Source organism: Panthera onca, chromosome B1 (assembly GCF_046562875.1).
Source record: "Panthera onca isolate mPanOnc1 chromosome B1, mPanOnc1 haplotype 2, whole genome shotgun sequence".
Lineage (NCBI taxonomy): Eukaryota > Metazoa > Chordata > Mammalia > Carnivora > Felidae > Panthera > Panthera onca.
In genome coordinates this window covers 9,067,939-9,140,027 of record NC_138342.1, presented here as the reverse complement: position 1 = coordinate 9,140,027, position 72,089 = coordinate 9,067,939, and the positions used below count along the sequence as shown (strand labels likewise).

The 72,089-nt window shown below is 40.6% G+C and overlaps 1 long non-coding RNA gene across 4 annotated transcripts; it reads left to right on the top strand.

Moving 5' to 3' along the window:
• Positions 1-33,974: 33,974 nt before the first annotated feature.
• Positions 33,975-56,240, top strand: LOC144616056 (uncharacterized). 4 transcript variants are annotated; one of them, XR_013554939.2, is made up of 5 exons: positions 33,975-34,177; positions 34,874-34,977; positions 35,862-36,049; positions 54,712-54,824; positions 56,083-56,240. It is a non-coding gene; the product is annotated as an uncharacterized LOC144616056 (long non-coding RNA). The 4 variants fall into 4 exon arrangements; XR_013554936.2 differs by having other exon boundaries at positions 34,790-34,977; XR_013554937.2 differs by lacking the exon at positions 34,874-34,977 and having other exon boundaries at positions 33,975-34,503.
• The last annotated feature ends 15,849 nt before the right edge of the window (positions 56,241-72,089 follow it).

Sequence of the window (72,089 nt, the reverse complement as noted above, 5' to 3'; positions counted from 1 at the left end):
TGACTCAGTTGGTTAATCATCCGCGTCTTGATCTTAGATCAGATCTTGATGTCAGGGTCATGAGTTCAAGCCTCGTGTTGGGCTCCAGGCTGGGCGTGAAGCTTACTAAAAATAAGTAAGTAAATAAAAAATAAATAAAAAGGAAAAACTGGCTATGTACTTTCAAAATCAGTACAACAAGAAGTACAAATAACCAAAGGCAATGGGAAACACAAATTCTATAAAACCCTGAAAAATATATTATAATCCTAAAATGCTGCTGTGGCATGAGGGAGAGTAATCATGCGGGATTCTTTTATCTGTTGATATTTTTCAGATTCTTAGCACTGAGCATATATTACATTAGTAATTCGGATAAAAATGAAAGATAAATAAAAATGGGATCTAAACAGTTTCCAACTGTTTAAAAACACTTGGAAAAAATCTTTAAAAATAATTCATGTTTTGAACTGACCCATTCCCACCTTGGATTCATTTTCCAAGTTAAAAAAGTTTTCTTCCTAGGAAATATTTCACTTCATGCTATGGAAAAATGTTTCCTGTACTTCACCATTGCCCTTGGAGAACGCATGGCAAACCTTTTTGTATTTCTTATGTTTGCTTATGTTGCTGATTTACAGATTGAACATTGTACCTAATGAATACCGAAAGCATAACGGATTTTTAGTTTATCTAAAAATACAAATATTCCACACATTAAAAAAATCTTCAGCTATATACAATTACAACTTGGAGAAATATATATATATAAATTAATATAATATAATTAATTAATAATTAATATAACTAATTATTAACCATATCATGTTATTAGTATTATATTAATTATATTAACATAATATAATTAATTAATATAATATAATTAATATATATATATATTTTTCCTCCAAGTGTGTGTGTGTGTGTGTGTGTGTGTGTGTATTCCATGTATATGTATGTATGCATTGCTAATGACCAAATGTTTGTGTCTCGCCAAAATTCATATGCTAAAATCCTAAACCCCAAGGTGGCAGTATTCAAGAGGTGAGTCCCATAGCAGGTGATTATGTCCTGAGGGTAGAGGTCTCACAAGTGGAATTAGTACCCTCATAAAAGGGGCCCCAGAGAGCTCCCTCCTCCTTCTGCTATGTGACAACACAAAGAAAAGACAGCATGTATGAATCGGGAAGGGGGTCCTCACCAGACACTGAATCTGCCCCTACCTTTTTCTTGGACTTTCCAGCCTCCAGAACCATGAGAAATAAGTTTCTGTATATCAACCACCCAGCTATGGGATTTTGTTATAGGAGCCTGAATGGGCTGAAACATACATTTAGAATCTTCTCTCTACAGTCTTGGTCTCCATCTTAGTTTCATCTTCAGACAAACTTGGGATGACATTTTTGAATGCACAACTCAGTCACCAGGGAGGCAAGATTTCCATTGATAAAAACCCAAAGTAAGCAATAGTTACATAAGCCCTGACTGTTGCTCTCAAGAGGCAGTTAGAAGCTTTTTTCTAAAGAAGGGCACGGTGCTGTTTCTTCATTCTGTGCTGCTGCAAACCTTGACAAACTTATTGGAGCGAAGCCGTCTTGCTTCTTTGATGATGTAATAAGTGAAAAGAAGGTGAAAGGGCATATACTTACAGGGTGATCTTTGCGGCACACTGAACTGTGACATAGGAAAACTTGGCCTGCGTTGTGAGGTGAACCCCATTATTTAGGGGGAAGAGACTAGATGGCACAGGGTGCCTCTGCATTTGGCATGTGATCAAAAGGCTCCTCAGAGTAATATGGGTAATATGGGTAGCTCAATCTGAAGGGGGCAGAATAGACGCCAATGGGAACATCCTAACTGGCTGAAGAGAACTTGATGGGGAAGAGGCGTCAAGAATTCTTCAATCTTTTAGGATAAAAGTAAATATCAAAAACATGTTTGGGAGGAACCTCTCTCCTCCTTTTGCTCATATATCTACATCATAACATAGAAGAAGGAACGTCTGGCCATCCATCTGCCCTACAATGAAGGGCTGTGGAAGACTTTGCTTCTCTCCACTTCTAAGGCAGGAGGAGCAAATAAACTGGCCTGCACGGGGATACATTTAAAGAGAGAACAGAGATAGTGTAGAAAGGTCATGCTCCTGGCCTCCTTACCTCTCATCTGGCCTGAACTTGAACTCATGGGCCGTCTGCACTTTCTTGCCCTCCTTCTTGACCTTATTTATGATTTTCTGTCTCTGTGTGCTACACTGATCAGTCCAGAGTCTCTGTGGCTTTGCAGTTATTTTGCTGGCAGAAAAGTTATATAAGGCCTGCACAATTCACCTAGTGGCTTCTGAGCTGGGAGTGAAAATGCCTTTTTGTTTTCAAGTTGAAAGCTTGTCCTCTGATAAAGTTTATCAGGAACTATGTATTTCAGAGTGATTTGATTCTTTAAAACTTTTTAATGTTTATTTATTTAGTTTTGGTGGGGGGAAAGGCAGAGAGAGAGAGAGGGAGAAAGAGAATCCCAAGCAGGCTCCACACTCAGTGCAAAGCCGAACACAGGGCTTGATCTCATGACCGGAGTCGAAATCACATGCTTAACTGACTAAACCTCGTAGGTGCTCTGAGAATGGCTAGATTCTTGTTCAATCATTCATAAACTGAGTCTTTGAACTCTACTTGAGAGTGATTCTTGGTTCTTCTTACTGGTCGAACTTTCAGCGAGGAACAGGGGTAAGCTTAGCTTGTTTCCATCCTAAATCTCCGACAGTGTTGTTGAGATAGAGTGATGATACCCCTTCGTTAATAGAGATAACTGTTAATATGTAATCAACTTAGTTATGATAAATGTACTGGCATCAGAACAAGGACCATTAATCAGGACCTTCATTTAATAAGAACATGAAGTTCTCAAAACATTGCATATATTATATCACCTAGTGCTGAGGCTCAATAATATATTCCAGAGGTGGTAAACACCAACATATTCCAGAAGTGGTAAACACTTACTGGTTTGCCTGTTGCATCTACTTCTTTTGTGAATTGTTTACTTAAGGCATATTTCCAAAAATAGCCTATCTCCCCTCTCTGTCCAGCACGACTGCACCTGACTCCAAATGAGTCACTCAAAACTCTTCCCTAGGATTTTTCACACTGCAGATGCCAGAGAGGAGACATCTTCATTGGTGTGATTGCATGATGCTGATGTGAGTCTGCCTGTGGCCATGCACGGCTTGTTTCATGGAAAAGCCAGCCTGTGGTAGGAGATAAGGAGTGAACCTAGCCCAAAAGTCAGCATGGAGATAATGAAACAGGAGGTTCTGACTGTTTCCAGTCATGTGGTCTCCAGCTTGCTCTAGTTCCTGCTTCTTGGAAGTCTGGTTGGTCAGCTCCTCTGAAAGTTTGCTTATGTATCCTTCTAATAAATTCCCCATTGTATACGCCTGTTTGAGCTGTGTTTCTGTCAATTCAACTAGAAGTCCCAGTTCATAGAGCAGTTGCTTTAATTAATTTCTGCTGTATTTGGGACATCATTACAAAGTAGATATCAATTCCATCTATAGATGGGGAAAGCTAGGCTAAATCACCTGTCTCATTCCAAAGCCGATGGTTTTTCACCCCATCCTCAGTGATTTTTTAAAAATACTTTGATAATAATGCAAATGGTTGATCATTGGCTAAAATGGCTGATTCTCCTGAAGCCCTATTGTGGATGAGATGGAGAAGTTTATCTGTGGAGGAGACTTGTGAATTCTCCAAACTACCCAGTTGTACAGATACTCTTATCTCCTTAATCAAGGGGCTAAATAGCTTGCATTTCTGCACAAGACCATGGAGAAAATAAAACAGCTGTAACAAATCTCAGGTCTTAAGATCTCCAGGTTGTTCCTCTTCTCACTGCCTCATATTAGTCTCTGGAGGTTTCTCGTTTATACAATAAGAATTGGAAGACTATGGTATTCACCCAATAAATAGTGAGATGGAGAAGGTATCTGCAAATTACATATCCAATAAAGGGTTAGTATCCAAAATATATACAGAACTGATACAACTCAACACCCCAAAAAACAATTAAGTCAGTTAAAAAATGGGCAGGAGACATGAACAGACATTTCTCCAAAGAAGACATGCAGATGTCCAACCGACAGATGAAAAGATGCTCAACATCACTCACCATCAGAGGAATACAAATCAAAACTACAATGAGATGTAGGCTCACATCTGTAAGAATGGCTAAAATCAAAAATACAAGAAACAAGAGGGGTTGGTGAAGATGTGGAGAAAGGGCAACCCATCTGCACTGTTGGTGGGAATGCAAACTGGTACAGCCCATTCTGGAAAACAGGATGGAGTTTCCTCAGAAAAAAATAAAAAATAGAACTACCCTACCATACAGTTATGGTGCTACTGGGTATTTACCTCCAAAATACAAAGAACCCTATTTCAAATGGATGCGTGCACCCCTATGTTTATTGCGACATTATTCATAGTAGCTCAACTATGGAAGCAACCCAATTGTCCATAGATGGATAAATGGATAAAGAAGTGTATCTCAGATTGAGATAAGAACATCTGCCGTTCGTGATCCCACACAAATACAAAATCCCTGACTTTTCCAGTGGATTTACAAGATGATGGAAGATATTCTTTTCAAGGCATCTTCCCCCCCCCCCCCCCCCCCCGTAGACTCTCTCTTAAGTGCAGCCTTTGGATCTCACAGTGTCAACTCAGCCCCTACATTCATTTCCGCGAAAATAATCCAACAACAAGCGTGTCAACTATCATAAAGAATTGACGGGGACAGTGGGTTACATGGAGGAACTGGGATTTGCACAATACAGCCCCACCTCAAGCAATATAAAATCTGTAATAGAAATGTCGGTTCTTGAGTGAACGTCCTTTTAAAGAGGCTGTTCAGTGGAGGGGCCAAGTGTGTGCTCCAGCTGGTTTTGAATCCAGGCTTCCACACAAAGAGTTGGATAAACTTGAGGAAGTTCTTCAACCTATCAGCACGGTCCTCAGCTGGAAAACTGGCATAAGTAGGAACACCTGTCTCTTAGAGTGTGAAAGCATTAGGGAACACAAACTGTTGGTTGGTAATAGTGCCTGATCTGTGGTAAGTGTTCAAGAGATGTTTGCTCCCAATAGAATTAGAGTCCTCACTGCTGGTATTGACTCCACCGTTAGAGGGTCTCTCTGTCCTTTCTGACCATATCCCTCTTAGACGCCTTCCTTTGTCTTTTCCTTATCAATGTGCCACCCTTCATTGTTCCCCTGACCTTGTCATTTCCCCCACTTCCCAAAGCACCATGCACACACAGTTCACTCTGCTGAGAGAGAGGGGATCAGTGGCGTTCTGTTCTCTAATGCCTTCGCATCAGCACCTTCTAGGCTCGGGATGCTTGCCAGGTTGTTATTATTCCTTACAAAGAGAGGTCCCATTCTGTGAATAATTCTGGTGTTAAACATTAGCAAACTCAGTAAAAGGAGAAATGTCTTCTTGTTTCACATGGGGTGCAAACTTTTCAGAAAGTTTGGAAATAATGGAAATGAACTTTGCAATGTTATCTTTTACTAAATTGTCCAATATGCATGCTGAATGCTAGGACCCTGAATTGCCTCCTTTGAGTATTTTAGGCTGGTGTTGTTTTTGCTCTCCTTCTGATATCCCAAACAGTCCACATCAAATGTGGTGCTCTTTCTGACCTTGGGAACGTAGTCTGATATGCCTGTTGGGAGTTTCGAACACCTGAAAAATAGCATCCATTTACCCCCTCTAGATTCAGAGCATAAATTCTAGACTATCCTTCTAGAATTCAAAATCTCAGACAATGATGTGTTGAAGCTGGCTCCTGCCAGGTAGCCAGAGCTGAGTGTACACATCTCACCCCAATGCTAGAGTCAGTGAGGATTGTTTTGGAGGATGCAGCTTGAAATCAACCACGGTAGAAGCATTTTCACCAAAGAAATCTTCAAACACTACAAATCAGCTTGTTTTTCTGCCACAGGTAAATTGTTAAAACATTTATTGGCACATCAGGGATATAATGGAAGCCACGACTTAAAAAGACATCGGCTCTTTCACTGACGAAAATGATGGGAGAATATTCTATGACACGTTTGGTGTTCTAATGCTATTGCCAGGTTTAGGTAGATTAACCCACTCATTTGTCGAGAGGTCTGGGGAACCAAAGACTTCCTTGGAAGGTCCCAGGCCTTACCAAGAGGATTACCACACAGCCACAAACGAAACAGAGAACACGGTCTCTTTCAGTGACGAAAATAATTCATGCCCCTTCTGAAGCTCTACAACGAGTCACAACTCTTAGAGCAGAGTGAGGAGTGGGATAAGATGCTGGACGTCTTAAAAAAAAAATAGATGTTCTCTCTTTATTTCACCAAGAGAAGGAAAAGGAAGGAAAAGGAAGGTTCTTGAAGTATAAACTTACTTGCATCTTTTTGCAACTTTGTTTACCTTCCTGTCTCTACTACTAGGCTCTGATACTCTTCATGGCGGAGACCATTGCATTTCCAGACTCAAAGGCAGTTTCAGGAACATGGTAGGTGCTCAGTAATTGTGGAATGGGTTACAAGGTCAAGATCATCTAATGAAAATATTGAACTTTACCGAAGCCCTATAATCCTGGAAAACAGTAATCATTAAAGAAATCTCCTACTCTTGGTGGTCCTTTCCTCCTCTGTGGCAACAATATTTCTGAGTAAGTTCCCTCTTTATGTGTCTGGGTTTTATTTGTATTTTGCACCAAATAAACAGGATTTGGTATCCGGCAATAGGTGTGGCAGACAGGAGACTCTTTTTAATCCTTATAACTAAGATTAGGCGTGTTACAAGATTTTGAGTCCACAGATGTTGGCGATAGCCAGAGAGAGGGCAGGGAACAAGCCAGATGAGCACTACCAATTTAATTTCCAACTGTAATCCTCAGAAATGCTTGGGAGCTTCTATAAATGCCCCATCCCAGATTACTGAATCAGAATCTCAGGATGGGAATCAGGAATCTGCATTATTAAAGAGCTTTCCAAGTGATTTACAATCACAATCAGTTGGAGGAAATTTTAAAACTTTTACTCCTTCATTTGGATCCTCTTTATTGAATCTGCCAGTGTTTCAAATTATGCATTTCAATATTAACAGAATTGAGCTGTGCAATTTAAATTTTTAATCCCTAAACATTTAAAATCAGGCATTAATTTCCAGCTCATGCCCCCCTCCTTTGAACGTGACCTTTATTTTAAGAGTGATGAAATTTATGAAGCATGCTTCATTTCCCTGATTTACTATAACACAGCTAAATTCGTGTTGGAAATAATTAGACTGTGGCTCCATATTAAATCCTTAATATACACATACAAGTGAAATTATTGGTTCTTCTAAGCCACCCAGTTAAAAACATAGATAATGGAAATCAAATTTCCAGTTAAATTCTTCCTTTTATGACTCAACGGAGCTTGTCATTGCCACACAAAATCCAGGAACAGATAGAGGGAAGGCGACAAAGACCGGAAGGCCCTGCCTGCATCGAATCAGGTTAATTGTTAGGCACCTGATGGTAAATGAGCAGCTTGAAGGATTTTTTTCTGACTAGATTGTTTTTTTTGGCACATTATAGATGCAGCCTCAGGCAACCTAAGATGAGTGATGGATTCCAGTATATGCTTTGGCCCCAGATTTATTTTTTCCTTATTCCATATCACTTGCCAACACGGTAGGCAATAAAATGCAGCGGGGAAAACATGAAGCCAATTAACACAACCAAATACTGCAACACCTCTTACGGTCAATTTTGAATCCATAAAGTGGCTGTTAATATTTTCCAGTGTTCACTCCAAAGAACGTTAGTGATCTCTGTGGCACCTCTGCGTCCCCTCCGGAGCGGACAGGGAAGGACAAGAATGAAAAAGTGATTATGGAGACATATTTCCTTGTGGAAAGATGGAGTCAGCAAGGTGGTCACAAAGAGGCATGCAGAGGACAGGGGGCATTAGAATAACCGAGTAGCCTCTATATGCCAGACATCGCAATCGATTCTTTCATTTAACCCTCACATAAACCTTGAAAAGAAAAAAAAAAAAAAAGGTGTTTGGGTCTCATTTTTCAGATGAGGAAACTGAGGTTTACAGACCCTAAGAAAGTAGGCCGTGAGTACAGATTGAGAAGGTTACAGGGCTCAGGTGCCCAGATAGGAACACAGGACTGCGACGTCCAATAATTACCCATTTCATTCCAATATTCCCTAAAACAAACTGGTGCTCTTTTGTGTGCATTTTCTCCCTTAAACCTGATCACAATCTCGTGGGAACGGCAAGGGTGATTATTATATCGCCTTAACTGAAAGAACAGGGAAGAAATAAAAAAGCTTTCACTTTGTTATGTGTCTAAGAAGGATGCCCTCCTACTAGAATTTTTGTTTAACCCCTCAACCGTGTACCTTCCAGATACCCCCCCCCCCCCCCCGCCTCATGGGTCTCATCATCCAGACGTCATTGTCACAGCCCCCCCCCCCCCCCCCCCCCCGCAAAAGGCAAAAGGGAGAGGACTTGGAATGAAAAGATGTGACGGGCGCCCGGGGGGCTCCGTCGGTTAAGCGTCTGACTTGGTTTCAGCTCAGGTCATGATCTCACAGTTCGTGAGTTCGAGCCCGCATCTGGCTCCGGGCTCACAGCACAGAACCTGCTTCGGATCCTCTGTCTCCTTTTCTCTGCCCCTCCCCTTTTTCCTTTCTCTCTCTCTCTCTCTCAAAAAATAAATTAAAAAGATGCCCTTTGGGGGGGGGTGGGGGGGAAGATGTGAATCTCTGTTCTGCCTCCTTCTATGGTACTTACTGTGGCTACTTTCTCTGAGGTGCAGGAGGAGTGTGTTGTTCCCAGCACGTTGTGGGCACCTTCAAAGTACATGCTTTAAACGACATCACAGGGATATTGGTCAGGCTCAAACTCGCTGTGGGCCAGCACTGATGAGAAATGGGGGTGTGGTACTGACTAAATTCTAGGACCAGATGGGGAGCGAGGCGTGAAGAACCCTGGGTTAGCCAAGGATGTGGTAAAAGCTGTGTCCTAGAAAAGACTGTTTTTCTTTTCTGAAAAAAAATTTTTTTTTTTTCCTGAGGCAATATTTTTCTTTTGACAAGTCTTTGGACCTATCCGTTATAGGTTCTTCACTCCACATGCTGACCCGGTCACTCTGTCCATCACTTCTGTTGACAGAGAGGCACCAGCTTCTTCTGACAGGAAGAGAGACACGGCAACTGAAGCAAGCTCTGAGCTAGCACTACAGAGCCTGACGCAGGGTTCGAACCCACAGACCATGAGATCATGACCCGAGCCGAAGTCAGACACTTAACTGACCGAGCCACCCAGGCACCCCGTCATCTAGCTCATTATCAGCAAGAAGCCCTATCTAGCAATTTATCAGACAAATAATATCTTACAATGTATTTTTTATTCATGTTGTCTTATTACTACATAAATGAAAACAACCGACACGTATTAGAAGCCTACTGTGTGTTAGATACTGGGGACAAGTTCACATTTTTAGTTTCCTGGGGCTACCGGGGCAAAGCATCAAAGCAGGAGGCTTGAATAAGGTTCTGGAGGCTGGAGGCTGGTTCTGGAGGCTGGAGGTCTGAGATCAAGTTGTTGCCAGGGCAGGACTGTTTTTTTCCTGAGGCTTCTCCCCGTGGCTTGTCAATGGCCAGCTTCTCTCCGGGTTGTCACATGGTCCTCCCTCAGTGTGTCTTGTGTGCTAAGAGCCTCTTGTTATAAGGACACTAGTCAGATTGGATTAAGGCCCGCCTTAATGACCTCAGCTTTACTGTCTTACCTCTAGAAAGACCCTATAAATGCACACATATTTAGAGGTCCTGGGGGTTAGGAACCCAACATATGAATTTTGAGGGGACACCATTCAGCCCATAATAGGTATTTAGATGGAGTCTTTTCTAGAATGATTGTAAATTTTGTATAAGCATTCAAATTTTTGAATAAAAACAAAGATGCTGAGTATCATCCCTAATGTCCGAGAGCTGATAAGTGACAAAATTAAGATTTAATACTTCGAAGCTCTAAGAACCAGCCCAGTGCCTTTTCCAGCCTCTGCCATGTCTTCTTCCAGGGGTTCTATCTGCAGATATTAATGCTCATCTCTCCTCAAACATTTGCACATATGGATTCCATGTAGCAGTTGCCACAGACCATTAGTATTTTGCTCAAATGATGTTACACTTTGCCTGAAGAATGGAGGTTTCACTTTAAGCCTTATGCAACACTGTCTTGACTACTTTGATGGAGTTTGATGCAAGTGTATTTTATTCAAGTTCAGAAAACTTTGAGTAGTTTTGTGTGAATTATGCGTTTCCTCTTTAAATGACGTTGTGGATTGGCCCACGTCTTAGTCACTCCCGGCTGCTACAACAAAATTACCATAGGTTGGGTGTCTTAAACAGATTTTTTCCCCCCTTATAGTTATGGAAGCTGGGAAGTCCAAGATCAAGGTGCGGGCAGATCTGGTATCTAGTGAGGGATCTCTTCCTGGTTTGCAGATGGCCATATTCTCATTATAGCCTCACATACCCTGGAGAAAGAGAAAGCAAATTCTGTCCTAACTCCTTCTTATAAGGGCACTAAGTCCATCATGAGGGCTCTACCCTCATGACCTAGTTACTTCCCCAAAGCCTCATCTCCAACTATCATCATGCGGGGCATTAGGGTTTCACCATGTGGATTTGGGATGGACACAAACATCCAGTCCATAACATATCATGGAGGACGGATGCTTTTGCCAGATGTGTAGCGTACACATAGGCTGCCTCATCTGATCTTAGTGCAAATATGTTCAGAGGTAGAAAATACCAGTACCATTATGACTTGGTTCATTTGTACTGTTTCCCCTTCCAAGCTTCTCAAGGCACAGGGCAGAGTATAGGTGGTTATAGGACAAGTCAGGAGGTGGCAATTCTAGGACTGAAAGAGTAGTAGTCCTGGGCCAGATTAAGGGGGGCAGAGGTGCAAATAGCAGCAGGAAAGAGGGAGAGAGAATTGATTACAAACCTGATGGAAGAAGAGCTTTCAGAAGTGTCTTTTTGGCCACATTTATGGGCACATTTCCCTTGTATGGGATTCTGTTGGCTTTCATTAAAACTGATGGCATAGGCATAGAAATCACAACTTCAGAGGGAACTCTGTCAGGGAAGATAATATAAATGTGCACAAACTTAAATTACAGGTAACAGGGCATTAAATTATGAGGAGTGTTTAAATTGTTTTCTGTGGAGATGTTTTAAATGTTTCCTGCTTCTCTATCATGAGGGGTCAGTTCTATCTAAGATGATCAGTTGTGACAAGATGGCTGAAACTTGGAAGGTATTGAAGGAACTCTCTGATTTGAAGGTGAGCAGGAGAGGAGGGTTATGAGCTAAATGCAAGCTGGAGGGACTGGTGGGCACAATGTGGGTACGAACAAAGCAAGTTGGAGAGAAAAACAGACAAGGTGGTAGTTAGAAAATGATAGGAGAACTGGCTATAGATATGATATAATTTGGCCTCAGTCTATTGTGGAAGACAAGTGGGGCTCCCCGAATAGATTAAGGGATGGAGGCTTTTTTCAGAAGGCAGTGGGTATTGTTTATTTGCCTTCCCCATGCTAAAATATGTCTTTTCTGGAAAATCACAGCAAAACCTCTTTTTTCTGGATTTTGGAATAAAGCCACTGTCATCTGTCTTTGCCTTTTAAATTTTCACATCAGAATTTGGTCCCAAAGCAATTGGCCCAATTTTTTTTTAAAGGAAAAACTTTTTTGATTGCTCTCCAAAAATTAACGTTTGTCTCAACTGCTTAATAAGCACTTCTAGAGAATCAAGCTTTGAAGTGAAAAATCTAAAATGCAGACAAAGATGATCGTGACAGCAATATTATCTATAATAGTGAAAAATCAATAATGACCTTAATTTTTCTGTTTAGGGGAATAGGAAAATAAATCGTGATATATGTATACAATGAACTACAATATAGCCCTTATTTTTGAAAATGTGGCCATTTAAAAGTTTTGATTAAGTATGTAAAATTGGAAAGAAACACAGCTATGTTTTAACAATGATCATCTTGATATAATATAGGAAGTTTTTAAAACAAGTTTTTAATCAATTTATTTATTTTCCAAGTTTCCAAAGTTGATCATGTATTTGTTAGATAATCAGAATAAAAATTAAAATGAATCTGAAGTCAATTCCAGACAATGGCTTCCAGTAATGGCAGCACCTTTGGAATAATCTATAATGATTAAGGGTATGACTTTGAAGGAAACATGCTATCAACAAGAATACATTCTAGTCATTGTTATTCTAGTCCTTCAACCTGTGTGTAGTTTATTTTGTCCCCAAACCTTTGGAAAGAAGAGTAGCCTCATCCTCTGGGAGGGTGGCAGGTGCAAGTGCCAGGGGTACCCACGTTCTGGCCTTCTGATTGGGGGCTCATGACTAAATCTGATTCATCTCTAGGCCATCAGAGTCCAGCACTGTGCTTGACATATAAACATCAAGGCATGTTTCTCGATGGTATGCAAAAATCTAATCAACAGATTTTGTTCTTTTCACAAATGGTGTATCATCCATCTGAGAATTTTGCCCAAATTTATTTTGAGGATTTTCCCAAATCACATACTCAATGTATCTATTTGTGTTCTATAGAATGTACGTTGCTGAAGTTTGCTTAATGGGCAGGGGCGAATCCTAGCTCTTCTCCTTACTGGCTTCATGACCATGGACAAGTGACTCATCTTCCATGATTTTGATTTTATCCAAAGACTGGCATTAGAGTTAAATTAAAATAAATGTGGAAATATGTAGCATCGGAACAACGGAGGTAGCAGATAAATGTTGTTTGCTTGAATGGACTGCTTTTTGATAAACATGATTGACTCAAGGCATTTTGGAGAAATCATGAGCCTTTCAGAAAAGAGATATTCAGCATTCATTATAGCAACAAGCGACGATGATGGGTGGGGATGTGTTAAACAGAAGACCCGACCCCTCTTAATATCAGGAAAAATGTGGCTGGTTGCAAAACTCGCCAACTGCCTCCCAAGAATTCTACAATAGGAACTAACACACTAGGTTTGAGAGTCAAGTGTAATCTCAAATTTGTAGGGACCTTTGCAATGTTGGCTGATTCATGACCATTGAAGAAAGTGCCAAGAATGCACAGAAAAATCTTGGTAAATTTACAAAGTGATTTTCTCAACATATTCTTCAAATATTTCCACATTCACCTCAAGATGCTATGAAGACAAGAGATGGATCAAGGGACATATTCCCCCCATCACATAATAATGTCCCACAGGAAGTGAGCCCAGGCATTGGCGTCCATTAACAGCACCAGTCCACTATTGTAGGTTTTGGGCGGATTATAGAGGCACCGCCATCTAGTGGACAGAACAAGAATTTTTAGAAAAGGAAGATCCCATTCACAGACTCATTTTTTTTTTTCAAGTGTAAAATGTGATTAATCACATTTCTTAAAAGAAGGAAAGAAGATAATCTTTCTCTTAAGTGAATTCTATGTATATGCTTTCTGTAATCGAGTCTTTATATGTAATGTAATCTTTAGAATAGCCCTTCCTTCTCCGATGAAAAAACTGAGGTTTAGGGAGACAAAATCAGTTATCCGATGTCATATGCCTTTCAAGACAGAGTGGGGTCGTTGCCAAGTCCACTTGACATTCAAGCTATGAGAGACCGGTATTTACTTCACAGCAGCACACACACGTTAAGGTTAAATGTAGGCTGACTGTTCAGAACTGGGATTCCATTTGTGGCTCTGACAGTTATCAACTGTGTGATCTTGCACCATCTATTTAATTTCTGTAATCTTTGAGGTTATCCTTACATAAAAAGGGAATATTAAACAACAACGTGTATTTAAGTATTTTTATATTCTACTCCTGAAACCATTATTACACTATGTGTTAACTGACTAGAATTTCAATAAAATTGGGGGAAAAATGACACCCCCAAAAATAAAAATAACAAGTAAAAAAAATAAGGACTCTATAAATTCTAACAGCTTGGGTTTGTTGTTATAATGGCAAGCATCTCTATTTTAGGTTCATGTTTTGTATAAACATGGAAAGAAATGCAATAGAGAATAGTATGAGAAGAATATGGGATGAAGTGGGGAGGATGGAAGGAAACTGGATAATTTGACGTTTTTAGTTCTTTGGTTGAAAATTCCCAAAGCCAATAATACTTTTGCCAGAAGTTCAGCCCTGACGTGGGGCTTGAACTCACAGACTGCAAGATCATGACCTTAGCCAAAGTCAGACGCCCAACCGACTGAGCCACTCAGGCGCCCCCAGATTTTATCTCTTAAGATTTTTAGAAATCTTATACTCTTAGGTATTATAGCTTCCAGTTCCTTCTTTTCTTCTCTTTTGGATCATATCCATTCAAAGACATATTACTGACAAAACAAGGATGTCCTCTAATTCAAGACTCTCAGAAAGTACCTCTCTAGACATTCCCTTGGCTGGTAGAAAATAAATAAAAGGAAAACTTCACAAGGATCTGTCTCAACTAGTATTGCAATAAATACTTTTTGCAACAGAGAGATAAAGAAACTAGTTTAGAGTCTAACAGATAGGAACTAAGTACAAATTTCTCATATTTACTACCAAGATTTTCCTTTTACTAGCCTATGTGACCTTGGTCAAGTTATATGGTCTGTCTTCATCCATAAAACTGAGTTAATAATTATACCTGTTTCATAAGTTTGCTGTAAAGTTTTTTTTCTGTAAAGTTTAAATAAATTAATATATGTAAGGTGCTTAGAACAGGGACTGACAATAGGTTGAGTATAGTTCTAGTTATTCCCCCCTTGTACTACTGAAATATCATATGTATGCTGTTTGTCCCCTGTGTTTTGATTTCTCATTATTGTTGCTCTTGGATCCTGTTTTTTCCCACTAAACTGTGACCTTCTAGAACAGAGCTGGCCAACTGTAGCCCATGGTACACTTCAGCCTACAGCCCTATTTCTTACAATCCATGATTTTTCTCTTTTTTAAGTGGTGCCCCACATAAAGAAGAATATATAACAGAGACCATATATAGTTCAAAAAACCTACATTATTTAAAATCTATCTTCTAATTTACTTTCTTTAAATTTATTTATTTACTTTGAGAGAGAGAGAAAGAGACAGAGAAAGTGTGAATGAGGGAGGGGCAGACAAAGAGAGAGAGTAGAGAATCCCAGGTAGGCTCTGCACTATGAGTGTGCAGCCTGATGTGGGGTTTGAACTCATGAACCATGAGATCATGACCTGAGCCTAAGTCAGATGCCTAATCAACTGAGCCACCCAGGCACCCTGCATCTAGCTTCTAATTTAAAACAAATTTGTTATTTCTTGTTTTAAGAGATAGAGGCCATATTAATTTTTATGCTCAATATATTTTTGGTACAGGGAAAAAAGGTAAAGGACCAAAAGGAGGGAAGTATGCCCAAGCAAAATACCATGGACACCTTGAGAGGAGAAGTTAGTTCTGACCGCACACATCATGGGAGTCTTTGTGTAGGATTTGAAAAATGGGGGTTGTCTTAATGAGAGAAGGTTTGATCAACTCAAAATGGATTAAAGATTTAAACTTACCTCTTGAATCTATAAAACCCTTGGAAGAAAACATGGGGGGAGAAGTTCATGACATTGGTCTAGGTAATGATTTCTTGGATATAACACCAAAAGTACAAGCAACAAAAGCAAAAATAAATGCATGGGATTTCATCAAAGGGAAAAGGTTCTGCATGGCAAAGAAAACAATCAACAGTGTAAAAGACAGCCTACAGAATTGGTGAACACAGACCACATGTCTGATAAGAGGTCAATATCTAAAATATAAAATAAACTTGGGGCACCTGGATGGCTCAGTTGTTTAAGCGTCTGACTTTGGCTCAGGTCATGGTCTCAAGGTTCGTGGGTTCAAGCCCCACATTGGGCTCTGTGCTGACAGCTCAGAGCCTGGAGTCTGTTTCAGATTCTGTGTCTTCTCTTTCTTCCCCTTCCCTGCTCATGCTCTCTCTCTCTCTCTCTCTCTCTCAAAAATAAATAAACATTAATTTTTTAATAAAATAAAATAAAATAAAATAAAATATATTTATTTTTGAGACAGAGAGAGACAGCATGAGCAGGGGAGGGGCAGAGAGAGAGGGAGACACAGAATATGAAGCAGGCTCCAGACTCTGAACTGTCAGCACAGAGCCCAACGTGGGGCTTGAACTCACGGAGTGTGAGATCATGACCTGAGCCCAAGTCAGACGCTCAACTGACTAAGCCACCCAGGAGCCCCTAAAATAAAATAAAATAAAATAAAATAAAATAAAATAAAATAAAACAAAACAAAATAAAATATAAAAGAAACTCAATAGCAAGAAAACAAACAACCCAGTAAAAACATGGACAAAAAACCTGAACAGACAGTTCTCCAAAGAAGTTTTACAAGTGGCCAACAGGTATAAGAAAAGATGCTCCACATCATTAATCACCAGGAAAAGGCAAATTAAAAACACAATGACATCTCACCTCACACTTGTTAGGATGGTTATAATAAAAAACAAATCAAAAGGTAAGTTTTGTTGAGGATGCAGAAATTGAGATTTTTCCATATTGTTAGTAAGAATTTTATGGAAAACCTATGGAGGCATTTCAAAAATTATTTTTTTAATGATCCGAGCAATCCCATTTCTTAGTGTTTATCTAAAAGAACTGAAGTCAAGATATCAAAGAGATATATAAGCTCCCATATTTATTGCAACATTATTCACTATACTCAAGATATGGAAACAACTTAAATGCCCATTGACAGAAGAATGGATAAAGAAATTACAGTATATACAAATAATGAAATATTATTCAGCCTTCAAGAAGAAAGAAAAAAATTCTGCCTAATGTGATAACATGGATGAAACTGGAGGATATTATGCTACATGAAATTAGTCACAGAAAGATAAACAGTGCATGATTCTACTTTTCTGATGTCTCTAAAATAGTCAAACTTAGAGAAACAGAAGGTACAATGGTGATTGCCGGGGGCAGGGGAGGAGGATAGGGAGTTGCCATTCAATGTCCATGAAGTTTCAGGTAAAACCAATGAAGTTCTAGGCATCTGCTGTACAATTACTAGACAAGGAACATTGCCTATTTTTATTAGTCAGACTAGAAAATTTCATAATTCATGAGAAATTGGGTAGAGCACTCAAGAAAGTCTTACTTCAGTAGTAGGAAATGTAAACCCTAAATTAAGCACTGCTACAGACACACAGCACGTCATGAAGCAAACCCAAAATATCCAAAGTGTCCAGGTAACTTATCTGCATTATAGCACAAAACTCAAGATTGCATATAGGATTACAGTATAGAAACAACACCATTTGGTCTTGGTGTTTTCAAAACTTCCATCTGGCAATCTCTGCCTTTTCGTTGAGGTATTTAAAACATTTACATTTAATGTGAGAATTGATATAGTTAGGTTTAAGTCAATTATCTTTCTATTTGTTTTCCACTTGTCTCATTTGTTCTTTGAACTATTTTTCCCTCTTTTTCTGCCTTCTTCAGATTATTTTTACAATTCCATTTTCCTATTTTCTATATCAAATAGACTACCCACTGTGCCAGAAGCTACAGATAGGTTTCTCATTGGTGACCAGATGGTGAAATCCAGCTCTAAAACCCTACCTTAGTATCTATTTTTATGAGTCACTACTTGAACAAAATGACTCCAGTTGGATTTCTCAGGAAGCAAACTCAGTTGAAATTTAGTATCCAAAATGTTCTCTAAGCAGTGTCTTTAGGATCAATACCTATGGAAGAGAGCTGAAAGAAACATGGAAAGACAAAGATGTTATCATGAGTTATGAGTTAAATGGGACAAGATGATATGCCTCCCACATTAACCAGATATTGGATGAGGGCCACTCCCGTAAGAATTTTGACTTTGCAAAAAGCAGCTTTCTTTAAGTGAAATAATCCCTTAAGAAGCTGACAACTATAGACTGTCTGCCAACAGTATTCTCAGAAGCTGGATCAGCAAGTTATTCTTTAAGGCAAATTTGGGCAGCATATTACAGTGCCTATCACAATATTTTATTAGAATTTCTCAATCGACTCTTCTATATAATTTAATTTTCCTTTCTAGTTTGTTACCTGCTTATTTCTCTATGTTACTTTCTCAGTGAATTTCTCTGTACCACCTCATAAGTGAATACTTCTCTTAGATCAGAGAAGTGTTCCACAAGTGCTAATGACTTCATTTATTTATTTTTTAATTTTTTTTTTACATTTTTTATTTATTTTTGATAGAGGGAGAGACAGAGCACAAGTGGGGGAGGAGCAGAGAGAGAGTGAGACACAGAATCTGAAGCGGGCTCCAGGCTCTGAGCTGTCAGCACAGAGCCCGACGTGGGGCTCGAAATGACAAACCACAAGATCATGACCTGAGCAGAAGTCGGACACTCAACCGACTGAACCACCCAGGCGCCCCCTAATGACTTTATAAGGCATTGATTTTTAAAAATTTCTAATAGATTCTTGTTCTACTAGAATTTGATTTATATCCCCCTCCTTTGCTTTTAATTTTTTCTATTAATTTTTGTTAGGATGATGTATTTATTTCATATCTTTGACGTTTTGAAGATAACTATTTTTAAGCCCCTTGAAGATTGTGCTATTATTTCTATTTCCTCAGAAGTACGTGCTCTTCCATTTTCTTTGGTTTGTTGGCTTTTGGTGCATAGAAATTTTGAAATTTTACTTCAGATTGAGGGTAAAGGGTTTTTAGTAATGGTTTTAACTTCATGTCTACCTCTTTCTGTAGAGGTTTTGTGATTGCTTTTATCCTGTTCATCGATTTCTCCTGTTGAAAACCTTATCTCCTTTTGGTGGCTTTAGCTTTGTTTCACTGTATTGCACTTAACTATTGATCCTTAATAAACTATCCCAAAAATTAGCAGCTTAAACAATAATCATTTATTGTCTCCTAATTCTGCATTCGGGCTTGACTATGCCTTGTTTCTTCTCATGTGGTACAGGCTAAATACACTCATTTGCGTTCAGCTGCAAACACAGCAGGCAATTTCTGGCCAGAACAACCAACAAGACCTCACTGTATATCTGGTAATGATACATGCTATTAGCTGGATCACTTTGGTTGTCCTCTTGTTGAACCCGCTCCCCAGTAGTTTAGATAAGTTTGCTTACATTATGGAAGAAGGAAGGCAAGGGATTGTTGGCAGTCATCTTTAAAGACCACCTACCACACAAAAGAATGAAATATATTTAGCTACTTTTGCAGTTTTCTGATGGTTGAACTGTTGCTTGACTTCCTCGCAATCCCAGGTAAGAAATCCACTATTGGAATTCTGGACCTGGTGCCAGCAGTCATCCAAATCTGTTCCTGACTGGTTCGGCCCCTAATGCACATGATAATCCTATTTCTGGTCTTTTACCCTGTGGGACTGCTTTGAATCTTTGTTGCTTTTGGGGGGCAGAAGAGAGTTCCTCACATTCCTTTGTATTGTCTAGACATGCAAGAAGAGTCTAATAATTAGAAAAATCATAAACGGCTATTTTAAGATAATGAATCGTCAGCCATTAATAACATTCAGGCAGAACCAGGTGACTATGTTTTGAGCATTTTTACGTAAAGTAAAAGCTAGGGCTAAACAATGTCTTAGTTTTGTTTGTTTTGTTTTTGTTTTTCATGTTTGTTTTTTTGCCCAACACTCAGATTCTACTTTATTCAGAAAAAAAAAACAACACTGGCTTGAAGAATATGGATTCAAACTAGAATTTAGAGGGACAACTTTTGAAAACTTCCCGATTTTCCCCTTCATGGATGAGAAAATTCTATAGAGACATCTGCTGTGGTCTGTGGTTGTCATGAGTAAAGGAGGTCCCACTCTGAATGAGCTCTGTGTCATGTCTAGCTTGATTTGTGAATGAATGTTCCTGTTAGAAATGTAAAACTCTCAATTTTGACTATAAATATGACAGGCAAAAGAGCACAAATCATCAAGCTCTTTAGTGTTCATCGACATAAAGCCTCCTGGCAGATCATTTCTCTGCACCTTCGCCATGTCTGGGAAACACGTCAAATGCCCTTTGACATACCTAGGTCCTATTTAGAACCAAGTCTACACTTCCAGCATTTCAATAGTGCTTTTTCTCCACACATGAGCATGTTAAGTAGACTCATAAAATGTTACATGTAGGAAGGATTTTAGAGATCACTTGGTCTAACGCTTTCATCCCACCGGTGGCGCTATTTTTCTAGGATCAGAAGTTATCCAGAGCCTTCATGACAATGGCAGACGATAACGATGATGATGATAATGATGACGTTAGCGACTCTATTTCCAAGTACCTGATAGGTGACAGACAATGTGCTCAGTGGTTAACAAAGATTCACCCATCATACTCGTCATCAGTACTCATCACAATCCTCCGCGGAGAGTACCACTAACCCCATTTCACAGATTTTTTTCAAATAAAAAACGGAAGCCTGAATAAAATAATTCACCTGAGGTTACAGGTGTCAAGCAGCTCTGGAGCTCAGTGACACTTCACATGTGGTGGCAGAATTGTTCTGCTAGTTAGTACTGGAAAAGCCTGGAGACTCATATATTAAATGCCTGTTGTAAGATCATGAGAAGACCACTGACGTTGGATCCAGAAAGAGTCAGCATCAACGAATGTGATGGTCATGTTGTCTGGTCTGGAGAAAATTAATCAACCTCTCTGAACTTCAATTTTATGATGGATCACAAGGTGGTAGTTGAAGTCCCTTTCTTTCTAAGCTATTGAGATAACTAAAGAAGACACAGTAAGCATAAAATATTTAGAACTATACTAATATACAATAGGCACTAAAAGCTGATAAAATAGTACATATAATAAATAAATATAATATTACTATTATCATCATTTGATAATCCAACCCTAAGCAGGTCTTTGCCTAAATGTTCCTAATTAATGAGGCCATCTCCGGATATCGCATTTAGTGTGGCATACCAGCCTCTCCTCCAGAGCTCACTGTTCCCATCCCTACCAGACTTCTCTCCATAGAATTTATCAGCATCCACTATGCCATTTATTTATTTATTATTTGTCTCCCTACACTAGCTTATCTGAACTGACTCTTGAATCTGTTTGTTCACTGCTCAGCTTCTAGAAATGTATTTTTCTCAGTAAATATTTGTTGAATGACTCCTATAACTACTAGTATTTTTGTTCCTTTTGTTATCCAAGAAATTTATCTCTTCTCTTCAAGGACACTGTGCGAGACTGAATTATGTCCTTCCAAACTTCATATATTCAATTTCTGTCCCAGTACTTCATAATGTGACTGTAAGAAGAGAGAATATGACTATTCTTTCAAGAGGCAATTGAGTTCAATTAGGTTGTTAGGGTAACCCCTATTCCAATATGACTCATGTCCTTATAAGAGGAGGAGATTAGGACATAGACACACTCAGAAGGAAGGTCACGTGAAGACACAGTGAGAAAACAGCCATTGGCAAACCAGGGAGAGAGACCACAGAGAGAACCAGCCCTGCTGACCCCTTGGTCTTGGTCATCTAGCTTCCAGAATTGTGAGGAAATACATTTCTGTATTCTTGAGCCATCTGATCGGTGGCACTTCTAATGGTAGCCCTGTAGACAAACGTAGGAACTTTCCCTAGTGTAGTTTGGAAGTAACTAGGTTTGTCTCCCATCTGCTGCTGAATACTGTGCTCAGAAGCTGGTTTTGCCCACTCTGTTTTGCCCAATCTTAGCTCGTCAGCATTCATTTGCACTGTGGTTATGACAACACACCCCAGTTTGTCTGCTCTCAGATGCACCTAGAAATGGTTGAATTGAAACCCTATTTAAACATAACCCTCAGCAAAGGAATGGCAGTTGAACAGGACTTATCCTTTTATTTTAGTGTTTATTTCTTTGCTTCCTTATCCCTTTGTTTCCTATATCACAAACTTGGCTGTACATATAAAGGAGACCTACTGAATGCTGAAGTCAATAGAGGGCATTTATAACACAGCAAAATAAACAAGTTAAAGTGGAATATTAGCCATCCTTCCCCCACCAGAAATTTCTCCTGGGTCACTCTTCTCCAAAGGTCCATCTTCCTAGATTTCTTTCCTGTCCAAATTTTTTTTCCCTTTTTCTATTTCTATTTATGTTTTCTGCCCCTTATCTTCAAATTACCATGACAGTCTTATGCATTTCCACTTAACTCTCTTCTAATGGATGGTTTCCTCCCTAAATCTTGGCCTCCTATTTTTTTTTTCCTGCTAAGACAAATTTTAATCTCAGTTAACATAACTCTTACTATTATTATTATTATCATTATTATTATTATTTTCTTTATCCTAGTATTTTATTGTTGATGAGCCGATAAGTACCTCCCCCCTCAAGAAAACAGGTTTAAACTCACCTCCTGCCTAGATCCCCTGACTGCTCTTGGATGACTTATTTTCTCCTACTCAAGTTGTGTTTCCAGCAGCAACAAGATCTCCTTGTGATGTACAGAAGAGCAAATCCTCAACTCTATCCAAGCCTATTGAATCAGAATATTTGGAGATAGAGCCCAACGTTCTGTGTTTTAACAAGCCCCCTGGGAGAGCATAGGAAAAATTTCCAAGTTCTACTCGAAGTCATCCATAGTGCTTTTGTGAACCTAATTTTTCCTGGCTGAGCACTGTTGAAGGGTAAAAATGATATTGATATATGATGTTCATATGCAGAGACAGATCAAGGATTAGAGGAGCCTAAAGGTTATAAACATTGGAGGGATACTTTAAGAATCAGTATGAATACAAAATCAGTTGCAAAGTTAAGAATTTAATTAAAAGGCTTAAAAATATCACAGCAAATCTCACATTTTAGCAAGCTGTGATATGCTGATAATTTCGCAAAGTCTAGGAAAACAACATATTACGTTCATTCATTCATTTAAGTCATTAATATAATACTTTTTTCTACATTTTTGGCTGCATACTCATCACCTCTTTATATTACAACAATTTGGTGATATAATTTCCATGGAGGGAATGAAAAGATAAGTCTCTCTCTCTCTCTCTCTCTCTCTCGCTCTCTCCCTCTCTCTTTTTTCCAACCATGTTCTACATTCAGCATCTCTGAATGATAATTTAGAAACATTTCAGCTTAACAACACACTAGAGGTATTGCTGCATAAATATTTAGGATTGCTGTAAAATATAGCAATGCCAAAGTGAGTTTCTTTCATTCTTGAGCTGTTGCAAACATGCTTACATCTTGCAGTTCTCTACTATTGATTCATGCCCTTTAAACGCAGAGATTCGGATAAATTCTATGTCATGTTGTTTCCATAAAAAGATAAAAAATTCCTGGTGTGTTTTTCATTATCTGCGCTACATTATTGAGCATATTCCTTGTCCTAGCAAATCTGTTTTTATTAGGCATCAGTGAAAACTGAATCTTCCATTTACAATCTTATTTGCCTGATGATTGGAAGAGACTTCCGCAGACTCAATTCTGGCTTCGCAAATTTCCTTCCTTTCTCTTAGGCCACTCACGCACTACTGGTTCTGGGCATCATAAGACACATTTGTTTCGACGTGAACTTCTGGCCATGAATGGCCATGCCACCGTTTTGAGTGCTTGGCAGTGGTAATCCTGAAAGCTGTGCCTTCACTGATACCACATGATTGACAATGACATAAACAGATCCAATAACTTAAAAATGGATGAATCCTTAGCTAGATTTCTCCATATAGGGAGTCCTAAAATATCTATGGTTACTTATTTTTTAATGTTTGTTTGTTTGGAGAGAGAGAGAGACAGAGACAGAGACAGAGAGAGAGAAAGGAAGCAGGGGACGGGCTCTGTGCTGACAGCTCAGAGCCTGAAGCCTGCTTAAGATTCTGTGCCTCCCTCTCTCTCTGCCCCTCCCCTGCTTACTCTATGTGTCTCTGTCTCTTTCTTTCTCTCACAAATAAATAAAACATTAATTTTTTTTCAAAGCAAGCAGGGGAGAGGCAGACAGAGAAGGAGGAATGGAATGGAAAGCAGGCTTCATGCTCTCAGCACAGAGCCTGATGTGGGGCTCGAACCCCCAAATGGTGAATTCATGATCTGAGCTGAAATCAAGAATCAGGAATCTGACACTTAACCAACTGAGCCACCCAGGTTCCCAGCCATCCTCCCAGTAATGGATGGTTACTTACATTCATCCAATATGAAGAAAAATATAACAGAAAGGACCATAAAATAGAAAGAGACACTTAGCTTAACCTATTGCAATTAGAAGTATTTTAAAAAACACCCAGAAGCATAATCATATAAACTCGTATATAAGGCTTCTTCCAGTATGTTTAGAGAAATTCATGCAAATAAGGTGCCTTGAAGCTGATCTCCATCACCTTTTCGGTACATCTTTCTCTATCCACGTGAAACTTTCTCCATTGATAGGGCCCAGTCGGTATGGGAACAGTGCAAATATTAAACCTCTTTGGTTGTTGTGGCTTTTGAGCCAACATGGTAACACAAAAAAAGAGGCTTTGTCCTCTAGCTCACAGACTTAAGATACGATATTGATGTCATGTCTGCCATTTCACATAAGCAAGGCCAGTGGGGAGCGTATTCAATCTACTTTGCACATGTTCACTTAAACTTTCATATAAATCACAAGGAAACCAAACCAAAACAAAATATCCCTTCAGCCTCTGCAAGATTGCATAATCTTTTCCCAGTCCGAGTCACTTTTCATCCCATGATCACTGGTGGGATATTTGGGGAGGGAACCTGCTTATTATTTCAGGCTTTATCCCTAGTCCGGACATGTTTGTTCTCAGAGGTATCTTTCTTGTGAGTGTTGGCATCTTCGGATCTTCTGCACCTGCTTATGAACATGAGAGATTCTGGGCTCTTCTCGGCGGCTTGGCACTAGAGATAGCACTTAACCTTTCTCTCACTTCCAGAATACATAGATCAGAAAAATTCCAAAATTATATGCACTCTAAATACCAACTAAGAAGAAAAACAAAAAGCGTGACTTTCTAAGACAAACGGAAGTCAGGTTATCACAGCATGTACCTACTTAATAAATAAGAAAATGGAGGGTGACAGAGGGCTCTGCTGTTGCATCAAGCTGGAGACCTAAGGGAGGAATAATTAACCAGAGGGGCTGTGATGTTGCATGCTGATGCTTAAGAGAGGAGGGCAGGAAGTCTCCTTTGATTCTGATGAAAAGGACAGCCAGCAGAATAAAACATACTGGAAAGAGGCCTGAACTGAAAATAAGGAGTTATAGCTTCTGATCTGAATTCTGTGACAGGACAGGTAACATTTAGAGGATCACCACCCACTATTTGCTTCAGGATTCTCATATGTGATATGGGGTTTTGACTGGGTAATGTTCACAGGGATAAGAGATGTGGGACACGAACTGGAAACACATGCTCTGGTGGCACAGGAGGAGACTGAAGAGTGCAGTGATAGATGAGAAAGCTATCTTAAAAGAGAGTCCCAAGGGTCCTAAAGAGGTAATAGTATCGTACCATACAAAAACATTTTCTCTAAAATGCATAAAACATTCCAGGCTGGCATCTTGTACTCCAGGGCTCACAGGGACCCCGAGGAATTCACAGTCAGTCCCGAGTTGTCGTAAGGCGTCAGGTGATCACGAACAAGTTGTGACATCTGTTGGAAACTCCATTTTTCCTATCTGTAAAACGAGGGTCTCAGACTCACTGACCTTGAAATTACTCTGAAGAATTAGCCATAAATGACAATAGACCCAAAAAAGTCTGTATTTCTGCCATTTTCATTTGGACCACAGTTTGTGCTGTCATTCACTGATGCCAGGAAATTAATGTTTGTGACTCCATGGAGAAAGGACAATGGATGCTCTACATTTAGTACTTTTCCTAGACTCTGTCCTATCTGTCTTGACCCTTGGCAGATTTTAATGTGTATCTTTTCTCTATAATAAACTGTGACTGTGAATATAATAATTTTCAGTGAGCTCTGTGAATCTTCCTAGGGAATTATAAAAATTGAGGGTAGTTGGACATCCTGGAAATCACACTTGTTTTCAGAAATGAGGGTGGTCTTGTGTTGGACTATACTGTCGCAAACTCTGCAGTTGGTTAAAACTCTTACAGAGCTTCACAGCTGTGCCTTAGGGGACTAACTTTATTTAGAACATACCTTGGAGAACACCATGCTTAAGGACATTATTAAAAACAATGGAGAGCTTGGTGGAGAACAATTTTGCTCCATAATCTGAGCAAAGTAGCCCATCAGCCAGAAGTTCAATAGCGATAACTAAGAACAGAGATAGCTAAGAAGTGTTCTCCGTGGTTCAGAATCAACACTGGGAGGCATGATGTCTGTGCATACATGTTAGGCTATACCTACTGAGGGAGAATCGTTGCAAGATGTGGGGAAGATTTAAAAGCATCCCCATCCAACACACAAACACTCATCAACACAAGGCGGAAGCCATTGTGGCACGAGAGATTAAACACAACCTGTCACCAAACACTGAATGAACAATAATCTGCTCTGACTCACAGGGACCAGGCATAAAAATAAAGTCATATGTATCCCTGGGAGTCCGGAAGAATGTGTACATGAAAGGTTTACCCTGTTGGGGATCATTGGTGAAGAAAACCAAGCTCTTAGGCCCTGGCCAATACCCCACATTCAACAATGAATAGAATAACTAGGCAGAAACTAAACAAGAAAATGGAAGACTTGTGTGACACTATAGATAAAATAAACCTATTAAACATCTGTAGAGAACTCCATCCAATGGAGGTTAATGTACAATCTTCTTAAGCACAGAACATTCTCCAGAATAGACCGTATATTAGGTCCTAAAACCTTATTCAACTTAAAAGCATTAAAAACATTGCATGATTAAAATAAAACAAATATGTTCTTTGACCATATTGGAATGAAAGCAGTAACATAACAGAATTTGAGAAATTCACAAATATTTTGAAAAAAAAAATAATGCAATCCTATGTAGCCAATGGCTTAAAAAAGAAATCATAAGAGAAATTAGAAAATACCTTGAGAAAAATGAGAAAACAATACACCAGAACTTATGTGATGCAGTTAAACTAGTGCTCAGAGGGAAATTTATAGCCATAAATGTCTATATTTTAAAAAATCTCAAATCAGTAATTTAGTTTTCTACTTTAGGAAACTAGGAAAGGTGAGCAAGATTGGAAAATTCATACTTCCTAATTTTAAAACCTATTGTAAATCAATCATAACCCGTCGAGCCTGGTAATGGCATAAATGTATGCATATAGATCAATGGAATAAAGTTGAGAATCCAGATTTAAAACCATACATTTATAGTTATTTAACTTACAAAAAAGAAGCTGAGATAATTCAATGGAGATAGGATAGTCTTTTACTTTTTATTTTTTAAATTTAAACCCAAGTTAGTTAACATATAGTGTAATAATGATTTCAGGATTATAATTTAATGACTCATCACTATAACACCCCATGCTCATCCCAACAAGTGTCCTCCTTAATGCCCCTTACCCATTTAGCCGAGCCCCCCACCCAACACCCCTCCAGAAACCCTCCGTTTGTTCTCTGTATTTAAGAGTCTCTTATGGTTTATCACCCTCTCTGTTTTTATATTATTTTTGTTTCCCTTCCCTTATATTCATATGTTTTGTATCTTAAATTCCACGTATGAGTGAAGTCATATGATATTTGTCTTTCTCTGACTGACTTATTTTGCTTAGCAGAATACACTCTAGTTCCATCCACATTTTTGCAAATGGCAAGATTTCATTCTTTTTGATTGCTGAGTAATATTCCATGGTGGTGTGTGTGTGTGTGTGTGTGTGTGTGTGTGTGTGTGTATATATATATATATATATATATATATATATATATATATATATATACATATCACATCTTCCTTACCCATTTGTCAGTCAATGGACATTTGGGCTCTTTCCATACTTTGGCTATTGTCGGTAGTGCTGCTATAAATGTTGGGGTGCATGTGACCCTTCAAAACAGCATTCTTGTACCCTTTGGATAAATACTTAGTAGTTCAATTGCTGGGTCATAGGGTAGTTCTATTTTTCATTTTTTGGGGCACCTCCATACTGTTTTCCAGAGTGGCTGAGGGATGAGGTCCCAATAGTTCATTTTTGTTTTTGTTTCCCTTGCCTCCAGAGTCGTGTTGAGTAAGAAGTTGCTGCGGCCGAGGACAAAGAGGTTGTTGCCTATTTTCTTCTCTAGGATTCTGATGGCTTCCCATCTTACATTTAGGTCTTTTACTCATTTTGAGTTTATTTTTGTGTCTGGTGTGAGAAAGTTGTCTAGGCTCATTCTTCTGCATGTTGCTGTCCAGTTTTCCCAACAGCACTTGTTGAAGAGACTGTTTTTTTTTTCTTTCTTCCATTTGACAAAATACAACATCCTTTCTCGATAGAAACCCTCAAGAAATCAGGGATGGAAGGATCATACCTCAAGATCATAAAACCCATATACGAAAGACCCACCATTAATATCATACTCAATGGGGAAAAACAGAACTTTCACCTTAAGGTCAGGAACATGACAAGGATGTCCATTCTCACCACTGCTATTCAACATAGTGTTGGAAGTCCCAGCCTCAGCAACCAGACAACACAAAGAAATAAAAGGCATCTAAATTTGTGAGGAGGAAGTCAAACTTTTACTTTCTGCAGATGACATAATACTTTATGTGGAAAACCAAAAAGACTCCATCCAAAAGCTGCTAGAACTGATCCATGAATTCAGCAAAGTTGCAGGATATAAAATCAATGTAGAGAAATCGGTTGCATTTCTATACACCAATAACGCAGCAGCAGAAAGAGAAATCAAGGAATTGATCCTATTGACGGTTGAACCCAAAACCATAAAATACTTAGGAATAAAACTAACCAAAGAGATGGGAAGTCTATATACTGAAGCTATAGAAAGCTTATGAAAGAAATTGAAGAAGATACACAAAAAAATAGAAAAACATTCCATGCTCCTGGATAGGAAGAACAAATATTATTAAAATGTCGATACTACCCAAAGCAATCTACATATTCAATTCAATCCTTGTCAAAATAACACCAACATTCTTTACAGAGCTAGAGCAAACAATCCTAAAATTTGAATGGAACCAGAAAAGACACCTGAATAGCCAAAGCAATCCTGAAAAAGAAAACCAAAGCTGGAGCATCACAATTCTGGACTTCAAGCTGTATTACAAAGCTATAACCATCAAGACAGTATAGTATTTGTGCAAAAACAGACATATAGATCAATGGAACCCAGAAATGGACCCACAAATGTATGGCCAACTAATCTTTCACAAAGCAAGAAGGAATATCCAATGGAATAGTCTTTTAAATTAATGGTGCTGGGACAAATGGGTAGCCACCTGCAAAACAACGAGATTGCCTATCTTCTTTATACCACGTACAAAAATTAACTTGAAATGGATCATAGACCAAACTGTAATATCTAAAATTACAAACCTCTTGGAAAACACTTAGGAAACCTTTGTGACCTTGAATTAGGCTATAATTTATTAGATATTACCAACAGCACAAGTGATTAAAATATAGGTAAATTGGACTATATCAATTTTAAAACTTTGGTTCTGAAAACAGTACTATTGAGAAGGTGAAAGAAAAATAACAAGTGGGAGAAAATATTTGCAAATCATTTGTATGATAAAGGATTTGTACTGAGAATATTTCAGAAAACATTTTATAACTCAATAAAAAGATAAATGAATGAAATGATGGGTGTTATGGACCACGTGTTTGTGTCCTTCTAAAATTTGCATGTTGACACATAACCCCCAGTGTCATGGAGGTGGGGTTTTTGGGAGGTGACTGGGTCATGAGAGGGGACCCTTCATGCACAGGATTAGTGCCTTTATAAAAGAGTCCCAGGGCACTCTTTGCCCCTTCCACTATGTGAGGACACAGTGAAAAGATGGCTGTCTGTGAACCAGGAAGTGGGCTCTCACCAGACACTGAATCTGTTGCCACCCTGATCTTGGATATCCCAGGTTCCAGAACTTGAAACGTGAATGTTATATAAGCCGCTCGGTCTGTGGTATTCTTATTATGGTAGCCTGAATAGACTAAGACAACTGCAAATTATTTGGGCAGGAATTTCTCTAAACTATATTTACAAATGGCTAATAAGCACATGAAATGATGCTTAACATCAATAATCATTAGGACAATGCAAATAAAAAACAACTTCTCACCCACTAATATGTCAAAAGGCAAACAACTGTTGGCAAAGATGTGGAGAAACTGACACCCCCTCACATTGCTGGTGGGAATGTCAGATGGTGCAGCTACTCTGGAAAATAGTTTGGTAGTTTCTCAAAATGATAAACAGAGTTACCATGAGATCCAGCGATTTCATTAGTGGGTGTAATTTCAAGAGAAATGAAAATATATGCACACACACACACACACACACACACAGCTCGTATGTGAATATTTATAGTAACATTATTCATAATAGCCCAAAAGTGGAAACAGCCCAAATGGCCATCAAGGAAGAATGGCTCAGCAAAACACGGTACATCCATACAATGGGATATTATTTGACAATAAAGAAGCCAGTCACAAAAGATTATATACTGTATGATTTCATTTATATAAAAGGTATGGCATAAGTAAATCTAAAGAGACCATAGTTTGGTGGTTACCAGGACATGGATGGTAAAGTAATAGAGAGTGATACTTTATTTTATTATTTTATTTTATTTTATTTTATTTTATTATTATTTTTAATTTAGAGAGAGAGAGAGAGTGAGTCAGGAAGCAGGGCTCTAGAGGGAGAGAGAATCTTAAGCAGGTTCCACCTTCAGCACGGAGCTCAAGGAGGAGTTTGATCCCACGACACTGGGGGTTTCACCAGAGCTGAAACCGAGAGTCAGACACTCAACCGATTAAGCCACCCAGATGCCCTGATAGAGCATGATTATTAATGCAATCGCTTTTTTGTGGTAGTAAATAATCTAAAATATATAGTGGTAATGGTTGAATCGCCTTGTGATTATACTAAAAATTTGTAAATTGTGTGAGTGAGTTCAATGAGTGAATTATACCATGTGTTAACTTTAAATAAATAAATGTGTGTGTATATATATATATATATATATATATATATATACACACACAGACACATATATGTATTATTCATTTATTTATTTAAAATTTATTTATTTTGAGAGAGAGAGAGAGACAGAGAGAGAGAAAGAGAGCACACACGAATGGGGGAAGGGCAGAGAGATAGGGAGAGAGAGAATACCAAGCATGGTGAACCAAGATCAAGGATTGGATGCTTAACCAACTGAGCTACCCAGGCACTCCTTTGTTAACTATATTTTAATACCTATTTTTAAAGATGCTCTCCAGGAGACAAGAAAAAGGATGTGTTTGTGTCAGGACAAGAGAAACAAAGAGAGTGTCCGTGCTGAATATACAGAGGGTAAAGTTTAACCTTATGTCTAAAGAGAAGTCTTAGGAGGTAACAGAAATAATTAAGGATTTGAAGCACAATTGTTCAGTTGTTTGCTCTGTAGTTAGTGAGAGGAATTTTCTCCTCATCTTCCCTAGTCAATTTTCAGTAAAATCTTCCTCTCTCACTGTCAGATTTTTTTTTTCTTTTTGAGGTACTTGTAACATTATTCAGTCTCACTTTAAAGTTTGTGTGGCACAAAAATATTACCTATCCACCAAGGAAAGCCAAGCTGTTAAAAAAAAGAGTGAGAGAGGAGAGAAAACACACAGGGTTGTCTGGCAATGAATCTAAGTACTCAGGATGATACTGAACCACTATCAATCAAAAAACTGCAACAAATGTAGATTATGTTCATTAGCTGATTTGAATTTCAAAATGACCTCAAGTAGTTTATCTTCTTCACAAGAACGCGAGAAAGGCGATGGTTGCCCCGTCTGGGTCCAGAGGTAGCTGAGTTTTAGAAAGTTGGAGACTCACCCTGATCACACAGATGGCAAGCAGTGTCACAGAGATGGAATGTAGGTGCATATATTTTGGCTGCCAGTGCCTCCCTAATTCTCAGACTCCAAAGCATTTTTCTGCAATTACAGCTTTTGTATGACTCGATTATCTCCTGAGTAGAGGGATAGCATTTTATGCGTCTTAGTTATGCCTGGCTTCTTTTACCCATAGTAGGTGAGGCATTCAAGTATTACCTTGAATGAATGATCACAGGAGATTAGAAGTTGGGTTTTTTTTTTTTTTAGCTTGAGACATGATCGACATAAATTTTGTGTGAATTTAAGGTGTACAACATGTTGTTTTGATACATGTATATATTGCGTTATGGTTACCACTGTGGGGTTTGTTAGCTAGAGCTTCTATCATGTCAGATAATAATAATAATAATAGTTATTATTATTATTATTATTTGTAGTGGGAACAATTGCGATCTAGTCCCTTAGAAACTTGAAGCTTATAATACAGTACTGTCTAAAATCACTAATTCTGTGCCGTAGATCAGCGGGAGTTTTTATCTACTGCTTGCAAATTTGTACCTTTTGATGTTATCTCCTCCATTCCCCCCAGAAGTTGGTTTTGGTGGCCTGAAAAGATGATACGAGGTTTGCCTTGGAATCTCTGCTTTAAGAAGTGTTATTTCAATTTGGAGAAATGTTATCTTCTCTGTTTTCCCAAGACTTGTACTTTGTATGGTTCCAGTCATTCCTCATGAGATTGAAATCCTGCTATTTGGTAATCTCTCGAATTTTCTGAATTCAATGAAGAAGGAGGGGAGAAATACCAAAGGCCTTTGGGCTGACAGATAGCTGTAATAAACAGGAAAGGCTTCTAAAATACACTTCAGAAAACAGCCCAGGGATTGGGAATTGCCATGGTTACTACTTGGTTTTGAGACTTTAAATCTAGTTTAGGATAACTCTAGAACACACTCTCACTGCCCAGGTGGTGTGACCACAGAATACCCTGCTGTCGTCTGTTAGTTGGGTTCCTTGGTTGGCGGTAGCTCATTTTATGTTTAGTGCATTGTGTTTATTTTCCTGAGGGATTCAGAGAAATGCCTGTGCCCTGAATTTTGAACTCTGTTTACAAGGAAAACGAGCAGCTCAGAGGCAGGATTCTGTATGTACAACGAGGCCCAGGTGTCGGAAACACTTATACAACGTATAAAACTCCCTGATGAGGTTTCCTTCCCCTGGCTTGGCGGGTAGTTCAGCTCATGTTTACACAAATGAGAAAACAAATCAGTGGTTAACAGGAGTGCTGCTGGGCTGACACATTAACTTCCACTTTATACCCAGGCGACATCGATGAGCGCAGGTTACCCCAGTGGGGACGCTGCCCCTCATGGGAGGGTGCAGTGTCCCCCTCCTTTTGGGATGGCAAAAATAGATCTATCACTGTCAACCCAAGTCGACAAAAGATGCAGTGGCTTGTGCATGTGGATGGATGACACATGACACGCACAGATGGTTGGATGCAGACTTATGTGTAAGCAGTGAAGCTCTTGGCTTTGCCCTAGCCATGTGTATTGTTTCCTAGGGTGGCTGTAACAAATAACACAAACTTCAGGGCTTACAACCACAGAAATGTATTTTCTCATAGTACAGGGGCCAGAAGTCCAAAATCAAGATGGTGGCCAGGTTGATCTTCCTGGAGACTCTGAGAAAGAAGTCATCCCATGCCTCTGTCCTCCTACTTCCCTTCTGGTGGTTTTTTGGCTGTCTTTGGCATTCCTTGGCTTCTGGATCTCTGCCTTCACGTGACTGTCTTCCCTTGGCATCTGTGTCCAAGTTTCCCTCCTCTTACTGACACCAGTCATTGGATTAAGGCTCACCCTAATCCATTATGACCTCATCTTGCATTGATGACACCTACAAAGATTCTATTTACAAATCAGATTACATTCACAGGTACCCAGGGTTAGGGCTTCCACATCTTTTTGAGGGAGACGATTGAACCCATAACATCATGTTTATTTTAGGAAGCCAGGAAAAAGAGGGCTCATGTTCCTTTGCCTTGTGACAAAGCATAAATGTGGAGTAGCCTGGAGGTGTAGTGGTTGAGGCAAGGAGGAAGACACTGGGTGGTGTTAGGGGAAACTTGGGAAAGAAGGTATGTATCTGCAGAAGGCTGGCTCACGATTGGGCTGTTGCTCAACAAATATGATTTTCACCATGGGCCGTATACTATGATGATGTATTGGCGAACAAATGGATGTGAGCCCTGGTTTGGAGTGGGACAGGAGAAGAGAGACTGCTTTTATGTGGAACAAGGAGTCTGTTTTGCAGATTGCCTCTGGGCCACTTTCCCTGTAGGTTCTCGTTGAGACCTAGAAGCAGTGAGCTAAGAGTGAAATGAGCAACAACCGATGCACACCCTCACAGTGTGTGAAATATTCGGGGCAAAGGACAATTGTTTTCTAGGACACAAACGGCCAGGCAAGTATGACACACTTTGGTTTAGACCAATGCATAATTGGAGCAGATTCTGAGACCAGCCTCTATGATGGTGAGACTCTAGTCAAGCAACATTGGTGCCTGCAGGAATCAGCACTGTATTAGTTTCCACGGACAGTGGCTTACATGTGGCAAAGTGAATTTATTATCTTAAAATTTCCATAGTCAGATGTGTGAAATGGATCATATAGGGTTAAAATCAAGGTGTTGGCACAACCTTGTTTCTTTCAGATGCGCTAGGAGAGAATTCATTCCTTGTCTTTTCCAGCTTCTGGGTTTTGCCTGTGTTCCCTGGCTTGAGTCTGCATCACTAGGACTCTGACTCTCTTGCCTCCCTCCTTTTCCCTACCAGGACCCTTGTCATTGCATTGGGCCCATCTGCATAATCCAGGAGAGTCTTTCCATCTCAACACTCTTAACTTAATCACGTCTACAAAATCCTGCTTTCCGTGTAAGGTAACATATTCATAGGTTTGGCCAATTAGAATGTAGACGTCTTTGGGGAACGATTATTCCACCAACCACAAGCATGCTCAGTCATCATTGTCAGAACCTGGACCTCAGAGGAACCAGCAGGACAAGTGGCCATTGAGCTGGCATTTGGTCAGAGAAGGCTCTGAACATTGGTCCTATATATGTCAGAAGCACCTCTGCATTCAGATAAAGCTTTGTTTCCAAGTAGACATGTGTGCCCGTGTGTAAGTGTCTGGAAGTGAGGAAAGATGATGTTTTTATCCTCTCCCTTCATTAATATTCACTCCAAAGTAAGGGCAGTAGCCATGTTTGTTTTTCTGCATAGAGAAACTATACCCGGCTCAAGTCCAGTTCTGCCAAATTGTTCTGATATGTATATAACATATAGGAGCATACTGTGCATGTAATATACTTAACAAAGTGTATAAAAATTTTATATTCACATATGCATTATATGTTCATAGTCTCTATTGTTATATGTAATCTGTATCATGGATATATTTTTGATTGCCCTAACGTATAATATGAAAATGATTACATTCATGATAATGTGAATAAACAGACTTAGACTATATTAAGTGGTAATTTATAAACAGACATGAAATATATTAAATGTGTATATATAAGGTTATAAATATACTTTTTCTATGATCATTTTTTACTTTATGGATAGTCCCTTCCATGGTCAATCAAGTTGGATAGAACAATACATAAAAAAACATAACAGACTTTATAGCAGACCACGGAGCAAAAGTACAAGTTCAGGGAAGAGAACCAGCACGCATGGAGAGACTTTTTTCTATTTTACTGCTTAATCCTCTCCTCAACTGCATTAGATGATTAAGTCGTACTTATACCCATTTTAGAGATGAAAAACTTGAGACTAAGACGCCAACGACTTTTCGAAGATTCCACAGCCACCTGTGTCAGAATGGAGCTGAATTCAACATCTTCTGATGAACCCAACTGCATCACTCACAGTCGGTGTGAGCTTGGCACATTTGTGCAGCCGTACGTGGAGGTCACGATTATAACAGCTCATCCGCAGAGAGAGGTAAGGATCAAGGTCATGAAAAGAAGATAAGGCATGCAAGATTCTGTCTCTTTGTTGGAGAGCATGACATTGAGTGAGTGTCATGGCATATGTTAAATTAAGTGGTACTCACTCTTCCCTCTGGAGGAGTTCAGCAAAGGATAATGTCTTAGTATCTCTGAGGAAATTGTTACCAATGTAAAATATTCTACTTTGGTTAATCTAATTTAATTCTTAAACATTTCCGATGAAGTTATTGATTTCATTATATAGTGGTTGAAAAAATAAAGGACATTTTTTTTCCCCCAGCAAGGATAAATAGTCTTCTCTTATGGTGCTTGACTTCAAAGTTAGAATGTCTTTGAAAGCCATTTTTTGTTTGTTTGTTTGTTTGTTTCTGTGTTTCAGAGGCTTTTATGGTTTGCCCCGTTCTCTGTTTGAAACTAATTTTTTCCCCTTCTCTTCCCCCATGGTCTTCTGTGAAGTTTCTCAAATTCCACATATGAATGAAAATGTATGATATCTGTCTTTCTCTGACTTATTTAACTTAGCATAATACCCTCCAGTTCTATCCACGTTGTTGCAAATGTCAGGATTTCACTCTTTCTCATTGCCAAGTAGTATTCCCTTGTATATAAAAACCACATCTTCTTTATCCATTCATCAGTTGATGGACATTTAGGCTCTTTCCATAATTTGGCTGTTGTTGAAAGTGCTGCTATAAACGTTGGGGTACAAGTGCCCCTATGCATCAGCACTCCTGTATCCCTTGGGTAGATTCTTAGCAGTGCTATTGCTGGGTCATAGGGTAGATCTATTTTTAATTTTTTGAGGAACCTCCACACTGTTTTCCAGAGTGGCTGCACCAGTTTGCATTCCCACCAACTGTGCCATTTCTCCACATCCTCACCAATATCTATTGTTTCCTGAGTTGTTAATTTTAGCCACTCTGACTGGTGTGAGGGGGTATCTCAATGTGGTTTTGGTCTGTATTTCTCTGATGATGAATGATATTGAGCATCTTTTCATGTATTTGTGGGTCATCTGGATGTCTTCTTTGGAAAAGTGTCTATTCATGTCTTCTGGCCATTTCTTCACTGGATTATTTGGGTTTATTTTTGGGGGGGGGGAGAACAAACTGAGGGTTGATGGTGGGGGGCAGTAGAGAGGGAAAAATGGGTGATGGGGTTTGAGAAGGGCATTTGCTGGGATGAGCACTGGGTGTTGTCTGTAAGCGATGAATCATGGGAATATACCCCCAAAGCCAAGAGCACACTGTATGTAACGTAAGTTAGCTAACTTAACAATAAATTATATTTTAAAAATAAAAATAAAATAAAGAAAGAAATAAATACAAGCATTTTTATGGACTACTTGCCATTTATTCTCAACAATGTGTATGCCCTCAGTGGTAAAAAGATGTAGGGGTGCTTAGTAACACTTTGGAGTACGCAACTATTATTTAAACAGGGCAATGGTGAAAAGGAGACAGAGCAGTGTTCAGAAGATTGTAAAATAAACTAATAGTTATTTACATAAATCCTTATCAAATTGACCTCCTTACACTCAGCCATCTATATTTTCTTTCTCCTCTTGCAAGTGCGGTCTGACTTTTCAATATTCTGACAGTAGATGCAAGGAAAGCAGGACGTATTGAAAACAGGAGAAAGTTCTCTCAAGGCCTCAGGGCAAGCTCTGAGTTCTCTAGATGGATTTGGTTTACATTCCTTGCTGACACCTCTGTGCATATCAAAACCTCTTGCAAGACACCATCCCCAGTCCTTTTAGGTGCGTGGTTTAGTGATGAATGTGTACTATCTCTATGCTTCCTTGTGCACACTTAGGACAGACAAACCCAGATCTCTGGCCTCTTAAATAGTATATACAACTTGGCAATTTTTGAACACTTTTCAAGTTTTACTTGAGAAAAAAAAACGTGCATTTTTAATTAATACCTTCCAAGAATCTGCCTACCACAAGCATGCGGGGTATATTTTTTTCTAGTCTGTAATATAGATCCTTTTGTCACTTCTCCATTCAGGTGACTTTGTAACACCTATCCATGCTATCAAAGTTTACTCTGATGTGACATCCCTCAGGAAGACAGCCCAGATTACCTTTTCTCCCAGACTGAGTTGGATATATTTTATTTTTTACAGGGAACTCTGAGCTTAGCTAAAAAAACAAAAAAACAAAAAAACAAAAATAGAGCAAATTGAGAGAAGCAATTTCACATTTAAAAATCTCTCATGCCAATAGAATTGGAGATTTTTGGTGAATCTGAATCTGAATCAAGAAGATGCTTAATTTTTAAAAATAGGTAAATATCAGTAAATAAATGGGGGAGCCAACAGCCTAAATGGAACATTGTCACAAACCACATGAATGTTACACTGGGGAAAGTCCTATAGCTGCCCTCAAACCATTGGGTAACATTCTTTTAGTGTGTATGGCACCAATTCTGCACACTAGTATTTCTGGGTTTCTTCTGGGCACACGGTCAGATTTTAATTCCTCCTCACATTCAAGTTTAGGCATGATCAAGTCATTCATTGAGGTCAATAAAATATGTGTGTCTTCTGCGGTCAGAAGAACTTAGGATCTGGGATACAACTCTCCATATTCACCTTTTCTGTGCTATGGAGCAAGTTGATCTTCCAAATAGTGAGACTCTGTTCAAGCCTGAATTTGGACTAAGTCAGAAATGGAGTAGGATCCCATCCCTGCCAACCCACAATGGCTTGTGAACAGGAAGCAACTATTTTGCTTCTTCAAGCCACCGAAATTTGGAGTTATTTATTAGGGCAGCATAACCTCCTACTTTCTGAATAATATAATACATATATTTTAAGAAAATTGCATTTGACTGTAATTTGGTTTAAACTGATGGTTATTCTTATTCATAATGTATGCTCGAAGGTATTTGGGATAATTTTGCTTCTTGGTCATTTAGCAGGATACATTTTCCTCCCTTACCTGTGAACAAATACAAGTGGGGGGCTATCTTGAGGTATGCATACCATAACAACACAAAGGTTCATTTCATCTCCTTGGGAATCTTTATAAGCGATGGAATATCTCTATATCTTATACTGAGATAGTTTTGTTTGTTTTGTGGTTAGTGATATTTCTTTTAAGGACATTAGAAGCCCAAATATCAGTGCTCTAAATAAAGAGGGAGTGACTTTATTTGTTCATCATCATTTGTTATCTTGAGAATAAATCAGGGGGTGGGGAATGGTTAGATTGAGTTAGAAGAAGTGACCAGATGTTGTACATTGTGTTTACCTGTGGATAATGAACCTGTTTCTTGTTTTTGTTTTCATTTAAAACTTCCTGATGTCTGGGGAATAGAAATCCTGCTTAAATCATTAACATTGTCTAAGAGGAAAAAAAAAATATCTCACCGACCAGGGTTCTGAGGAAACCATAAAAGCTGATATGTGGGTATCATTTAATGTTATCTAGAGCAAAAATACAAGTATTCTGTAGAGAGTGCTTCTGAAATGCATTGTAGAGTTCTGAGTTTCCACCCAGTGACCCACTGAAAATAATATAATATATAGTATTTAAGCTTACCTCTCCCAAACAATGGTTTTCCCCTCTGACTTTTCTTCTGCTAAAGGAGGGGCATGAAGGAGGGGTCTTGCAGGGATGGGGGAGAGGAAGATCAGTTAATATTTTCAGCAAAACAATACAATCTACTCCACATACCAATTTAGCGGCCAAACTGCCCCTCAAGCTCGGAGTTGAGACTCCCTCACATAGTGCTTATTTTCCTGCACGCTCACTGACAAGTAACCCATCAGGTAATTGACAGGCTTAGAAAACACAGCAATAGCTGCAAAGCTGAGAATATCGCTTTGCCTGTTCTGCATTGAGATTTCTTATTTATTCCCCACTTCCCTATGTAGAAATTGAATTTCAACAAGAAGATCATTATTATCCTTGAACAAATAATACGATGTCAAACATTATGTAGACCCTTAAGTTTATGTCCATCCATTTGTTAGATGTTTGCCATTCTTCCTTTCCCAGATACACCCAGGAGAAGCATTTACCTTAAAATTTCCCTGATTCCCATAGTAATGAATTCACACTAGTTTACTCAAACTGGGTATTATAGTCAATCTCACTTTCCGTCACTTAAACCTGTTCCCTCAGTGGAAACAGAATAACTTTCAGGATGTCTCAGTCATTCCCACTTCTCACCCATGCCAACAATGTACTATTTACATAAGCCTGCTATTGACTTAGGACTTAGCCTTCTTTATCCAGTTTGGACATGACAAAATCCTTAAGAGAAAACCGAGAGATATTTTCCCAGACTTTGAATCATTATTCTTTTTCTCTATGGGCGACTTGCCAAATCTTAGCTCTGGGTCTGGCCCTAAATATCTGAAGGTATTTTCAGCCTCATCCCCCTGTGATCTCTCTCCTGGATTTACCCCCGCTTTCTAAATGTAACTTGAAAGTTACCAAAAGAGAGAGAGAGAGAGAGAGAGAGAGAGAGAGAAATGAATATTATACATTCTACTCATCCTTGTTTTTTGGGCTCTTCAATATGTGCAACTTACGATCAGTTCTTTTTTTTCTTGTCTCTTGGCCAAGATTTGAAATACCTTTGAAACGCATGACTTTTTAAAATTCCCATTATGAATCAGTCTTTCTACTTACCTGACCTGTTATTCCTGGAGCGGCTTGTTGAGGTCTTTCAATGTACAAAGTTGAACCCATCGTTGCACGTATCACTTTTCCAGGGTCAAAGAGGAAAGGAAACTTTCCTGTGGAAACATGGAATCAGCCTTGGGCAAGAATATAAATACAATGAAGGCTTCTTGGTGCCTGAGCTGAAATTGATGACCCGTTGCATCCTGGAGGTCCTTCTTTGCATTCATTTATGAATCTTTTCTTTGCCCGCTGACTGTGAGGAGGCTATCCACCATAGTAGTTAGGGAATAATCTCTGAATCCAGACGACCTAAGTGTACACTTCTTGCTCTCCCGTTGACTGATTTTGATCAAGTGAGGTAGCCTTTCCCGTCTTGAGTTTTCATTTCTGTATAAAGGGATATCAATACTTACACCATGTGTTTATTATATTGCTACCCAATAAAGCAAGGGATATAAATTGTGCGATGCATTTCTCAACACATAACAATTTATTGCCAAATGTTAGTTACCATTAAGAGCAACTTTGCATAGGAAACTGAGTTTTCTTTTTTTTCTTTGCTTCGGTTTAGCCTTTTGGGCGTTAGAACTTTATAATCGTTATTATTGTCATTATTGTTTTAATTTTCCAATGATTTCATTTGACTACGGTGCCTGGAACCATGGTTAGTACGGCATACATTCTCAACACCTCCATAAAGGAGTAGACAGAATGCTTCTACAGATGTAGAATCTGCACACAGAGAGGTCAGGTTACTTACAAAGATTTGAATGGGATGGTTGTGATTTGTTTCCACATCTATTTTATTTTAAAGTCTTCACACCCTGTCTACACCATACCTCTCAAAAAATATCAACACGCCAGTAACAGTATTTTAATGAGGAACTTCCTTTCCCCATGTTTATCGTTTCCATGTGGAGGGAAACCCATTAGTGTGAACTTCCTGTCCCTCTTCACTTTCCACACCCTTTTCCATGATTGGTGACTTAGGGAAAAAACAGAGAGCAGTTTTAGGTCAGTCCTTTATTCTCCCATCCTTTTAGGAATCCACCCAGTGACAGAGAAGATGTGGCCCGGTGTGCCTGAGGTCCGGCAGTAAGTCTAGTCGTCAAGATCTCACACTGGAGCAAGAATCATTGTGATTTCTTGGGAAAGTCAGCCTGGTCCCGTTGAGTGCTGCTTCTATACACAGTTCATCATATCCACCTAAACCGGTTTTAACAGTAAAAGAGAAAAGGTTTCATTTCCCTTGACCTTATTTCCAACTCTCGCTTAAGTCAGCTTCGAATTTAGATGAGAAAACATTTATTTTATCGGGTCCTTTCCTGGATCATTGTCAAGACTGGTTTTTTAAAAGGACACCCAAAGACAGACATGTTTCACTGGCCATATGGAAGACAAAATAATTGTGAGAAGAGATTTCAGAAGAAGCCAGAGTCCTAAGGGCCATGTTCAGGTGTTTGAGCCTTTCTTCCCGCCAATTTTTACTGCCAGAATTTTCAAGGGTAGGGCTAGGATCACAAATATCTCCTTTATCGGAGAGTATTAGCAATTAATTTGGGGACATTTCATCCTATCCCCTTCTGATACTCTCCAGGAGAGTGCTTACCAAATTTGGGGGGCCAGGAGACAATGTTAGAATCAACTACAAACAATACATCTTTCTTCTCCCAAGTGAGGGTAAAAAAGTAAAAACAAAATTTTGCATTTCGTTTATATAAGTATCTTTTATTTCCTCATTCATTAATTTGCTCTTCTATCCTTCCAGTGTTTGTTAAACTCTCATTCTATTACCGGGACTTAACTTGTGCTGGTGATATAATGGTGAGCAAGCATGAAGGATTCTTAAGTTCAGGGGACTCAAGCAAGAAGCCTGTTATACTACCAAATATCTGTATTCATTTATGTTACTTTATATTGAGTGATAAAATTTGATCTAAATCCACACTGAATCTCACAGACATTAATCTTAAAAAGAGTAAGTAAATGTACGAAGGTCCTACAATTTATAAGTAATGGTCCTGGAATATTAACTGAATTTTGTCTGACCCGGAACTATGTTCCTTGCTCCAAGTGGCCTCTGCATCCTTAACTCCCATCATTTTGGTTGATTTATCTCATAATCTTCCTTTCATTCTTGACTAAAGTTTTTGGCATTTTCTTGGTTTGAGTATTGAGTTCATGATTTTCTAGTTTTCAATTTGGCTGCCCCCATGGGGTACTTTGTACCCGATCACTGATTTTCATTGCTTATTAATTTACTCAATTATCCTACCAATCTTTAATGTGTGACCGTTTTGTGTTATGGATTCAAGTTACAAATAAACACACACACACACACACACACACACACACACACACCCCTAATTCTTATCCTCCTAGTAACAGAAGGATCTTTATGTGTAGTCAGGGAATTTTACTCAGCCATATAACGTCAGTTTTATTCTAACACTCAGTATATTGAATTAATACCTCCCAGGGAAAATATTCTAATTATTCTCCAAGAAGTAGATCCCTGGTTTCTACACTGAAGGCTGAGATGTGCTGTTTCACAGAACCTGTGGTCTGGGTCTACCTATCCAAGTTGCTTTTCTCTAATGTCCTCAAAGGTAGATTTTAAAAGGGTGGATATAGGAGGACACAAAGAACTCACACTAAATTTTGTTGTTGTTGCTGTTGTTGTTGTTGTTCTTTTTAGAAAACAAACATTTCTTGTCCAACCCATCAATAAACAACCATTACAGTCTTTGGATAATTAGGAATGAAATAAACAAAGGTTCAATGTACCATGGGCTGAGTATGAAGAGTGGAACATAAGAAACGTGATCTTGAAAAATGTTTACTGAAAGTCATCATGCTGCCTGGGGCTTGGTCTTCAAGTTCATTTTCAATGAGAGCTAAGACTGTGAACTGTGGCTTCTTCATTCCAGTTCAGTTACCAATCTTGGCTAGAAAGAAATGCTCATACCTTGGATTCTTCATGGGCTAAATGGGACCACAGTGACAAGGACCTATTGGAAAGTGTTTTCAGGAAGGGAGGTGGTAGAAATCGTAGCAAGATATTTGGAGACTTCCAATGTAGCTAAAGGCTCAATTTTCATAGGAAATAAAACCTTGGTTCACTGTACTAATAAGATATTTTTTTTCTAGCTCTTTCTTTCTAAATGCTCCTGAAGAATGCATAATACCGCATATTTTTGAAAACTTAATGATCTTTCCAAGAGTTATTTATTGTAGTGAGTATTTGAGGGAGGTGGAGTACCATGAGGTAAATTTCCCCTCCATCTAACATGTCTCTGGCTGTGACTTACTCTTCCTAGGCTATGGGGTGCAACTGACATTTGCTTCTTGAATTGGACCCTGTTCTCTTTGGCCACTGTCATGCCCCAATCTCTGACCACCAGGGCCATACTTCTCAGAGAGTGGTCATTGGAGTAGTTTTCCATTCATCTGCAGAACTCTGCTCCACATAGAGGGCAAGGTGACTTTGAAAGCAGCCAATGAAGGCTGCTTTGCCCATTTGACAAAGCAGATTTGCTCTGGAAGGGGCAGGCCATTGCAGTGGGCCGGTGATGTTTCTGATCAACCCAGGGACTGGTTTACGTTTGGCAAGAACATTTAGATTGCCATGAGCTGGTGCAAGGTGTCATGGTTGTACTTGAAGTAGTGTGCAAAACACTCCTCTCAGGCAGGGTTGTGGGCTATGGAAGGAGAAGGAGACATTAAGTGTGGGTGGCCTTACAGCCTGCTACTGGGGATCAGCCTTCTCCGACAGGTATGGTGCTCCCCTTGGCACCTGGAGCTGCCAGTGCTGGAACTCTCCCTGGCTGGCCAAGAGCCTGCCTCTGATTGGGATCAATGGCCGAGAACATAGAGGGTGTATCTAAGGAAACAGATGTTCCTAACACTGACCAATAGGAGCACCCACAGGACAGGGACGACTCGGGCCCAAGGAAATGTCAGGTGGGAGACTGTGAGAGACGGTGCCTGGAAGCAGGAGGGTGTTTCCTCAAGGCAAAAGAATTGCCATTACCAGCAGCACCAATGAACTTCAGTCTTATCATAAACTTGACCTGACAGAATTGGGTCAGGGCACCTATGTCACAATATCTGCGTGGTCCAGGTAGTTTGTCCACCGGCTTTAATAAAACTGCATTCTTTTGAGAGTCCTCCTTGCATCTCAGTGTGCCATTCTTTTAACTTTGCTGTTATCTGTGGGTTGTGCCGGAATTGGCTGGAATAGAAAATACTCTGGAGAATCTTACATTACACGTTTAGGATTTTGCCGCGTGTAAAGGGCTCTCACCTAATCACAAAGGCACACTTCTGAAATGGAAGATCCCGGAGAACATGGCACACGACCTCCTCTCTGGATAGGAAACAAGTGCTGAGCTCAGTGGAATGCCCAAACAGAAAGGGCGTCAGTATATCCAAGTTCCAGAGAGGTAAACCGAGGCTTGAGGAACTCAAGGAAATTGCTAATTGGTGACGGGGCTGGTATGGCAGCAGTAGGTCTGAAATTCAGCTTTCCTGATAATTGGAGCAGTTTTCTGCTCTCTCCTTTTTTTTTCTTCCTTGTGTATTTAATTTATTATTACTATTATTATCATCATCATCATTTTGTTAGTTGCTCATGGGACAGCTTTATCGCCCCAAAGCAATGTGAACAGAATTTTAGATGGTGACATCATTGTAGAGCTCAGATGTGTTCATTGCTAAAAGCGGAAAGCTTCCAGCAGGCTGTGGTTTAATGAGGCAATCTCAAAGCAGCTTAAACCATTGTTTGCCTTTTGCCTTTGTTTGCAAATTCAGCACAACTTCGTGAAATCTGCCAGAAAATGACAAGAGTCTAGCAAAATTACTCATAACTCGAGGGACTGGGTGAAAGCAAACTGTCATCGCCTCTTTCCGTGGCAATTTGAGATGGCCGATGAGACAGGCTTCCGCACGCATTGTTTCAAGGTCAGGACAACAGCAGCCCAGAGTGGACACCTTCCCCAGCAATTCCACCTCTGAGACCCAGGTCCCTGCATTCCACAGTGGTTATTGAAAAAATCCCTGTTGCCCTGCCCCCACCCCCCCCCAATTGCCTCTAAAAGTCATTTTGTGGAAATGGTCCTTGAAAATAGGATCTCAGTGACAGTAAAGATTATCATTAGGTTTCCAAAGAAAATAAAAACACCCCCATACAAGGGCAATCATATGACATTTGCATTTATTTTCTGAAAAACAAAACAAATGAACAAGCAAACAAAAAAAGGAGGAATAGACTCATAAATATCGGGAACTAACTGGTGGTTGACAGAGAGGAAGGGGGTGGGGGGAAGAGTAAAATAGACAAAGAGGTTTGAGGGGTACAGACTTCCAGTGACAAAATAAGTAAGTCACGGAGATGAAAAGCACAGCATAGGGAATATGGTCAATAACATTGCAATAAGGTTGTGCGGTGACAGACGGGGACCTCACGTATCGTGGCGAACACTGAGTTATGTATAGGAGGTGGGATCACGTGCTGTACATCTGAAACTAACATCAAATCACACGTCAGCTATGCTTCAATAATAAAAAATAAAATAAATAAAATAATAAAAACACCAACTTCCATTTTTATGAGATAGATAGCAGGTTACAATAGTGGAGAAGGAGGAGGAAAAGACGGCAGTGAAAAGGAATATTCTGGAAAATAGATGCTGTAAGGATGTGCATAGGGTCCAAGACCTGGTGTCTACACCCTATGGAGATTTTGTCCCTCCCGCCCCGGTGAGATGAAGATACGGTTCATTACCAGGCAAGGGGCCTCAGGTTTTTCCTTCCTTCCTTCCTTCCTTCCTTCCTCTAAGGAGAACCTGACCTTTAAGCACTCTACCCCAAGGGAGAGGCCTGGGCCTGCTTGCTGGGGTCTGTGGTCTGGAAGAGGGTTCGGAGAAGAGCTTGGGTATGCAGGAGAAGCAGGGACTCCAGGCCAGTTCAGGCAGAGCCCCTTCTCTTTCTTGTTCATTGTTATTTTATTGTAACTCATCTGAATAATGTGGGACATGGGAAAAGAATTCTAGAATTAGCCAGATATGTTACTAATTACATTTGGGAGGAAGATATAAGAAAGAGGGTACGGATGGGGCTGTTGGTGAGGTTAATGGCAAGCATGTGATATAGGAGAATTTGGATTCTGAGAATTCTTTTTTTTTAAATTTTTTTTAATGTTTATTTATTTTTGAGACAGGGAGAGACACCATGAATTGGGGGGGGGGGGGGCGGTCAGAGAGAGAGGGAGACACAGAATCTGAAACAGGCTCCAGGCTCCGAGCTGTCAGCACAGAGCCTGATGCGGGGCTCGAACTCACGAACTGTGAGATTATGACCTGAGCCAAAGTCGGATGCTTAACCGACTGAGCCACCCCAGGCGCCCCTGGATTCTGAGAATTCTTGCTGAGTTGCTTGAGTGACATGGAAGGTCCCTGGAATACCTGAGTTCATTGCTTGGGGCACTTAACTTTTTGCTGTTGTTGTTTTGCTTTGTTTAATATGACTCTGTAGGAAAACTGTCATAACCCCTAGCCTTTTCTAGGTGTCTTAGTTCCTCTTTTATAAACCCAGTAGAAATAGTCTTCAGCCAAAAATTAAAAAAAAAAAAAAAAGAATATTAAAAAAAAGGGACGCCTGGGTGGCTCAGTCGGTTGAGTGTTTGACTTCGGCTCAGGTCATGATCTCACAGCTTGTGAGTTCGAGCCCCGTGTCGGGCTCTGTGCTGACAGCTCGGAGCCTGGAGCCTGCTTCAGAGTCTGTGTCTCCCTCTCTCTCTGCCCCTAACCCACTCTCATTCTGTCTCTGCCTCGCTCAAAAGTAAATTTCCAGTACATGGATGACTAGACTAGGAGATGGCATGCGGGTGCTCTGGGCTGCCCGCTCTGGATCACTGAGCTGTGTCTGGGGCATCAGGGCAAGCAGATAATCCCAGGATTATGGTCATAGGCCTTTCCCAGTGAACCCAAACTTAAAACTGTTTGCCCACTCATTGAACAATAGCAACAACAACAACAATAATAATGCTGTCTTCGGAGAGGCAGGTTACTGCCAGTTTTTTTTTAATATAAAGTGTATTTATTTATTTTGAGAGAGAGAACATGAGTGGAGGAGGGGCAGAGAGAGAGGGAGAGAGAGAATCCCAAGCAGGCTCCATGCTAATAGCATGGAGCCAAGATGCTAGGCTTGAACTCACCCACCATGAGATCAAGAGTCAGATGGTTAGCTGACTGAGCCACCCAAGCACTCCAGGTTACTACCACTTTGTAAGAGGATCCTGAGATAGAAGCGATTGGCCTGCAAGGCAAGGAATCGTCCAATCAATTCCTCGCTGGAGATCAGAGAAGACTTAATTGGTCCTTCCCAGTTCTGGCCCCAACGGAGGCTTATGGGAAATGGCAAGGTGTAAAAGCAGGGGTCATGTGGGCTTTCGGACAATTTAAATTGACAGTCCTTACTCCTTCTGGAGTCAAACGCCTGCTGAGATTTGATGATAACTGGGAGTTCTCTCCAGCAAATGGATTAATGCATAAATTTGCAGGAATCATCAGTGGATTCCCGATCCAGATGATCTTATTTAATTGAGCCAAAGGGTTAGAAACCAAAGACAAAGATCCAGGACACAAACAATTTGAGGATGTCTTGGAAATGTCAATTTCCAAGGGGTTGCTCATTATCTCTCAAAGTTGCCACAGAACAAATAATGGTAAGACTGTAAAACCAGGCAGACCCTGGGATCCTTAACCACGGGCCTTAAGGAAGAGTCATATTGAAGAGACAAGAACCAGGGGCAGAAATGCTCCAAGGAAGAACCTCAAGAACCCAAACGTCCATCAACTGATGAAGGGATAAAAATGTGATATATATACACACACACACACACACACACACACACACACACACACACATAGTGGAATACTATTTGGTGATAAAAAAGGATGAAATCGTGCCATTTGCAACAACGTAGGTGGAACCAGAGGGTATTATGCTAAGCGAAATAAGTCAGTCAGAGAAAGGCAGATATCATATGTTTTCACTCATATGTGGAATTTGAGATACTTAACAGAAGACTGTAGGGGAAGGGAAGGAAAAATAAGATACAAACAGAGAGGGACGCAAACCACAGAGACTCTTAAATACAGAGAAAAAACTGAGGGTTGATGGGGGTAGCAGTTAGGGGGGAGGGGGAAAATGGGTGATGGGCATTGAGGAGGGCACTAGTTGGGATGAGCACTGGGTGTTGTATGTAAGTGACAAATCATGGGAATCTACTCCTGAAGCCAAGACGACACTGTATGTTAGCTAACTTGACAATAAATAAATACAAAACAAAAAAAATATCTGAGGGCACCTGGGTGGCTCAGTCGGTTAAGCGTCTGACTTCGGCTCAGATCATAATCTCACGGTTCGTGGGTTCAAGCCCCACATCGGGCTCTAGGAAGACAGCTCAGAGCCTGGGGCCTGTTTCCAATTCTACGTCTCCCTCTCTCTCTGCCCTCCCCTGCTCCTGCTCTCTCTCTCTCTCAAAAATAAATAAACATTTTAAAAAATTCTTTTGCTTTCAGAATACAGTGCAAACTACTCAGGGCTATAACTGCCTCTCAGGATTTTTTTCCCTTCTTCGTCCCCTCACCCTCGGCCTGTGTTCCGAGAACGTTGGCTTCTGACACTTCCTGAGCACTAAACCCTTGACCCGTTGCGGAGCTTAGCCATTCAGTTCCTCATGCTGGAAGTGTTGTCTGGATGGGTTCCTCTTCAACGTCTTACCAGTTCATCAGAGAGGACTTCATTGATCACCGTACCTAAAATTGTCCCCTCATGCTAACCTCAGGACTCTCCATAAATCTCCCTACAGAATGTCACTAGTTTGTTCCTTTAAAAGTAGTGGCTAACACGTATGGAGCCCTTAACTGTGTACCAGATGCTATGTAACATTACTAAATGGGAGCACGTGGGTGGCTCAGCTGGTTGAGCGCCCGACTTGGGCTCAGGTCTGGAGGTTCGCGAGTTTGAGCCCCGCATCTGGCTCTCGCTGGCAGCTCAGAGTCCGTTTCGGATCCTCTGTCCCTCCCTCTCTGACCCTCCCCTGCTCGCGCTCTCCCCCAAATAAATAAATACTAAAAAAAAAAAAAAATTACAAAATGTAATCCTTTAAGACGTGGGGCCTGTTCTTATTTCCTCTTAAAGTATGAGAGGGAACTGAGGCACAAAGAGGTGAAGTAACCCGCCCACGGTCGCACAGACAGAGGTGCACCTACGATTCAAACCCGAGCCCCTGTGGCCGGACTGTCTTGCTATTCTGTCCCTGCGGCTTCTGTGTCCCCCACCAGAGGGGAAGTTGCCAGGGCCAGAGACTGGCAGTCCCCTCCTGACTTCACCACTGCATCTTAAGTGGTGGGAACAAGGTGTCTCACACACTCTGTACTCAGCTATTTGTTGAAGAAATGAATAAAGGGAGAAGTGTGGGGGTCCGGAACGTGTCAGAAGACGGGACTTGAGGACTAGGTCTGGGGAGTCACCAGGAGACTCACAGAGCTGATCAAAGGGAGGGAAACTTCATTCTGGATTCAGGGCTCCGTACCTAGTTACCTCGTGGTCTTCTCTAAATCCCTTACCCGACCCAGGCCTTATTTCCTTCAGCGTTGTAAATCTTGCAGTTTCTGTCAAACACTGAGCACACAGCAGGTCCCCAGGATGTGGCTGGGGCTCTGCTGGGAAGGGAGGAGGAGGGAGGAAACAGGGAGGAAGAAAGGAGAAACAGAGATTAGCTTCATCTCATTGAACCTACATAGACATAACAGTATTGTTTTAACCACTATAAATTGCTATGTAAATCTTAAATGGGCTATCCATCCCTTAACTCTAGGGTACTGTGGTCTATTTGAAAGAACATGCATTTGGAGTCAATTATTCTTAAACTTTTATTATTGCTTTGTAACCAGGGGGGTGCTGGTACATATTAAACAATCCGCTCTTGGGGGAGGAGTCGGGGCTGATTCGTGGGAATCCCTGATCTACGTGTTCATGAATAGTTTCACTGTGGCTGACTTCAAGCGACCAATACGGCATTTCTGAATGGGGAGTGGGCTCTTACAAGCTGGTATGAGCTGGTTCCAGTGCACCACGGTACCTCCTGAAATGTGACCCTGCAGGAACAGTCTCCCGGAAATTCAATTTCATGCCCATCAAATGGTGTATCTGTCTGTGTCTCCCAGTCTGGGGCTGCCGGGCATATTAAATGTGACAATTCGGGGAAATACTGAGCACAGTGCCTGGCACGCAACAGTGAACGATGAATTTTGGCCCCTTCCTTTGAAAGATCAGTCAAGATTAACAACCCCAAAAGCTTCCTCAAGGTTGTGTTGGTAGAGAGAACCGGGAAGAGAATCCAGGTCTCTTAGGAGAAACAATTTTTACCTTATTTTTCTACTTTCTTTTTCATTCTGTCTATAATGATCTTATCTAAACATTTTTCCTTGGCTCTCATTTCCTCTGACTAGAGCTAGACAGTCAATTGCAGAAAGGATAAAATAAATGAGAAGTAATAACTATGACCTTGGTACCACATTTACTTTATAAATAAGATGAATCTTTCAGAACGTTTGGTCTGATGACATGACATAACTGGGGCCCTAAAGCTGAATTTATAAAATCTTAAATATACGGATTTAAGGTTTTAAGAAAAAGTGGCAACCCCCTGGACTTATTACAGAAGTTGCTAAACAATTGACAAAGATACCCAGAGAGGTACAGGTGTATATATGTGTGTATATATGCATATATGCATATATATATATATATATATATATATATATATATACATATATATTCACATTTTCCATAAATATGTATGTGTTCATGTATTCATTTTTTATTCATAAATTCATAGGTAATTTGGAACAAGAGTACCTAGAAATAATTAGTTTATTGATTTGCCTTCTTATTCATGCATTTTTATTCCCGTAATTATTCATGCATCCAATCTTTGTGGAACATTTGCTATGTGCCAGACATTGGGCTTGGCAAGAGGGCGTACCAAAATCAGTTCTAGGAGTTTCCTGCACTGTAGGAATTGCACTGAGTTAACTTTCTAGGGGTTTCCTGCACTGAGTTAACCGATTCCTAGGTAGATAGACATAGATAGAGTCAATTACAATGCTAAGAAAGGTCAGAACACTAAGATAAAAATAAAAATGGCAGAGGCACAAAGCTCACATCTTCAATTTTGTCAAGTAATGATTTGGCAGGAAAGGGGGTGGATGGGAGTTTTTCTTTTAGCTAGCTTTAACATTTTGCTTATATACCTATATTGAAGGATGGAAACAAAACATAGATTCCAAATAATTCAACATAGGGTTGTCTCAGGATTGTCATGGGATTGTGTCTTTGAGATCCCATCATGGGGCAGTCCTGTTATCCAAGACGCCTGCCTTCTCAGGTTCAAGGTCTGCGGGAGCCTATGCTGTAATACACATAGGGGCCTGTAGATGGCAGACTTCACTCATTGTTCCGATGCAATTCACCAACACCTGTTGGATGTGTGGTTAAACTTGACGCCAGGGCAGTCTAAACCTTTCCCCTAGAGCAGCTCCGCAAATGTAAAGCTTCGTATTTCTTTACCTGGTCCACCTTAAAACCTCGTGTTGTGACACATTTTTCATGTCAGAGATTTTTAATGTTCCTTGGCGTTTCCATTTCTTTATTTTCTTTCTTTCTTTTTTTTTTTTTTTTTTTTTTTTTTTTTTTTTTTTTTTTTTTTTGGTACAGCTCATAAATGACTGTGTAGGCAGGGCTTCAACCTGAAAGACTTCTGATCTTCAGATCTAAATAAGAAATTATTTAAGAAAAAAGTCAATACAGTGGAAAAATCAGGTAAATTAAAAATACAGACCACTAACCCTGAATATAAACATGCCTGCTAAGCATAGACTCTCTTTGCAACACCCCACACCTGTTTCTTTTCTGGGATTCTGGCCCTCTGTTAACACCTTGGCCCAAGGGCTAGAATTGTTTCACCAAAGCAAACATTTATGGACTTCCTTCTATTTGCAGAATACTGCATTTGGTGATAAGAAAATATACAGCTGAATAAGCATAAAACTTGGCCTTTGAAGCTCATAATTTTGGGGAGGAAACTAATAATGCTGTAACTAGAACACCACAATTCAAGGAAGGCACTCTAGGTCTAGAAGGGTAGAGGATATTACACCCAATAATGATGGATGGAATATTTGTGGAAAGATGAAATTCGAATTAGCTGTGGGATTATTCACAGAAACTTCACAGGCAACCCTAAGGAGAAGGCATTACAAATATTTGAATCTGTTTGGACAAAACCCTATTTTGCAAGTTGCTTGGAGGCCAGGAATGGTCGTATTCAATGGAATTGAATTTTGGATTTCCTGGTCAGCTAATCCAAAGAATCCCCAAATAAACATCTATATTATCTGCTATTTATTCTGTATCTTGAAACAATTGTTATATTTATACCACATTAAAATATACCTATCTGGCAACTTTATAGTTTTCCGTATATGCTTATTATAAAAAATCTATAAACTTTGGGGGAAAATAATTAGGCAGTCATAAAAATAATCTGTCATCCTACCTCCCTGATAAAACTATGCCTAATATTTCAGTGCTAAATGAAACTTAATGATTAAATAAACATTCTAATAGCATGATGTCTACGTTTATTAAAAGCTACTAGCTTGAGACTGAACTTATTGGCACATAAAACCAGTCATGAGCACAGTGACATTTTCCTGCCTTGTTACAAATTATAAGCGATCGATGAAAATGATTTTCATTTTGAAACTAGAAAAACTAACTAATGTATTTCTTTTTTTCCAGTAAGGTCTCAGCTTTGGGTTTTGTCTATAAAAGATTTAAGTCCAAGCTAAGATGAGTTATTTATTGGATCGTTGCTTCTCTTTCTGAGACTCTATTTCTTTTCCGTCAAGTGATGTCATTATACCTACTCTTGTTTGTGACATTCAAAGGAAGTTGTGTACTAGACCTGGCACGTGTCAGGTGCCATGAAATGTAATTTCCCTCCTACCCTTTATGGAGAGCAGGCTCTTTTCCTCTTACCTGCTGAGGAACTCTGAGAAGGATGTAAACATCCCTGTAGTCTAGAATCTCTCGGCCTTGGTGCTGTTGACATTGGGCCAGGTAAATTTTTGTCGTGGGGACTGTAGGGATCTGCAGGATGCTTATCGGGACCCCTGCCCTCTACTCAAGACACACTAGGGGCAACTCTCTAGTTGTGGCAGCCAAAAAATATCATTAGACATAGCCAAATATCTCTGGGGGGTGCAACTCACCCCTGATTGAGAATCACTGCCCTAGTACCTTAAAAGCACCTGCTTCGTTGATATAGATGGATGAGAAATGTCTCTCTCTAATACACCTGTGTTATACACCATGGCCGCACAGCTGCTACCCTGGCTGAGTGCTCTTAAATCCTCCCTTCGCCAGTTTTATGAAGCTACGGTACCTCCAACGACCCTTGACTGCATCACCTAGCTCCTGAGAAGTCCTGGACCCAACAGTTTGCGTTTTAGCATCCTTTTCCTGGATAGCTCCTGAGGTCTCTAACCCATCTATGTTGCCTTGGGTCCATTGTCTGGTTTGTCTTAGGTGGATGCTTCACCCACTGAGTCACAGTCCCCCAACTGCCCAATCTATCCAAATAACCTTCTGCCTCGGGTCACAGGTCTCCATATACTCAGTGACTGACATAGATGCTGTATGTATAAAATTCTTGGGGGAGGGGTTGTGTCATTTGAATAGGATTATGGTGGGTATCGCGATGAAACAATGGCAATGGGTATCTCCATGAAACAATAAATTAAATTAATTTAATTTAATTCAAATTAAATGGTGCTATTCATACTTGTCTTTTAATATTTTTATGTCGATTATTTTTTTCTGCCATCTTATGCTTTTGCAGAATGTACACAATTGACAGGTTTTTTTCATTTGTTTAGGTGACTTCAAGTGTATTGGGCAGTCCTGTCATGACTATAAGGAGCATCACCTGCGTGGAAGGGCATGAGGCTCTGGACAACCCCTAACCACCAATCCTCTCTCCTTCCTGATGGTGCTGTGACTTCCATGCCTAACTATATTGTTAGTTTAAAAAGTATGACCACTGAGAAACACCTCATCTCCCGCTCTTTGAAATTACAGACCCATCCCCTACCAAGAACTCCTTATTTTAGTATTTTAGACCCTATCCATTCTATTGGAGATCCCCAGATACCAAATTTAGTTCAAATAAAACTGAAGTTTTTACCATACTGTGTGTTGAGCTTCTGGACTGACCTCCAGGCAGATGCTCTGCCCTTAGCCATATCAAATTCTTTTCTCCAGGTTTTTCTAGATTTTACCTTTGTCCTTTCTCCCATGAGTTTTAGATACTAGTGTTAGTCAAGCTTTCTCAAAAAGCAGAATCTCAGGCAAAGGCTTGCATTGCATAGTTTATTTCGGGAAGCAGTCCCAAGGAAAAGGATAGGGCATTAGGAAAATGAAGCAAGCAAGGAAGGAAGGAAAGAATACTTTAGAGTTTGTTGTTGGGATGGTCACAGTATGGATCTCTTAGGCTAAATTCTGTTGGGAAACCTTTGATCCGTGTGTCATGATCCCCCAACTTGTCCACCTGGGGGACAGGAAAAGGTTGTATTTAACCATTGGCTTCAATATCCCATTGGTCAGGAATTGGATCCACGGAGTATTAACTCCATTATAATTCCAGGCTCGTCCATGTGTCAAAAATGGCTTATCTAATTGTTACAAGGAATTCATGTGACAGCATGAGATGTTTAGTGCAACAGAGGGAAGTGGTTTAAGAATCTGTTCACTTGCAAACCATGATCATAGCCATGGCTGTGATAAAAATGCGAACGGAGGAGATAGGATACAAAACTACCTAACATGTGTGTTGTGTCCATGTTGCTCAAGGTGATGAGGTCATGGACCCTGGATTAAAATCTGCTCTATATTATCAGTACCAGGACTCTCTTATTCCCAGGCAACAAGAGGGGGGATGCGCTTTCATCTGATAAGCATTAACTAGTGAAAGTGTATTATCCAGATAAAGCCAGCCAGAAGAAAGATAAAATCTCAAGAGAGCTTCAAATGGGCATGTTTTTATACAAGGCTCAAATCGATAATAATAAGCCCCTTGACTCCACGTTGGCCTTTCATTCTTCTCCCAATTTAAGCCTTCTTCCAATTCAGCATGGTCACTAACCCTATCGTATACGGTAGCGTTCTCAAAGAGAAAGGCCTTATCAGTTTGCTACCGTTATCTTCACCCTTTGTCCTGGAAACTTTCATATCATTTCTAATCTTTGTAGAATCTGGACGCTTTGATGGGTCCTGCTGATGCATCCAGATGTAAACCATCATTATATGGATCCCATGTATGAAGTAGGACTGAACATTAATCAATCATTAGGCATCTGTGATTTCAGCACTTCCCCCTTTGAAGTCTCTAATAAACGTCCGCATTTAATATTCACTACCCACTTTGTGTTTAAACCTGTGGAAGAGTATTGTCTCAAATGATTTTGTGTTAAAATTCTCCATTGCCAGTGTTTACACATGCGTGTGTGCACGCGCTTGTGTGTCCATGTGTGTGTGCGTGTGTGCGCGCGTGTGCGCACGCATGCATGGGCAGGTGATGGAGGGAACGTAGAAGTTACAAGACCTGGGGTGTTATGAATTAAAGGAGGAAGGATCTTCTTAAGTTGGGTCCCTAGTAGCAGGGTGTGAGACAAAGATTTGAATGCAAGTGGTGTATTGGGTGATCCCAATTTGGCATCCCAATTTGGGTGATCCCAGGAAACACTGGTAGGCAACAGGGAAATAAGACAGAAAAAGCCAAGAAAGCTGTGTTATTCCACATCTCTGAGAAGCAGACACCAAGGCAGGGTCACACGTATATGGATTTCATTGGGGGAAAGTGTCTATGTTAGGAGAAAATGGGAAGGGACTAGGAGAAGCCTGGAGAATGGTCAGATTTCAGTGGAAGTTGGAAGGAGACGGGGAAGAAGGAACGTCGGGCAGAAGCATCTTAGACCTCTTAGAAAAGTTTGGTAAGGCCTGTGGGGAGCCCTTGAGTCCTGGAAGCTAGCAGAGAAATATCGCACGTGCCTCAGGGTCCCTGTCTCTCAGTCAGTGGCTGAGAGCAGTTCTTGGGAAGCGTGGTCTTGGTGCAAATGCAGTGATGGATGTAAGAACAAAGCCGCTGGGTCTCTCAGTCCGCTGCTTCCCCGCAGTCAGAGATCTGACAGGTGTATTCTCCAAACCATCACAGAAGCCAATTCCAGGTGCAGGTGCTGCAAAAGAGTGTGTCACTGACATAGGCACTGGGGCTCGGTCTTGCTCATGACCTCTGATGCCTGGGGAGAACAGATCCAAAAGTTGGCCTACCTGAGAGACGAGGAAGCTGAGATCCTTAGCCACTTGGTACCATGTGGCATCACTTGAGGGCTGCTCCCAGGATCACCAGCCACCTGGCGCCTCTCACTTGTCCCCCGCTCAGCCAGAGAAAGCCCCCAGGCAGAGAAGCACAGATGCTCGAGCGGGAGGCCATTGGCACACACAGAATGGAAAGTACCAAGGGGCTATGGCGGAACACCAGCAGAATCCGTTACAGTGAGCTGAGGAAAAAAGGAAAGCGGATTCTCCTGAATGCTAATTATTTGTTCTTCAGCCTCTCTAGGTTTCCCTGGCTTTGAGGGTAGTCAAGTAGCATTTTCTTTCTGTTTATGATTTCCCTCTGAGACTATCATTGCTTTAGGCAAATGTATTCATGTGAAGAATCATTTTTCTCCATGTCTGAGCCTGCAATAAATGTCAACCCTTTTTTTGGCAACCGCGGCTAATGCTGCAGACCTACCATTACCGAAATTGAAATTACATATGTTAGGACCCCAGATCAATTTATTTCAAGGGACATCCAAGATCACTCTGGACAGGCAATGAAATCTCTCCACCTCTGTAGCTCTGAGCCTCTCTCTGGGAAATGAAGATGGGATTGTTTTTTTTCTTTTTTTTTTTTTTTTTTTTAAACTTGCTTTTCTTTTTCTTCTCCGTTCTGGAATGAAACACAAAATGTGAATAAATTGTTAGCCCCCTTAATTCCCCTCCGATCTGGCATCCTCTCTAAAATACTGAGTAAAAGCAGGCACTCAAGAAGCAAAGTTGAAGGTCTTTAAAGTTTGCTCAGTGAAACCTCTAAGGTGTTTGATACATAACCCTTACATTTACCTATGAATCATAGGCTGTTGGAGAAGAAACTAAGGAAGTATCACGGCCAGGCTTCATTTTACAGGTAAGAAAAATGAGCAACAGAGAAGGAAATGACTTGGCCAAAGATGTACATCAAGGTAGCAGCAGAGCTAAGCCCAGAATGAAGGTTGCCTGAAACCCAGTCTAATATTTTCCAGGAGAACTTAATAATTACACACGTAGTACTGATAAAGTAATAAGAAATGGTACTTATGTTTTAAGTTCTCGTATAAAGAATTTCTGTGCATTGTCTCATATATGGAGAACTTTAATGGTAGAATGGGCCATTGAGGAGGCACGGCTGGTATCTGGTTAAGACGTGGGGGTCTCTGGAATCAGAACACTTGGGTTCAAATTGTAGTTCCAGCGCATCCTACTGCTGAACCCGAGTGATTCCTCAAAGCCATCTTGCTCTTGGTGAGTCATAGCACCGATCTCAATATCCTTCAAAGGATCGCATGAGCTTACACAACCGCATTCCCAGGTGGTGTCTAGGCCACTCCAAGTACTCATAGCCGTGAGCTATTAAAATGCCACCACGGGGCACCTGGGTGACTCAGTCGGTTCAGCGCCCGACTTCGGCTCCGGTCATGATCTCTTGGTTCGTGAGTTCGAGCCCCGCTTTGGGCTCTGTGCTGACAGCTCAGAGCCTGGAGCCTACTTTGGATTCTGTGTCTCCCCATCTCTCGACCCCTCCCATGCTCATGCTCTGTCTCTCTCTCTCTCTCTCTCTCAACAATAAATACACGTTAAAAAAATTTAAAATGCCACCTCGACAATAGCTCTTTAAGGTAGACGTTATCAGTCTCATTATACCAAGAAGGAAACAGAAACTTACCAACGTGCTTCAGCAGCAGGTGGAAGAAAGAGCTCGCTTCGCACTCTGGTGCTGGACCTACAGCCTTAACAACTGAGTTTTACCACCTGCTTCTCTTTTTAATGGCGGATACCCAGGCAATGACGCTATAGTCATGTAACTTCAGATGTGTTTCTCATCCCACTTGGCAAATCACATCCCTCTGCTTGGATGCAATCTCTCTCTCACCCTGGGTCTTAATGATTTTCCTTAAGATTTCCAGTGCTCTTCTCATCCCATCCTCCTGCATTGGATTGCTCATGGTCATAAGCCAAAGACAGTATTACTCATACTTAGAAAAAAAAAGTCATGTGCAATTCCTCAAATTTCAATCTAATGACGTGAATCCTTATCAACCATATTTAAGGCAGACTTTTGGGGGCCTTTTTACATGCTCTATGAAATGGTTGCTACTCGTTTCTCCTTTGCATCTTGATTTGTATAGTATAGTTCACACCTCTGTAGGTCTCTTACTGCCTCTGGATTTTGCTCCTGCCTTTAAAAAGCTCAGAACTTAAGAGAAAAGTATTTATCGGAAGCATATGTACATTATCTATAATGGGGCAAATATCCAGTTGAGTAGGACAAGCTACAGGCTATAAAATGGAGTAACAAAAAACGTAATTTGTAGTGTGAGTTTTAAATATTAGAGCTACAAATTGTAGAATATCACTGCTGTGCCTGAACCAAAATATACAACTGTGCTAAGAACTTGGAACAGAGGAAAGTTAAGCTGTTAAGACATTATACAAAAGATAGAGCAAGGCAGGCAGAATTATCTGAAGGAGAACACAGTACCTAGGATGGCTAGACATCAGAGCACCGGTTTTGAATAGGTTAATAGCCTTAGAAAATCATGTGTCAATAAGAATGGGGTTGGGCATGCCTGTTAAGAGAAGGAGCTGGGAGTTTATACTAACAGTGTCCAATCATTTGGACACGTTGGTACAATTTTTCTTTCTTTTGGGATTCTTCCTACAGTCCTCACTTGTATGCTTACCGAAGGGCATCAAGGAGATCCTGCATTGGTGACAAAGACTTTGGTGAGTTTCCCTTCTATTACAAGAATTCCTCATGGCCACCTGGTAACAGTTTCTGGTTGTGATTTGGGGTCCCATGTTTATTGGCTTCAGAGAAAGAGAAGACTTGGGAAAAATCTGAACATCTCTGGCTCACAAGATGACTATATTATTGTTGTGTATGGATAAAATGACACTTTGGGGACACATCAGTTTTGTATTTGTTTACTTAGTGACTCATTTTTTCAGTGACTTGTCATTACTGGGTGCCAGTGAAACAGTGTCTGCTCCCTTAAGTGGAGCCAGACCCAGTGAGTATCTCTCTTAGAATCTACTTCACCATTACCAGGTTCATACCCGTCTTTTAGTGATAGCCACCCTTTAAAGGCCAAACTCATTACTTTACAAATGGTACCAGTGTCTCTTTCAGGGAAGCAACGGATTGTGTTAGGCAAATACCATGACGGTTCCATCGGGGTTGATGTGGGAGGGTTGAGAGCATGGTATAGAGAAAAAGAAATGAACAGAAATTTAAGATGGAGGGAGGTAAAAACAGGTAGGAGACAGAAAGGAGGGACAGAAAACTGAAGGGCCTTCATTAATATGGAAGAAAGCTGATTCCCTGTCGTCACACGTGGCCAATGCAATTTTTCCATTCCAGGATACATTAGAAGTTTTGTCAGTTTTCTGGGAAAAAGGAAGCCTCACGTAGATTGATAGCTGTGTTATTGCTATTGCTGTTGCTGGACTTAAGAGAAGAGCTACAGGTCAGGTCTATGTTGACATGTGTCTGAATAGAGACATCATCTATGAGGTGGTCCACAAACTGAATTAATTCAGAGGAGACAGCAACCAAGAATCAGAAAAAAAAAATGTAGGTTACCTTCACCCCCCTCACCCCGCCCTCCAGGTGCAGAATCGAGAAGGCTGATTTCTCTGTTGATTCTGAATCTGAAAGCACGGGACATTTCTGCTGACATTTGTGTGTCATCGTGAAGTAATTGCTTAGTTGTTATCACAGGGATTAATCTAAAGGGGGGATCATTGTATATTGGGGCAATCAGAGATCATTTCATAGATGGTGCAGCAGCCAAGTGGAATTTTGAGTCACAAGCCACATTTTGATAGGCAAATAAGTGTTAAATAGAGGATGTTAACTAGTGGTTAAATCCACTAGTTAAACTAGTGGTTAACTAGGGGAGGTGGGAAGATGAACTGTGTAGAAAGGGGGTTCTGAGCATCTGTGAAAGTAAAAGTCATGTGTCGTAGTAGTTGAGCAGAGCGTCTCGTTGGAGCCTAGGGATGTATGTCACGTTTATAACGCCCTATCCGCTGATATACTAACCACGCAAGCACATAACAACCAGAGGTCCTGGGGCCATGTCATCTTTGAGAAGTCATTCATAAGGCCTTAAATAGAGCCTGTGAGTCACTGGGGGAACTAGAAAAGCAGAAGCCAGGTAGTGCATCCGAAGTCAGGGACCAGGACAAAGCAACCATGCGTCCCTCTTGGGCTCACTTTGAAGTACCAATGGAAGATGAGCCAATGTTACTGATGCCACGGACCATGGCTCCCAGCCCACCTCTGATCTGAGTGACGTCCTGTTGGACAGTTCCATGTACTTTGACTGCATTGCACCCCAAAGAGACACAGTGACGTTCTACTTTCTGCTGCAGAGATCTCTTCTTACTGAAGGCTATTTAGCTCCTGTACCTGGTGCAGCGCATAAAGGTAGGTGAACGAATGCCTTCCAGGAACCCCCCACTATTGAGGAATGGAAGATTAGAAGTAGATGTTCCTGCTTCCAGCTTTGGACACAATGCTGACACTCTTTCTGATAGGTTGTTAAAGAAAGTGCCCATAAGCACTGAGGCCCATTTGTTCACAACAGTGATCTGCTTTATAATGTACCTTCCTCTGCTTGACCCACTGTCCCCATTCCTTCACTCCTGTTTTCAGGGGTATCTCCCAAAGAAGCCTGCTTCCAAGTTCTTCTCTAAGACTTTGTAGTATGAAATCTTTCCATTGGAAAACCATTTGAGAGGACTATGTGTTCTTGAGATACAAGCAGGAGAAGGCCAGAATATTCTGTATCCTAACCGGGTCACGGTACTTAAGGAAAGGATTCATCCTTGTAGGAGTCAGGGGCAACGGGGGTGTAGGAATAATTGGGAACCAGAATACAAATATTCTAGATCCCTAGACTAAGAATTTGAACATTTAAACCATGGAGAACTGCTAAAATTTGGGGGGGGGGGGCTCAGATGTTCCAGGATAAAATCAAGGTTTTAGAGGGAAGATTATATGCCTAGAGTAGAGAGATGAATTTAGAAAGACTCAGGCAAGAGACAGCCAGACCTCGGATGTGTTAATCAAAAACAGATAATACTTTCATTTTTTTCCCCCTGCAGTTTAAATTTTATAAAACTTTTAGGTATTTACATTTGTAGTCTCGGGCCAAATGATAGGTTTTCCATGAACAAAGAGAACTGCCTTTCCCGGGTGTATATATTATACGCGAGTATCCTTGTAATTCTCTTACTGACACCACAAATTTTCAATAAGCCCTTGACTACTGGGCTTCAAGATCTAATGGCTGATTTGAGGAGAAGGCATTGAAAAACCTGTTCAGATCCTCCTGGCATAGTACAAACCAGCTGCACTAGGTTTTTTGATGAAAAGTGAAGACCAGCCTCTTCTTTGGAGCATTTGCCTCCATAGGCTGAAACACATGAAAATGGGAAATGTTTTATTTTAGAATGACTGAATACAAGATCAATATTTATCATGGAGGTTGCTGATATCCCATTAAGAAAAGTTCAAGTGCAATTTGGAGAGATGCTTTTGGTGGACTTGCAAGGGAAATGGGCTTTCCATTGAATTCAGAAGGCAGTTTGTAATGAAATTCAAAATTGAGTGAAATTGGTCCAATCTAAACACCCAGAAAATAAATTTAAGTCTCTTTAGAAGACCTCAGTCCAGTTTCAAATCAATGGGAGCCGATATATTATCTGAGGCATATAATGAAAGCCAAATTTCCACCCGGCTCCAACATGCCTATGCCATTGGCATTTTTGAGTGTTAGCAGAAAATACAAGCAAAGGCAAAGAAATATCTATAAAGGCAGGAACAAACATCACCAGAATTTGGTTTGGATGATTTTTAGTGTTTTTCAACCTCCTTGGCCTGGCATTCAAAGCCCCCCATGTGTTATCTTTAGCGTATGTTTGTAACCTTGGGTAACAGGATTTTAAAACAGGGGTCAAGAGAGAGCGTTTCCTTAAAGAAACTCAGTTCTGGGGAATTTTCCCTCCCCCCCCCCCCGTGGAATTATGCTTTTCTCTCACTTCAAGTCAAATGAACAAGGATTTCAAAAGACATTTGGCAAAACTAAAATCTGGGGACTACAGTAGCCTGATGTGTATTTCATACACTTCAGCAATCTATACGTGACAGGTGGTGACTGTGGTCCAAAGAGACACAGCAGGGCATGAGAAAGATGTGGTTGTATAAAAAGCTAATTATGCTTCCACTCACAGCATGGGGACAAGAAGCATACATTCCCCAAGTGAGTCACCAGGAGATATGGCAAGCACGGACTCTACTCCTTTCACTTTTGGGTTTCTTGTGGCACATAGGCATCTTATTGGGGACACTGCACCATATATAGGTCTTTGATTCAAAGTGGTGACATATGAAAAGCGGATCTTGTAATCACAGGTCCACACAAAGATGCCTTTGAGGCCTTGCAAAAAGGGAAGGGAACCCATGACCATACCCACAATGCATGTGGATTCACGTATTCATAGGTCTATTCTTGTCAGAATGAATTGCTTGTATTTCCAGGTTGGAAGAAATTCGATGCGGTCACTTTCCATCACTTGCCTGCCCTCCTCCCCTTAGCCCAGACCTCCTTGTTACTCATCTTCCAGTCTTTCTCCTTTTACATTTCTTCTGGCCGGCCAGGCCATTTCATTTGCCACTGCCCAAGTTTCACATAGAAGCTGACCTCAGGGAACTTCTCGTTCAACACAGAGTGAATAATCCAATCTCTACCCATTGGGAGAGACTTGCCTTGCAATGATCTACCAAGACCATCCACAAGTGGGCTGTAGTTCAGGTGAAATCTGCTACAAGCTTATACTCATATACTGAGCCTTGAGGTATCTGATCATTCAGATTTACACCCACCTCGCTTCACTCGGTCACAAGATGCATGCTGCTTTAGGGAGGACATGACCTTAGATGAGACAGTTCTCTACAGACAGACTCTGATGGAAATAACAGCAGGAGACTGTTTCTTGACCGTAGCCTCCTGACTGGGCAATAAATCCTTCATGAAGGTGGCTCTGAACAGTGAATCTCTATGTCTGCCATTGTTCACCCCTGTGTGCTTCCGATGAATTTACCCATATACAGTCAAAACAGTTTCTGCAGGATTCTGGTGGAGCTTTATTTTTTTATTTTTATTTTTATTTTTTTACATTTATTTTTGAGAGACAGAGAGAGACAGAGCACGAGCAGGGGAGGGGCAGAGAGAGAAGGAGGCGCAGAATCCGAAGCAGGCTCCAGGCTCTGAGCTGTCAGCACAGAGCCTGAGGGCAGGACTCGAACCCACGAACTGTGAGATCGTGACCTGAGCCAAAGTCAGATGCTTAGCCGACTGAGCCACCCTGGTGCCCCCTGGCGGAACTCTATTCTTGAGGGGAGCTTGTAACATGAAAGATAGAAGGATAAACGATGTTCATCCAGCTGTTGTTGGTCTCAAGGCTGCAACTGGTGTAATCACCTCTCTGCTGCATTGTCCATTCTAGATTCCTCTTCCCCTTGGCTACTCTTGCTGCTGGCCTCGTTAGATAGCTTGCAGACCCAGATCCTCATCTTTGAGGGACCTGACCCTCTGGTCATGATGTCTTTCTCAGTCAGAGGTTGCCCTGCCTATCCTTTTACCATTACAACTGGGGAAGGGATACCAAAAGGCACCCAGGTGGGTCACCAGGATTCCACATGGGATCCTTCCTCCTTGCACCAGAGCAGGGCCCAGACCAGAAGCTGTATCCTTTACTCATTGCCTGGCACATACTCACAAATATCTGTGCAATGAGTAAAGATCTTCATGGACTTATTAATACTGGTGCCATCACCTGTTATTCACTCCCACTCCCCATCTCCAGTAATTGAACTAATTATTTACGGCTAAATGTACACCTCAGGAGTGTCTTCGCCAACCAGAGTGTAAGAGACAGCATAATATCAACTGGCACTTGACGGAGTTTTCCGCTGGTTCCCGAAACCTCTGTGTTCTCATCCCCCCTGTATTTTCCGATCAATTTGTGCAAAAACGTTGCTCAGTCAATTGTCTTTACTTGCATGCCATGACTTACTAAGATGAAACTTCTGCTTGTAAAACTATCTGAGAGTATTTCATTGAGGACTTTCAGAAAGGCTAGCAGGAGCTACAACTGTGTTCAATTGGCCCATTAAACACTACACAGTCACTCTTTTATTATCTCATTGATTAGATTTTGGGATTAAAGACAATACATACAATATAATCTCTTCTCTCGTGGTGTACGGCTTCTGCAAGAGGCTGCAATAAATGCTCTGCAGACGGTGCGTAAGGTTCGGAGGGGACCCTAAAGGGTTTCTTATAAACTAAGCCCAAGGCAGCTAAGGAGCTCAGCGGTTAAGGAAAGACGCATTCACAGAGGGGGACTGACCTGATCTGGGGATGAAGACCCGTTTGAGAAGAAGATCCCAGGCAGAGTGAGGGCACAGAAGCCTTTAGACGGAGGCAGCACAGGACCACCAGGGGACCCTGGATAGTTTGGTGTTGTGTGTGCAGGAAAACAGCACAGACCATGAAACGCATTCAGTGACACTCTGAACAATTGTGGATTACAGTGTAAGTGGCAATAACCCTTAAAGGCTTTTATTTTTAAAAAAAAAATTTAACATTTATTTATTTTTGAGAGAGAGAATGAGACAGAGCATGAGTGGGGGAGGGCAGAGAGGGGCGGGGGGGACACAGAATCTGAAGCTGGCTCCAGGCTCTGAGCTGTCAGCCCAGAACCTGAGGCTGGGCTCGAACTCACCGACCCTGAGGTCATGACCTGAGCCAAAGTTGGCTCCTCTAAATGACTGAGCCACCCAGGCAGCCCGAAGGTTTTTTTATTTTAGATATATCATTTTAGTGAAAATACAGAAGGTAAGCTGGAATGGAAGGTGATGGAAGGCAGGAGACACAGAGGGAAAAGACTTAAGTAAGACTGAGCATTCTTCTATTGAACTTCTGTGACTATTTCAGGTGCTGACAACAGAAAGAAGGCATACTTTCTTGGTCCTCTACCAAGAAAGAGATGAACCAGTTCTGCCCATGGGAGGTACCAACGTGTATGAAATATCTACCCTGGGAGGCACCATGCCTGATATTACATAGATGGTAACATCTCTAACTCTTTCACCAATGCTTTGAAAAAAAATACCATTAGCCCCATTTTACAGAAGAGGAAGATGAGACTGGATTTGGAAGTCAGTCATATGTGGGTCTGAAACTCGCTTCTGTTATACCGCAAGTGTGCCATTAGAGGGAAAGTACTTGAAGACTGTGATCTTTTTTTTTTTTTTTAATGTTTTTATTTATTTTTGAAGGACAGAGAGACCGAGCGTGAGCAGGGGAGGAGCAGAGAGAGAGAGGGGGACATAGAATTTGAAGCAGGCTCCAGGCTCCGAGCGGGCACCCGGGCAGCTCAGTCGGTTGAGCATCTGACTTCGGTTTGGGCCACGATCTCGCGGGTCATGAGTTCGAGCCCCGCATGGAGCTGTGTGCTGACAGCTCAGAGTCTGGAGCCTGCTCTAGATTCTGTGTCTCTCTTTCTCTCTGCCCCTCCCCCGTTCACTCTTTGTCTCTCTCTCTCAAAAATAAATGAACATTAAAAAAAATTAAAAAAAAAAAAACACAAAGGAGTCTGGAAGCAAGTCCCTCTTGCTTGAGGAATTTCTCCAGCATCATGGGGACTCGTTTGCCTTCCAGCAGGCACGATCTAGAGGAAGTGTGAAGTCGTTAATGTACATGGGGACAACCTGCAAACAGTGCGAGGTGGGGGTTGTGCGTATATGTGCCAGCCTTTCCAAGCTCTGGTGGGATCCTTCCAAGGTAGTTCCATATAGCCTGGAGAGCGTCCCCAATGGATGAAATGCCCACACCCCACAATGATGCACCCTCTTCATGAACGTACCATTCCCTGCTTCCTATCCTTTTGTGCTTCTCATAACCCTCCCTCCCCCAAATGATCGGTACCCAACTCCTGGTTTCAGGATTAATTTGGACAGAACCCTAACTAGGTCCAATATTTAAATAAAAATACCTGTTGGTTTACAACTTATACCTAATTGCTAGCTCAGTGTTGGATGTGTAAATGGCATGCAGTGAATGATTTCTGAGTGACCAAATCGATGGGTCCAGGGCATCATTTGACACTGAAGATAATAGATTTTAAAATTAAGTTTAAAGGATAGAGTATAAATGACAGTTGAAAGTTTCAGCTTGGGTGGGATTACTATAAAAGAAAATATTGAACACTAAGAAGACGGGGACAAAAAATTTGGACAAATACCAACTTTCTTAGTGTTGTAAAACATATGTAACATTTACCATTTTAACCAATTTTATGTGCATTATTCTGTGACATTCAATACATTCATAATGTTGTGCAATGGTCACCACCATTCATTTCCAAAAATTATCATGTTCACAAACTGAAATTCTGTTCCCATTAAACAATAACTCCCCATTTCCCTCTTCCCATGGTAATCACCTAAACACAATTTCTTAAAAGAAATTCTTTAATGTTTATTTTTGAGAGAGAGACCAAATGTGAACAGGGGAGGGGCAGAGAGAGAGGGAGACACAGAATCCGAAGCAGGCTCCAGGCTCTGAGCTGTCAGCACAGAGCCCGATGCGGGGGTTGAACTCACAGACCGCAAAATCATGACCTGAGCCAAAGTCAGACCGTTATCTGACTGAGACACCCAGAGGCCCCATCTAAAGACCAGCTTTTAGTAATTAGGTTTAGAGAAAGGCTAACCAACTCAACAGAGAGAGAGGTGTTCACAAAGTAGAAAATGGAAGCAATTCCTTGAAACACAGAGGAGATAGTTTTAAGAAAAGAAAAATGGCTTATGGGATTTAATGTTACATAGAGGTCAAGTTTGGTAAGAGATAAAATACATCTGTTGAATTTGGAGATGAGGTATGCATGGAGTAGTGAACATAGAATCATGGCTACAGTGGACAGAGAAGAAAGTTGAAACAAAGTGGGTCCTAACCCTATGATGGTCTTCCGTTTTATTTTATTTCCTCCAGAAAGAGTTATTGACTCTTCAAGTTGTGTTAGACATTATACTTAAATTGAAGAAATTGTGTAAAATCTTTTAGCATGAGAAGTCAGGTTGCAGAATTCTTTCAGAACATTTTAGCTAACTAAACATAATCCTCTATGATGTGCTATGCTCCATGCTGGGCATTTATTATATGTTAACCCATTTTTAAGTAGGTATTTCTTGTTTTTTTAATGATCATGTGGTATTTTAATTCTCATTCTTTCTTTTTCATATGAAATTTATTTTCAAATTGGTCCCCATAGAACACCCAATGCACATCCCAACAGGTGCCCTCCTCAATGCCCATCACCCATTTTCCCTCTCCCCCACCCCCCCCATCAACCCTCAGTTTGTTCTCAGTGTTTAAGAGTCTCTTATGGTTTGCCTCCCTTCCTCTCTGTACCTTTTTTTTTCCCCCTTCCCCTCCCCTCTGGTCTTCTGTTGAGTTTCTCAGGGTCCATATATGTGTGAAAACATATGGTATCTGTCTTTCTCTGCCTGACTTATTTCACTTAGCATAACACTCTCCCGTTCCATCCACGTAGCTATAAATTTCTAGCATAATTTTATGGATAAAGAAGAGGGGATCTGTGAAATTAAGAGAAACTGAGAAGTTTTCCTGTGGTATTTTAATACTACTGGTAAATGGTGCGATTAGAGTGGGTTCAAGATCTGATTCTTTGGTTACTATTCTGGTAGGTGCATAGCTTGGGAAGTTATGCTGCCCTGCAAAAATCTGGATAATTAGGGATTAGGAAAGGGAAGATTATGGGCTAAGTGTATGTATGGGCTTATTTATATTTTGGCTCCAAGTGATAAGGTCATACATTTAGGTATGACTCAGTGCCTTCTATCAAGGGCATGAGTGCCCAAAATGCAATTGGTACCAAGCTCAAGTTTAATTTTCTCTCGAGTATTAACAACCGTAATTTGTGTTTAGCTTCAGGAATGTCCTCCATGTGGGCTTCTCTGAAACCCTCTGTCTCCCCTTGGGCAAGGCATCTATCATTGCCCCTTGCACTTGCCTCTAAGAATGAGTTCAAACATTTTCCATTGTAGTTTACAGACACTGAACTCAGACTGACTTAAGCTAAACTTAATTTAATTTCGATTAAAATTGGCTATTTCATTCAAAGTAAAAGTCAAGACATTGGCAACGTCAAGTCACGATCTGATAAAAACGTTCCAACAGTATCTTCAGAATTTGGTCTCTCTTCTGCTAGCTCAACTCCTCTTTCCCAGACACTGATCTCATTTTTAAGTGGACTCCCCCATGTGGTGCAAAGACGGCCCCCCACAGATCGAAGCTTGCATTCCACCAAGCTCAACAACTGAGAGGCAAGGTCTCGCTTTTCTGTAGTCACTGTCCACGTACCAGTACTGACCTTGAAGGCCCTTGTTTTGGTCATATGCACATCCAGGGAACAAGGCATTGGGGTCAGCTCGCCTGGATAAAAGGTGTCAAGAGTAGAGGGATAGGAAGGTGTGGGTCTCCAAAATAAGTAAGAGAAAGAGGACTGAATACTTAAAAAACAAAGCCATAGATGTCTTTTCATAGCATTTGTCACAACGTATTTCAGTTTTCTATGCCCTTCACTTAACTCAAACCCAGCATATTAAGTTACATTTTTGTATCTCTTCATCAAGTGTCCATCCAACACTTATTCACTTGGTATTTATTACATTAATAGCAACTATACTAAATTCGTAGTACATGGTAATGAATAAGATAACAAACATCTTTTCTGGACTCAGAGAACGTATAGGTTTCTGTAGAGACAGACATGGAAAGATTGTGATAATTTTCTTTTCATTGACATGGAGAGAGAGGAACAGAGAGAGAGAGAGACAGGGAGAGAATCTCAGGCAGGCTCACGGCAGATCATGGAGCCCCATGGGCTCAATCCCACCACCGTAAGGTCATGACCTGGGCCAAAATCAAGACTCAAATGCTCAACTGACTGAGCCACTCAGGCGTCCCAGGTGTGATAAGTTTTATGAAAGCAAAAAATAAGGTTCTATGGATTTCTAGAAGCCTAGGACAGAGAGCTAAAGCCCTAGTCTAGAACTAGTCTAGGAGGCAAGGAAGGCTCTCTCAAGTAAAGAATAGATAATTATAGATAAATATAGATATATGTAGACCTTAATAGATACTCCCTAAATGAGAAATGGACATTTTAGACATATTTTAAATGGCTAGAAAAATATCTTATGATGTGAGTAGTTTCATTTTGCAAAAGACCTTCACATTACATATAGAGTTCTCACACACTACGCATATATACGTGCACGCACACACACACGCACACACCTACACACACATACACCACACATTTATCTGCCGTCCCTTACATATTTGTTTTGAGGAAGGGTAAAAGACCAATGAGATAAGCGTATACCCAGCAGGGTGAGACTGGGTCTCAATAAAACTGGAAATGTGAGCAGAGATCAATCGTCTCCGGAAAGATCATGTTGCGACCTAATGGTTTGAGATTCCAGGAGCCCTTGGAAGGCTTAAATTAGGAGACACAAGCTTCACCCGTTGGACAGGTCACTTAGCTACCACGTGGAAGATGTATTGTAGGGGAGTGGATATTAAGAGTGGAAACAAGGAAACTAGTTAGTCTCTCAATAGACTCTCCCGGATGGATGAAGAAATGGCCGCTTTTGGCTGTGTGGATTATAAATGTTGGGATTATAAATGTCTGGATGTTTGGACTGTAAATGATTTTGGATTATAATTGACTAGAACATTAGTTTACTTGGGGTTTTTATTTTGTAACACACCTTCACATGTGTCTGCCCACTTTCTCTACCTAGGTAATATGAGGAAATAGAGCCTAAGTGGTTTGCTCAAAACCATAGTGCTTAGGGAATGCCTAGGTCCCTGACTCTCCATCTTGTCTGAGGAGACCCGGGCACTAGACCTGTCACTCACCGTCACCTGTGTGCTGTGGTGTCAGCAGCTTGAGAGAACAGAGCTTGGAGTACCCCCTCTGCCACTGATTCACAGGGTAACCTTTGCAGATCGTGTCCCTGAGCTTTTTATGCTCCCACTCCCATATAAAAGGGGGTGTTAATAAAATCATCTGTGCTTTCACTCAGCAGGATAATTGTACTAATCGGATGAGAAACTGCCTGTGCAGTGCCACGCAGGTTTGTTCATTCATTAAAATTTATTAAGTGCCGATTATACACCAGGAACTGAGCCACATATTGGGGTTGTGCGTTCCAAAGAGACGCAATCTCTGCCTTCGGCTAACAACAGAAAGGGATACGATAATTAAGGCACAGTGCATCAGCTGTTACAAAAGTTGAGCAAAAGATACTCTGGTGGGCACCATGAGAGGGGTCCTTAGCCCACTTGGGGTGAGGCGTGATCAGAGAGCACAGAAGGAATAGTCAAAGAAGGAAGGAACACATTCCGAACACATTCTGAACACAGCACCCTTAATGTTTAGTTATTACTTGATATTTCCAGTTATTCTTGTCTGCAATGATATTAAAACATGTACTATTAATTTCCTTGTCATTAAAAACCATGAAGGGACCATAAAAGAGTCTGTTTAGATGATTTTAGCCACAGATACGGTGAGACTTCCTGGGAGTGAGTCTTTCTACTCGTATACAGATGGCTCCCAGCAAGAGGACAAATTTCTTTCCAGTGGGAACCACAGTGCAGCAGCTGGCATTTCTGATACTTCCATAGCTGTCAATTTTTACCCCAAATCTGCTTCCTCTGTGTACATGCTATAAATCACGTAGATTTTTATTAGGAAGGCATTATGCTTCTTAACAAGGTAACACCTT